The sequence below is a fragment of the Corylus avellana genome, chromosome 6 (genome assembly GCF_965113065.1).
Source record: "Corylus avellana chromosome 6, dhCorAvel1.hap1.2, whole genome shotgun sequence".
Classification (NCBI taxonomy): domain Eukaryota; kingdom Viridiplantae; phylum Streptophyta; class Magnoliopsida; order Fagales; family Betulaceae; genus Corylus; species Corylus avellana.
In genome coordinates, this window is record NC_142495.1 from 28,427,147 (window position 1) to 28,498,191 (window position 71,045).

Below are 71,045 nucleotides of genomic sequence, written 5' to 3' on the forward strand. Positions count from 1 at the left end.
AATTATATATGGTTCTTTTGATAGTATATTTGTTATGTGATTTATATATTCATGCAAACTTATGTGTAATTGTGTCACTATGTTCAACAATATACTGTTGAATAACCTTTAGTATTTTTTTATTATTATTATTGAAATAGGCATGAAAGATTTTTTTACACAACTTTTTTAACCTATAATAAAAAATACAATGGAGATGTGTTTTAAATTTTAAAATCAAATTATAATGAATCATCCCGCGCATAGCGCGGGCTCTAAGCTAGTTTTTATTTAATAATTATCTTTTGATCATACTACCACGCAATATGCTATTAACTAGGGGTGGAACTACCCTTTTGCCAAGCCCCCAGCTATAAGGTGGTCTTTGCCCAACACCAAAGTCTCCTTTATTCATTGTCATTTCCTGTTAAGTAGAGAGATATGAACATCTTCTTATGTTAAATTACACGATTGGAAGCTAAGTTTGTAGAACCAATATTGTTTTTAATGGCCTTTTAATAAGAATTGAATAATATTAAAATTACAAAAAAAAAAAAAAATTATTTTGTTCTTTACAACATGTCCCACGTTCCGCGTGCAACCTTCCCAATTTTAACATTATTGAGTTCAAATTTATTAATTATGGTTTGAATTAAAAACATGGCATAAGTGCAACCTATATTTTTATTTAATAATTATCTTTTGATCATGCTTCCACACAATGTCCTATTAACTATGGGTGGAACTACCTTATAGCCAAGCCCTCCAACCAATAAGGTGATCCTTGCATAGAACTAAAGTTGCCTTATTCGTTGTCATTTCTTGTTAAGTAGAGAGATACAGACCTCTCCAATATTGTAATTAAAGGCTTCTTAGTAAGACTTAAAAATGTTAGAAATACAAAAAAAAAAAAAAAAAAAAACTAATTATGTTTTTTACAACGTTTCCCTTGTTCCTCGTGCAAGTCACTCAATTTATTTTAATCACATCAATCCATTTAACGTATGCAATTTGTATGAAAATGAGTGAATTATCTTAAAACTCAAATTATGGATTAAATTTAAACCACCGTGTGATTACACGTCAGACAAGGAGTTCTAAGAAATATTTAGAAAGTATGTCACTTTTGCAACCTGAACTTGTATTTAATAGTTTTAGAGCTCAAATTTATTAATTATAGTTTGAAATAAAAACATGGCACAAGTGCAGCCTGTGTTTTAATTTAATAGTTGACTTTTGATTATGCTACCACGAAATGTCCTATTAACTATGGGCAGAACTATCCTATAGCCAAGCCCCCCAACCTGTAAGGTGGTCCTTTAATTTCCCCAAACCAAAGTTGCCTTTATTCATTGTCATTTCTTGTTAGGTAGAGAGATATGGACCTCTTCTTATGTTAAATTGCACTATTCAAAGCTAAGTTTATAACACCAATATTGTAATAAATGGCCTTTTAATAAGACTTGAAAATGTTAGAAATACAAAAAAAAAAAAAAATTATGTTCTTTACACCCTCGTTCCTCATGTAAGCATCCCAATTTATTTTAATCACATGGATCTTTCTAACGTATGCAATTTGTATGAAAAAGAATGAAGTACCTTAAAACTCAAATTATAGATTAAACATAAACCACCGTGTGATATTGACGGCTTGGACAATGAGTTCTAAGAAATAATAAGAAAGTATATCACTTGTTCAACTTGTATTTGTATTTAATACTTATAGAGCTCAAATTTATTAACATTATTCAGCTCAAATATATTAATTATAGTTTGAATTAAAAACAAGGCATAAGTGCAACCTGTATTTTTATTTAATAATTATCTTTTGATCATGCTACCATGTAACATGCTATTAACTAGGGGGTGAATTACCCTATAGCCAAGTCCCCAAGCTATAAGGTGGTCATTGCCCAAAACCAAAGTTCCCTTTATTCATTGTCATTTCTTGTTAAGTAGAGAGATATGAACATCTTTCGATATTAAATTGCACTACTGGAAGCTAAGTTCATAGTACCAATATTGTAATTAATGGCCTTCTAATAAGACTTGAAGAATGTTAGAAATACAAAAAAAAAAATTATTATGTTCTTTACAACGTGTCCCATGTTCCGCGTGTAACCCTCTCAATTTATTTTAATCACATGAATCTTTTTAACGTATGCAATTTGTATGAAAATGAGTGAAGTACCTTAAAACTCAAATTATGGATTAAACATAAACCACCGTGTGATGATTGGTCGGACAACGATTTGTAAGAAATAATAAGAAAGTATGTCTTCTTGTGCAACCTGTATTTATATTTAATAATTATAGAGCTCAAATTTATTAACATTATTCATCTCAAATTTATAAATTATAGTTTGAATTAAAAACATGGCACATGTGCAACCTAGATTTTTATTTAATAATTATCTATTGATCATGTTGCTATGCAATGTGCTATTAAATAGGGGTGGAACTACCCTATAGCCAAGCCCCCCAAGCTATAAGGTGGTCCTTGCCCAAAACCAAAGTTGTCTTTATTCATTGTCATTTCTTGTTAAGTAGAGAGATATGGACCTCTCCAATATTGTAATTAATGGGCTTTTAATAAGACTTGAAAAATGTTAAAAATACAAAAAAAAAAAAAAAAAAAACTAATTATGTTCTTTACAACGTTACCTTCGTTCTTCGTGCCACCGTCCCAATTTATTTTAATCACGTGGATCTTTCTAGCGTATGTAATTTGTATGAAAAATGAGTGAAGTGCCTTAAAACTCAAATTATGGATTAAACTTAAACCATCGTGTGATTAAATGTCGGACAAGGAGTTCTAAGAAATAATAATAAAGTATGTTACTTGTGCAACCTGTATTTGTATTTAATCATTATAGAGCTCAAATTTATTAACGTTACGCAACTCAAAGGCAGAACTACCCTATAGTCAAGCCCCCCAAGCTATAAGCTGGTGGTCCTTGCCTAAAACCAAAGTTGCTTTTATTCGTTGTCATATCTTGTCAAGTAGAGAGATGTGGACTTCTTCCTATGTTAAATTACACTATTTGAAGCTAAGCTTTTAGCACCAATATTGTAATTAATGGCCTTTTAATAAGACTTGAAAAATGTTAAACACGTCCCTCGTTCTTAGTGCAAGCCTCGCTCCCAATTTATTTTACTCAAATGAATCTTCTAACATATGCAATTTGTATGAAAGGAGAGAAGTACCTTAAAACTCAAATTATGGATTAAACTTAAAACACTGTGTGATGAAATGTCGGATAAGGAATTCTAAGAAATAATAATAAAGTTTGTTACTTGTGCAACCTATATTTGTATTTAATAATTATAGAGCTCAAATTTCTTAAAGTTACGCAGCTCAAATTTATTAATTATAGTTTGAATTAAAAACATGGCACAAGTGCAACCTTTATTTTTATTTAATAATTATCTTTTGATAATGCTACCACGCAATGTGTTATTAACTAGGGGCGGAACTACCCTATTGCCAAGCCCCCAGCTATAAGGTGGCCCTTGCCCAACACCAAAGTCTCCTTTATTCATTGTCATTTCTTGTTAAGTATAGAGATATGGACCTTTTCCTTTAATAAATTGCACGATTGGAAGCTAAGTTTATGGCACCAATATTGTATTTAATGACCTTTTAATAAGACTTGAATAATATTAGAATTACAATATATATATAATGTTCTTTAAAACATGTCCCACGTTCCTCTTGCAACCCTCCCAATTTATTTTAATCACATGAATCTTTTTAGCGTATACAATTTGTATGAAATGGAGTGAAGTGCCTTAACACTCGAATTATGGATTAAACATATACAACCATCTGATGATAGGTCGGACAAGCAATTCTAAGAAATAATAAGAAAGTATGTCACTTGTGCAACCTGTATGTATTTGTATTTAATAATTATAGAGCTTAAATTTATTAACATTATTCAACTCAAATTTATTAATTATGGTTTGAATTAAAAACATGGCACAAGTGCAACCTGTATTTTTATTTAATAATTATCTTTTGATCATGCTACCACGCAATGTCCTTTTAACTATAAGCGAAACTACCCTATAGCCAAGCCCTCCAAGCTATAAGGTGGTCCTCACCCAAAACCTAATTAAGTTGCCTTTATTCATTGTCATTTCTTGTTAAGTAGAGAGGTATGGACCATTCCAATATTGTAATTAATGACCTTTTAATAAGAATTAAAAATGTTAGAAATACAAAAAAAAAAAAAAAAAAAAAAAACTAATTATATTCCTTACAACGTTTCCCTTGTTCCTCGTGAAGTCCCCCAATTTATTTTAATCACATGAATCTTTTTAACATATGCAATTTGTATGAAAATGTGTGATGTACCTTAAAAACTCAAATTATGGATTAAAGTTAAACCACTGTGTGATTACACGTCGGACAAAGAGTTCTAAGAAATAATAAGAAAGTATGTCACTTTTGCAACCTGTACAATTGTATTTAATAATTTTAGAGCTCAAATTTATTAATTATAGTTTGAATATAGAATATGGCACAAGTCCAACCTGTATTTTTATTTAATAGTTAAATTTTGATCATGCTACCACGCAATGTCCTATTAACTATGGGCAGAACTATCCTATAGCCAAGTCCTCCAAGCTATAAGGTGCTCCGTTCCCAAAACCAATGTTGCCTTTATTCATTGTCATTTCTTGTAAGGTAGAGAGATATTGACCACTTCCTATGTTAAATTGCATTATTGGAAGCTAAGTTTATAGCACAAATATTATAATGAATGGCCCTTTAATAAGACCTGAAAATGTTAGAAATTAAAAAAAAAAAAAAAAAAAAAAAAAAAAAAAAAACTAATTATGTTCTTTACGACGTTACCCTCGTTCCTCATGCCAGCGTCCTAATTTATTTTAATCACGTGGATCTTTCTAACGTATGTAATTTGTATGGAAATGAGTGAAGTATCTTAAAACTCAAATTATGGATTAACCATAAACCACCGTGTGATGACAGACCGAACATAGAGTTCTAAGAAATAATAAGAAAGTATGTCATTTGTGCAACCTGTATTTGTATTTAATAATTAGGGGAAAATCCACATACCCCCTTCAAACTACTACCTAATTGATAATGTTCCCCCAAACTTTTAATTGTGACAATGTCACCCCCAAAAAAAAAAAAAAAAAACTACAAAAAAATTGTCAATGTTCCCCCTAATGACGAAATTACCCTCAGTAAAATAAAAACAAAAATACTAAAACTTCAAGAAAAAACCTAAAACGAACCAAAAAAAAAAAAAAAAAATTGAAATTTTCTTCTTTTTTTTTTTTAAAAAAAAATAAACATTTACTTCTAAAAATAAATAAAAATTTTCGTTTTTTAAAACTAAATCAATTTTTTTTAATAAAAATTTCGGTTAAAAAATTTTGTTACAAAAAAAATTGTTTTTTCAAAAAAATATTATTTTTAAATTAAAACTTTTTGGTTTTTAAAAAATTTAATTTTTTTTTTTTAATTTATAAGGGTATTTTTGTCATATTGAGAAATCTATATGGGGCATTTTTGTCTTATTGCTAGTCTTGGGGGGAAATTGACAATGTTTTTGTAGTTTTTTGGGGGGAGGAGGGTAACATTGTCAATTGGATAGTAATTTGAGAGAGATATGTGGACTACCCTAATAATTATAGAGCTCATATTTATTAACATTATTGAGCTCAAATATATTAATTATAATTTGAATTAAAAACATGGCACAAGTGCAACTTATATTTTTATTTAATAACTATCTTTTGATCATGAAACCACGCAATGTCATACTAACAACGGGCGGAACTACCCTATATCCAAGCCCCCAAGCCATAAGGTGGTCCTTCCCAACACCAAAGTTGCATTTATTCATTGTCATTTCTTGTTAAGTAAAGAGATATGAGACTTCTTCCTATGTTAAATTGCACTAGTGAAAGCTAAGCTTATAGCATCAATATTGTAATTAATGGTGTTTTAATAAGACTTTGGAAAATGTTAGAAATACAAAAAAAAAATTTATTATATTCTTTACAACGCGTTCCTCATTCCTCTCGTAAGCCACCCAATTTATTTTAATCACATGAATTTTTTTAGCATATGCAATTTGTATGAAAAGGAATGAAGTACCTTAAAACTCAAATTATGGATTAAACTTAAACCGTCGTGCGATGACACGTCAGACGAGGAGTTCTAAAAAATAATAAGAAAGTATTTCATTTTTGTAACCTGTATTTGTATAAAGAGAAAATAATTATTAAATCCAAACCCAGATGATGGAGTTCTGCAACTGTCTGCTTCAACCTGGCCACATCTGCTTCAGTAAGAGTAAATAGAAGACCCCAATCGGCTATATAAAACAAAAACCCACCAGAAATCAACAAAAAATTATTCAATATCTACCAATTTAACCAATGAGTATCCCAAAAAGGGAGCTGTATGCACATGGGTAGCATTCAAAACCGAATTTGGAGCAACCCAAATACTGTGGAGAAATTTTTTCGGTTTACAGCCTAAGCTCTAAATTTTTTTAGGGATTTTGGCTAAATCATTACGTGGGTAAAATCGAAAAGCATCCATATACACTGTTACAAACCCATAAATTTTCCTCAACAATTAGTCAATATAACAGAGAGAAAGATGTGTATCAATGGAGTAAGGATTCATAAAAAAAATTGATATATATTTTTCTATAATGTTTATTTCTGTGCTTGATTTTTCTTGTGGGTTTTGTATGGGTTTTTGTCAATTCTTTTGGTGGGTTTTGTTTGAAACATGTGTATCAAAGAGGAAAGGATTCATAAAAGAGGTAAGGTTTTGTATGGGTTTTGTCGGCGCGTAGTCGCACGTGGGAGATGCTGCCGGCGCGTGTGGAGATACTCCCTGCGAGTGACTGACAAGTAGAATCTTTTAAAGGCGCGTGTAAGCTTGGACGGCTGAGATTTCTTTGGATCTGTACTTGGCGTCAGAGACGGATTTAGGGGGGGACCGGCAGTGGCACTGGTCACCCCCCAACCCCCCTGGCCCCAAATTAGAAGAATTTTTTTTTTTTAGGCAACAAAAAAAATTTTAAGGTAAAAAAATAATAATTTAAAGTATTTTTTGCCAATTGGTCATTTCCCCTAATTTTTTTGGGCCTGGAACCCCCCCCCCCCCCCCCCCCCCCCCCCCAAAAAAAAAAAAAATTGAAAGCTGGCTCCGTCCCTAGTTGGCTGGGTCCGGTCTGTCGTTTGGAGATGAGCGTGTAGCTCCGGTAGATCACATTCTTTCTTCCAAAGACGTCATTCTTTTGGCTCCCTCCAATATATATATATATAGATATATATTATGTTGATTTGTTATTAATTAAAGTATGCATGTAATGCTTTTAATTGGCGTATATATCTTAATTTTCACTTAGAATTTAAGAAGAAGATGATCCAGGCATGTCTTCTTATAGTACTTAATTAGGGGAATATGACAAATGAAAAGTGTGACATAAATATAATTTACATTAAATTAAAAATATGAATAGAAGATGTGACATAAATTAGACTCATCACTACACCTTATTTAACATATCTAGCCAGGCCGCCATAACCTGTTCAGTGAAAGAAAAGAAAAAGATAAAATTAGACAAAGACTTTGAACAGTGGAATATGTTATATTCAAGTGACCCACGAGTAGGCATCAAGAAAAAATGAAAGGTGATATATATATATATATATATATATATATATTGATTTGTTATTAATTAAAGTACACTTGTAATGCTTTTAATTGGTGTATATATCTTAATTTTCACTTAGAATTTAAGAATTAAAAATATGAATAGAAGATGTGACATAAATTAGACTCATCACTACACCTTATTTAACATATCCAGCCAGGCCATAACCTGTTCAGTGAAAGAAAAAAAAGATAAAATTAGACAAAAGAACAGTGGAATATGTTATATTTAAGTAACCCACGAGTAGGCATCAAGAAAATGAAAGGTGATGGTGACCCGTGAGTAGGCATATGAATCACGTGCATGCATTATTTTTGTTTTAAAATTCAAAGTAATTTTTTTTTTTTTTTTTAAAAAAAAAAAGTGAAATTATAACACTTGAATTAATACAAGCAACGACATGACTTTGAGCTTCCTCTAATGAAGGCAAAACGAGCCTTGGAGAGAGGGTTAGTCATGAAAATGTCCTGTGCTAAAGATGCTAAGTGAACAAAATTCAGAAAACAATTGAATAGAAGAAATGGGATACCTAATTAATTAGATCTGATCACGTGCATCGAACAACCTGTCTTATAGTTGCAGCTTGTGTCATTATCAAAGTTGGTACGTTGCTATATATTCGATCTTCTTGTAGGCTTTTCCGTGTTTATCTTCGCCTTCCGCTTCCAAGGCCTATCTCCATTTAGTTGGTCGGCCACAAGTGATTTGCCAGTCGACGCTTGTTGGAAGAGGACGAATACAATAATATTTGCATGTGGAACATTTTTTTACGGTATAAATTACAAATTGCTTTATATCGTATAAAAGGAAAATCAATGGTTCTTGAGATATTCCAAAAAATACAATTTAGTCCCTAGTGTCAAATTCAGTTAAAAAATTGTTTTTATTCGCCCATAAGTTTTTTTTTTGCATTTTTAAAAAATTGTTTGGTTTTTTTTTTTGTTTAATTACTTTATTTGTTAAAAGAATAGGGTTATTATTGGAATATAAAAAATAAGTTACATTTTTGATACATTTTGGTAGTTTGATGGGCTACTCTAATATCGTTTGAACATTGTGGAGCTCTATTGCAAATAACTGTTAGTTTGGAAGTGACATGGGTCTAACCCGGTAAACCGGGTTGACTACTTCGGACTGGGCTGGATAGATTGACCCGGTTGGCCTACTCGGCTGAATCGGGTTGGAGATCTAATTTGAACCCGATGACCTAGTTAGAAACCAGTTTGGGACCGGGTTTGAGTGCTAGCTGACGTGGATCTAGGGCTGATTTGGCGGGCTCTTTGGATGACATGTGGCAGCAGGGAAAACGAAAAAGTGTCTGGTGCATGTGTCGAACGCGCTAGGCGCTACGGCCACTCGCCGCTCTTGCACGACATGCGCCAAACCTTAGATGGGGTATTGAGACGCGTGAGGCGCGTGGATCATATGTGCTAGCATGTAGTCGGCGTGTGGTCGCATGTGGGAGATGCTGCCGACGCATGCCAGTGCATGTGGAGATACTCCCTGCGAGTGACTGACGAGTAGAATCTTCTAGAGGCGCGTGAAAGCTTGGACGGCTGAGATTTCTTCAGATCTGTACTTGGCATCAGTTAGGGGGGGGGCCAGTCCCCCCCGGGGCAAAATTAAAAGAAATTTTTTTTTTTTAAGGCAACAAAAAAAAAATTAATGTAAAAAAATAATAATTTAAGTTATTTTTTGCCAATTGGTCATTTCCCAAAAAAAATTTGGGCCCCCCCCCCCCCCCAAAAAAAAATGAAAGCTGGCACCGTTCCTAGTGGGCGACGTCGGATCTATCGTTTGGAGATGAGCGTGCAGCTCCGACAGGGGTTGCGGCAGCGCGTGTGGCCCATGGGATCACCAACAATTGTTCTTGGCGGCGCGTGGGGGCGCTTGCAATTATGGAACGGACTGAAACTGCACATATCAGCCGATCTGGGGCCAAGACACCACTTTTGGTGGTTATTTGGCCAAAAGGAGTGACGGTGGTGGCGCGTGCTCGAAATGCCGGAGGTACGTGGGAAGGCAGATGGCGGAGGATCTTATTTTATTGTTCGATCTAATCACATCAAACAACCTGTCTTATAGTGGTAGCTTGTGTCATTATCAAAGTTGGTACCAAAGGCGGATTTAGGGGGACTGGCAGTGGCCCTAGTCCCCCCAAAATTTCAAGAAAAAAAAAATTATGTCAAAAAAAGAAAAATTAAGTTAAAAAATAATAATTTATGATATTTTTTGCCCACTCATAACTTGAAGTAGAGATGATCGGCTGGTGAATGGGACAAGGCCTTTGTGCTTTGGTTACCTTTTTCCCATGGGGGCCGGGCCATTGCTAAAGTTTATAATGGGTATCCAATTATATCCATTATCCACATGATCACGAGTCACCATGCATGATCAGATCACATTCTTTCTTCCAAAGACGTCATTCTTTTGGCTCCCTCCAATATATATATATATATATATATATATATATATGTGTGTGTGTGTGTGTTTTGATTTGTTATTAATTAAAGCATGCATGTAATGCTTTTAATTGGTGTATATATCTTAATTTTCACTTAGAATTTAAGAAGAAGATGATCTATGCATGTCTTCTTATAATACTTAATTAGGGGAATCTAATAAATGAAAAGTGTGACATAAATATAATTTACATTAAATTAAAAATATGAATAGAAGATTTGACATAAATTTGACTCATCACAACACCTTATTTAACATATCCAGCCAGGCCATAACCTGTTCACTGAAAGAAAAAAGTGATAAAATTTGACAAAGACTTTGAACAGTAGAATATCTTATATTCAAGTGACCCATGAGTAGGCATCATGAAAATGAAAGGTGATGGTGACCCGCGAGTAGGCATATAAATCAGGTGCATGCATTATTTTAGTTTTAAAATTCAAAGTCATTTAAAAAAAAAAAAAAAAAAAACATTTTTAAAAGTGAAATTATAACCCTTGAATTAATACACGCAACGACATGTCTTTGAGCTTCCTCTAATGAAGGCAAAAAGAGCCATGGAGAGAGGGTCAGTCATGAAAATGTCCTGCTGTGCTGAAGATGCTAAGTGAACAAAATTTAGAAAACAATTGAATAAAAGGAGTGGGATCTCTAATTAATTAGATATGATCACTTGCACCGAACAACCTGTCTTATAGTTGCACCTTGTGTCATTATCAAAGTTGGTATGTACCTATTCGATCTTCTTGTAGGCTTTTCCGTGTTTATCTTCGCCTTTCGCTTCCAAAGCTTATCTCAATTTAGTTGGTTGGCCACAGGTGATTTGCCAGTCGACGCTTGTAGGAAGAGGACGGATACAATAACATATGCATGTGGAACATTTTTTTACGCCCTAAATTACAAATTGCTTCATATCGTATGAAAGGAAAATCAAAGGATATTCCAAAAAATATAATTTAATTCCTGAAGTCAAATTTAGTTAAAAAATTGTTTTTATTCCCCCATTAGTTTTTTTTTTTAAAAAAAAATTGTTTGTTTTTTTTTTTTACAATTATTTTATTATTTTATTTGTTAAAAGAATAGGGTTATTATAGGAATATAAAAAAATAAGTGTCATTTTTGATACATTTTGATAGTTTGATGGGCTACTCTAGTATCGTTTGAACATTCTGGGGCTCTATCATAAACAACTATTAGTTTGGAAGTGACCTGGGTCTAACCCGGTAAACCGGGTTGACTACTTTGGACCGGGTTAGATAGATTGACCCGCTGGCCTACTCGTTTAAACTGGGTTTGAGATCTGATTTGATCCAATGACCAAGTTAGAAACCAGTTTGGGACCAGGTTTGAGTGTCAGCTGACATGGATCTAGGGCTGATTTCGCAGGCTCTTTGGATGACACGTGGCAGCAGGGAAAGCGAAGAAGTGGCTGGTGGGTGTGTTGCACGTGCCAGGCACTGCGGCCACTCGCTGCTCGTGCACAACATGCGCCAAACCTTAGATTGGGTTTTGAGACGCTTGAGGCTCGTGGATCACAAGTGCCAGAATTTTGTCAACGCGTGGTCGCATGTGGGAGATGCTGCCGGCGCATGTGGAGATACTCCCTACGAGTGACTGACAAGTAGAATCTTAGTAGAATCTTCTGGAAGGGGGTGGAATATTGGACAGCTAAGATTTCTTCAGATCTGTACTTGGCGTCGGAGACAGATTTAGGGGGGGATCAGTAGTGGCCCTGGTCAACCCCACCCCCCCCCGCGCGCGCGCGCGCACCCCAAATTAGAAGAAATTAAAAATTTTAAGGTAAAAAAACAATAATTTAAGGTATTTTTTGCCAATTTCTCATTGCCCAGAATTTTTTTGAGCCTAGGTCGCCCCCACCCCCCCCCCCCCCCCCCTCCAAAAAAAAATTGAAAGCTGGCTCTGTCCCTTGTTGGTGGCGTCTGATCTATAGTTTGGAGATGAGCATGTAGCTCCGGCAGGGGTTGCGGCGGCGCATGTGGCCTGTGGGATCAACGACAATTGTTCTTGACAACGCGTGGGGGTGCATGCAATTATGGAATGGACTGAAACTGCACATATCAACCGATCTGAGGCCAAGACACCACTTTTGGTGGTTATTTGGCCAAAAGGAGTGACGGTGGCGGCGCGTGTGGCGCGTGCTCGAACTGTCGGAGGCACGTGTTAAGGCGGACGGCTGTGGATCTTATATTATTGTTCGATCTAATCACATCAAACAACCTATCTTATAGTGGTAGCTTGTGTCATTATCAAAGTTGGTACTAGAGACGGATTTAGGAGGACCGGCAGTGGCCCTAGTCACCCCGAAATTACAAGTAAAAAAAAATTAAGGCAAGAAAATAAAAAATTAAGATAAAAAATAATAATTTAAGATATTTTTTGCTTAATCATAACTTGAAGCAGAGCTGATGGGCTGGTGAATAGGACAAGACTTTTGTCCTTTGGTTACCTTTTTCCCATGGGGGCCAGGCGATTACTAATGTCTATAATGGGTATCCAATTATATCCATTATCCACATGATCACGAGTCACCATGCATCATATATATATATATATATATATATATATATATATATATAGATTTGTTATTAATTAAAGTATATATCTTAATTTTCACTTAGGATTTAAGAAGAAGATGATCCATGCATGTCTTCTTATGGTACTTAACAGGGCCGGCTCAATGTATTTGGGGGCTTTAGGCGAAATTTTGAAGTTGAACCTTATTTTTTTTAATATTTAAATATTAATTAAATAATATTTATTTTAATAATATTATTATATTCTTATAATATTATTATTATTTTCATTCTCATTGTTGTTTCATGACTTTTAAGTTTAACTTTTAACTAGTTGCCCAAAAAAATTGATGTGGCATATTTGTTTTTTTTGGGTTAATTGATCTTATTTTACAATTGGCTTATTATACTGAGGCCTTATTTTAGAGGCCTAAACTTTTTATGAGAAAAAATTTTGGGCCTTATTTTTTTTTAAAAAAAAAAATTATGCCTTAAGTTAAAATAAAATTAAAAATTTTTTTATGCCTTATTAAAATTTTTTTTGAGCCTTCATAATTGGAGGCCCTAAGCAACCGTCTCAATGACCTAGCCATTGAGCCGGCCTGGTACTTAATTAGGAGAATTTGATAAATGAAAAGTGTGACATAAATATAATTTACATTAAATTAAAAATATGAATAGAAGATGTGACATAAATTAGACTCATCACTACACCTTATTTAACATATCCAGCCAGGCCATAACCTGTTCACTGAAAGAAAAAAATGATAAAATTAGACAAAGACTTTGAACAGTGGAATATCTTATATTCAAGTGACCCACGAGTAGGCATCAAGAAAATGAAAGGTGATGGTGACCCGTGAGTAGGCATATGAATCACGTGCACGTGCATGCATTATTTTTGTATTAAAATTCAAAGTAATTTTTTTTTTTTTTTTTTTAAAGAATGCATTTTTATAAGTGAAATTATAACCCTTGAATTAATACACGCAACGACATGACTTTAAGCTTCCTCTAATGAAGGCAAATCGAGCCGTGGAGAGAGGGTTAGACATGAAAATGTCCTGCTGTGCTGAAGATGCTAAGTGAACAAAATTCAGAAAACAATTGAATAGAAGGGGTGGGATCCCTAATTTATTCGATCTTATCACATGCATCAAACAACCTATCTTATAGTTGCAATTTGTGTCATTATCAAAGTTGGTACCTATTTTTCTTGTACGCTTTTTTGCGTTCATCTTTGCCTTCCAAAACTTATCTAAATTTAGTTGGTTGGCCACTGGTGATTTGCCAGTCGAGGCTTGTAGGCAGGGCCGGCTAGACTACTAGGCGAGTGAGGCGCTCGTCTAGGGCCCTTAGATTAATACGGCCCAAAAAAAAAAATTTTGCCCAAAAATTTTTTTTAATAATTTTTTTAATTAGGCCTAATTTTTTTATTTATTTATTTTTTTTCCATAAAAACTTATGGCCTCTAATCATGATAAGTAAGTAATTTAAAAAAAGGCCTCAATTTAATAAGGCCCCAATATAATAACTCCATGGTAAAATAGGACCAATTAACCCAAAAAAGCAAACATCCTTATACTTAAAAAGAACCTATCTACCTATTCATCCGAAATTATTTGATATTGAAATATCGTTTTAGCCTTATCTAACCATCTACTTTCTTTCTTTTCTTCTCTACTGCCGACAACCTCCCATCTTTTCTTCTTTTTTTCTCTTTCCTTAGTTTCACTCAAAACAAAACGTGATGGGGAGAGATGAAGAGAGAGAGAGAGAGAGAGAGAGAGAGGCTGGGTGAGAGAGAAAGAGGTGTATCAATGGGGTAAGGATTCATAAAAAAAAATAAAAATAAAAAAAAATGATTTTTTTTTTTTTTTGTAATGTTTATTTCTATGCTTGATTTTTCTTGTGGGTTTTGTATGGGTTTTTGTCAATTTTTTTGGTGGGTGTTGTTTGAAACATGTGTATCAAAGAGGTAAGGAATCATAAAATAATAATAATAATAAATAAATAATTGATTTTTTTTTTGTAATGTTTATTTTTGTGCATTATTTTTCTGGTGGGTTTTGTATTGGTTTTTGACAAATTTTTGGTCAGTTTTGTTTGAAACAGAGGTGTATCAAAAAATAAAGTGAGGAAGTTATTGCCACGGTATATATATATAATTTTGTATGGATTCTTGATAATTTCAGGAAGTTTTTTTTTTTTTTTTTTTTTGTTAGTTTGCTTTTGTGTGCTTTAGTTTTAGAACATGTGCTCAGCAAATATTTGGTGCGGTTCTTGGATTGATTTTTTTTTTTTGTTGTGTTTATTTTTGTAATGATTAATAAAAATGAGAAATCTAAATATAATAATAATATTAACATAAATATTATTTAATTAATATATAAGTATTTAAAAAATAGGACCCTATTTAAAAGTTTCATCTAAGGCCCAAAAAAAACATTGAGCTACCCTGGTTGTAGGAAGAGGACGGATACAATAACGTGGAACATGTTTTACGTCGAAGAACCCTTTTCTTTTTCTTTTTCTCTCTTTTTTTTTTTATTTTTTATTTTTGGGATAACTTTTCTAGTCCACACACGTGAACATATCTATGTCTATATATATACAACACACACAAAAGCCAAGTTTATAGCTGAACCTTCAATGGCAAGCAAAACCTCTACTAGTAGTACTCTTTCTTGGCTTCTCCTCCTCTGCCTCGCCTTTACTCTGCTTGTCGGTCACTCAACTTCTCAGAATGACCGAAAGGCAATATCTCTATCTCTATAGCTGAGATCTCATATATATATATATATATATATATATAAAGTTCGCTTTGTTTGATCATGCTTAACAATTTATAGATATGATAATGTGAATGCAGGCTTATATTGTGTATATGGGCGACAGGAAGATGGATGAGGTTTCCACATCATCCCTTCACACAAGCATGCTACAAGATGTCATTGGCAGGTTACTAAAGCATGCAGTACATCGGGACCAATAACAGAAACTTGTTAAAATGATGGCTGATGCTTGAATTTCTGTCTAGAGTAATAACATTAACTATATTTTTACTATATAACTTTCTCACATTAATGCTGATTTTGCCGTATGTGCTAACTGTTGAATTATTCTTTATTAATAAATAGATAAATGATCAAAAATTATTATTCATCTTATCTTTTACCCATCTCTCTATCCCTATGATAAATAGGTGAATCCACCACTGAATTTGTGAGAGGCCCATATAAGTCCACAAATCCAATGGTGAATTCATTAGATTTGTACAAAGAGATAGTTGAAAGAATGATGTGTAACTTGTATAAGTTAGTTAGAATTGCCATGTCAACATTGTAAAATAATTGTGCCATAGAACTGTAGTTTATAACATTTTTTTTTCTTCTTTCTAAAAGCCAATCCAAAATTATATCTTTGAACGATTTTAGAAAGATGTAGGACATGTAGCAAATAGACGCTAAATTTTTTCTTGATTTTTTGGCTCCTTGGATTTCCAGTGATGGTTGTATTAGACGTTTTTAGTGTTAAGGTTAGGCTAGTAGGGTTGAGTGGTGAAAGAAAAAAAAAAAAAAAAATTGGCCTTCTCGATGTCTCTTTCACCAGTTGTCTTACATGATCTGCCCGTGAGACCGATTGATTTAAATTTAAAGATATGTTAAAGTATGAATTAAATGATTAAATTTATCTCTTTTTATTCGCTTAAAGTTTTGGTATAAGTGATGATTTACAATAAAAAATGTATATGCCTGCATTTTGACAGTACTGGACCGGAATCTCTAATTTATAGCTACTCGAGGAGTTTCAGTGGATTTGCAGCAGAACTAACCGAACAAGAAGCTCAAAAAATAGTTGGTCAATGAACCTAATCTCTTCCCCCCATGTTTTCTATATCTACAACAAATGTTGTCAGTTGTAACAATATTAATGACTGCAGGAATGGAAGGCGTAGTGTCCGTGTTCCCTAGCGAACAAAACCAGCTTCATACAACAAGGTCATGGGACTTCCTTGGTTTTCCACAGAATGTTACAAGAAGACCTATTGAAAGCGACATAATTATAGGAGTGCTTGACACTGGAATTTGGCCGGAGTCAGAAAGCTTTAATGACACAGGATTTGGTCCAGCACCTACGAAATGGAAGGGCACCTGCCAAGCCACCATCAATTTCACTTGCAACAAGTATATATATATATATATATCAATCATTACAACCCTATTGTTTGAGTAATGCTAGACTTTTTTTTTTGTTGGGAAAATGCAGTTTACCCCCTTGAAGTTTCAGGGGTTTTTCAATTTTAATCCCAAAGTTCAAAAATTGGCAATCTACTCATCTGAAGTTTCAAAAATTAGCAATTTAAACCTTCCGTTTAATTTTTCCGTTAAATTGGACGAAATTTTTTTAAAAAAAGCCTGAGGGTAATGATATAATTTCATAGATTTCCGTCCATTTAGACGAAAAAATTAAACGAAGGGTTTAAATTGCCAATTGTTGAAACTTCATGGGGTAGATTGCCAATTTTTGAACTTCAGGGTTAAAATTGAAAAAATCCTGAAAAACCCCAATGTTTAAAAATTGGCAATGTACCCCCTTAATATTTCAAAAATTTTCAATTCAAACCCTTCATTACTAGTTTCCGTCTAATTGGATGGAAATCATCCCACGTGCGTCTCACCTGAGATTTTGATGCCCTCTATTCCAATTTTGCCCTCATTAAAACCTATAAAATTACGTAATTACCCTCAATAAAACCTATGAAATTGAGGGTAATTACGTAATTTCATAGGTTTTAAGGAGGGCAAAATTAGAATATAAGGCATCAAAATCCCACGCAAGACACACGTGAGATGATTTCTGTCCAATTAAACGGGACATTAGTAACGGAGGGTTTGAATTGAATTTTTTTTGAAACATTAGGAGAGTATATTGCCAATTTTTAAACATTGGAGTTTGAATTGAAAAACCCCTAAAACTTCAATGGGGTAAAGTGAATTTAACCCTTTATCCTTCATGTTTCTTTGTTTCCTCAAAAATTGATGTAAGTTCTAAAATTACATTTAATGATAGATTCCATTTTTTTTCCTAACTGCACGACCACATGTGCAAAAACAGACACACAGTAAAAAAACACAAGAAGTAACAAATGTGGCTACACTTATGCAGTAAAATCATTGGAGCAAAATATTATCGTAGCAGTGGAGTTTTTGTCGGAAATGATGTTAAATCTCCTAGAGATTCTAATGGCCATGGGACACACACAGCATCAATAGCAGCTGGGAATTTAGTTAGCGGGGCAAGCCTACTGGGGTATGCCTCGGGAACAGCACGAGGAGGAGTTCCGTCAGCACGTATTGCTGTCTACAAAATATGTTGGTCCAATGGCTGTTCTACTGCTGACATTCTTAAAGCATTTGACGATGCCATTGCTGATGGCGTTGACATCATATCTTTTTCCGTTGGTACACGCAATGCAAGGGATTACTTTCGAGATGTAAATGCCATTGGTGCCTTTCATGCTATGCGAAATGGAATATTGACATCAATGTCTGCTGGTAACTACGGTCCACGTCGATCAACCACCGCAAACGTTTCGCCGTGGGCTCTCTCTGTGGCTGCAAGCACAATAGATCGGAAGTTCTCCACTCAGGTCCAATTGGGTAACAATAATACCTATGAGGTAACTAAAAACTCCAGTCCTGCTATATATGAATATCTTCTTCATTTACTCTAATCTATTTGTATCTATAAAGTCTATTTAATTTGAAGAATTTCTTTACTCCACGTGTGTGTAGGGAATTTCAATTAATACATTTGACCTCAACAATACACAGTATCCAATAATTTATGGCGGAGATGCACCAAACACCGGTGTTCAAAGTTCCACTTCCAGGTAACTACAAAATGAAATTTATGTGTTCAATAATTATTACTTTTGATGTGCATACATATATATATAGACAAAGGGAATTAGTTTGAATTAGTTTATTTATTTGCTTTTGTTTGCATGATGAGTCTATGAAACTAGCAAGAGAAATATTCCTTGTTTTTTCAAGAATAGGAGTACCAATTGTAGACACATTCCAGCATGATACTTAAAATGGAACTTAATTATTGCTAAAAAAAAAATACAGGTATTGCTACAATAATTCACTGGACCAAGCTTTGGTGAAGGGTAAAATTGTACTTTGCGATATCCGAACTAATGGGGCAGGGGCATTCATAGCTGGTGCTATTGGTACTGTGATGCAAGGCCAAGCATACCAAGATTATGCTAAATCTTATCCCTTGCCTGCATCATACCTTCGCTTGGTGGATGGTAGCAAAGTGTACTCATACATAAATTCGACAAGGTATTATTAATTTAAAAGAATATAGACATTCAAAAAAGTTTGTAAAACTTATAATTTTAAAGAACATGCGCAATTTTCAGGGGAGCAACTGCGACTATTCAAAAAAGTAAAGAAGTTAATGATACAAATGCGCCTTACATTGTGGCTTTCTCATCAAGGGGGCCAAGCAATATTACACGCAATATTCTCAAGGTAATAATCTTATTAACATTTGCGATCTTAATTGTATTACTCATTTATGTTAGAATAAATGAAAATATAACATATTTTCCATATATTTTATAGTTGGTTGAAAGAAAGAGAAATGAACACAATAAATTTACGGGTGGTTCGGTGTCAGGCACCTACATCCCCACTTAGAATTGTCCTAAAGACTACATTGTCATTTCGTTTTTATGTGAGTTGATGTAGCCGGATTTAGCTGCTCCTGGAGTTCACATCCTAGCAGCATGGTCTCAAATATCCCCAATTTCAAGAATTACGGGTGATAAGAGATTGCTGCCATACAATATAGATTCGGGGACATCAATGGCTTGCCCACATGCTACAGGGGCGGCTGCCTACGTCAAATCCTTTCACCCCACATGGTCACCTGCCGCTATCAAGTCGGCTCTTATGACTACAGGTAATATCTATATGATGTATAATCCTCGATCTTGATAATTTATTGCATGTATGACTAACTCACTCCATTTGGTGTATTACTTGCAGCTATTCCAATGACTGCTCAAAAGAACCTTGATGCTGAATATGCATATGGCGCAGGCTATATAAATCCTCTTAAAGCTCCACAACCTGGTTTAATATATGATATTGATGCACTTGACTACGTAAATTTTTTGTGTGTCGAAGGATATAATACCAGTTTATTACGCCTTGTTACTGGGGACAATAGTACTTGTTCTGGAACCACCAACGGAACGGTCTTTGATCTAAACTATCCTTCTTTTACTATATTCGTGTCGCCCTCCAAAAATTTTAGTCAAGTTTATCATCGGACTATCACAAATGTTGGATCACCGACGTCTACATATAAAGCTACTGTGACTGGTACCCCCGTTGGACTTAGAATCGAAGTGAAGCCTAATGTTCTAGCATTCACATCTCTTGGACAAAATCTGACGTTTGCGCTCATTATTGAAGGAACAACAAGTAAAGACATTGTCTCTGCTTCTTTAGTGTGGGATGATGGAACGTTCCAAGTGAGGAGCCCCATTGTTGTAGGCTTGTAGCTGTTGGTGATGATTGTTGCATGACATTCTCTGCTACATATATGTATTACGTAAATAATAATTGAAGCGAAAGCTTTGAAGGAATATGCATGGAATATTATAATAAAGCGATGGCGGAAGACGGAGGACTGAAAATGGTTGTAATTTGAGCCTTTGCTCTAGTTCTGCATTGCACTGTAATTTGAACCTTTCTAATTTAATGCTCTATTATGCTTAGTTTTCCTTCTAACGTGTTATCATTAGTTGATCAAATGAATGAATGTCGTCCATCAAAGAAGAAGAAGAACAAGAAGACCTTCGATCAGAGTCTTAATGATTTGACCATTGACAAATGCTGTTCATTTTGATTACAAACCAAGATGAATGCTCCATGCCTTAACACCAGCTTGCAATAATTTCCAACGTTTACCTTTATTGTTACATTAGACTGGGCATCGAATTTAGGGCCAGATGATACATGGCCTGGGTTTTTGTTTCAGTTGGATTTGCATAAGCCCAATCTTGAACTGGACTTTGAGTTACTTGGCAAACCAAAACACAAAACAAAAACCCCTATCCGAACAAGTAAAGAAGGTTTTTCTAAAAACAATTCATCTCTTTTTAAGCTATTAAAAAAGCATGCAAGAAGCACATGCTATTAAAAAACCAAGTAATGTTTGGATCATTTTTTTATCATCTCAAAGTTAATATGGTTTTTAAAATCACATTTAGATCAAAATTCATTAGGGATCATCCTAAATCCAATGATGATTTTATAAGCCACATCAAATTTAGGAAAATAAAAAGATAGTTATCAGCATTGCTCTAAAAAAGTAGAGAAACGCGCGATAGAATCCATTTCTTTTTCAACCATTTTTTAATTATCTCCATAGTGAATGGATGATTAATTTACCATTGAATTTGTGTGGGTTTACATGAGTCCACAAATCTAATTATTGATATGTTTAATTTGTAAGATAAGATGAGAAAAAGATAAGAAAAATATTGACGTTAAGCATTTTTCAAAAAAATATGTTTCGCCTTCTCTCTAGAATTCCTCTCTCCCTCTCTCTTTTCTTCTAGGCAACATCAATAATTAAGAACTTCAAGAGGAGGGAAGATTTAGGCTCCACCGATCTCCGTTTCTAGCGAGTTGCTTTAAATGCAGATCTGGTCTATTCAACCTTAGATCTGATCATCTTCTTCAGCCAAGGCGCGTCTTCCAAATGGCTATCTACGATGTCGTGCTCCCCCGAGGCTGCTTGTGGGTTTTTGTTTTTTATTTTGTTTGTTCTTGCCTTCGAGTTGAGGATGAATTTGTTGTCCTGGCCTTCGGGTTGAGGATGAATTTTTAATTTCTAGTTGTTTTTTATTTTTGTTTTATATTTGGGCTAGCCATGTTCTAAATTTAATCTGTTCGAAGCAGATCTGTTCCTTAAATGTAATTGTACATGGGTTAGTGGAATCTTGAAGTCATTTTTATGGTTTTGTAACCTTCATACCTTTTGGCAATGATTTTTCAGAGCTGTATATTCTATGATATAAGAACTTTATGCTCATGAAATTTTATTAATGAAATTTATATTTTTTTAAAAAAAGAAAAAGAAAAGAAAAAGAAAAGGACACGAAGGCAGTCTTTTGCACACCTGTACAACTCCCAGGCACTACAATGATGATTCAGCACAGTGCAAAACCCACAAACTTACAAGCAATTATATATCATGCATGTCAACAATTAAATTCAATTTCTGAAAAAAAAAAAAAAAAAAATTATTGGGTTTGATTCTCTCCGTTTTCTTGTCAAAAAGTTAAATCCAAGAATCGATGAGAAGTTTTATTGAGAATAACAAACAACCTACGAAGGCTCAAAATAAAAATAAGAAAGTAAAAACAATGAAACATTAATCTTTTACAATGCTTCTTTCATCTATTTCCTGCATATACCTCCTCCCTTTCTCTCCTTCTACGGAGAAATTAAGATGAAGTTAATTTGCAGTGCAACAAGTTGCTTTGTTCCTAATACCCGACAAATTGGAAACATTAATGGTAGTGCCATGAGGAAGGCCATTGGAGGAAGCACCCTCTTGGGCTGCCAGAGCCTTCTTGCTTATAATGTGATAAATATCCAACAAAATGGCCTGAAATGCCTTCTCGATATTAAACGCCTCCAATGCCGAAGTCTCAAGGAATGAGAGTCCTTCCTTCTCAGCCAAGATTTGAGCATCTTCTGCCGGGAGTGATCTGAGATGATTGAGATCGGCCTTATTCCCAGCCAACATGATGACAATGTTGGAGTCCGCATGGTCCCTCAGTTCACGGAGCCACCTCTGCACATTGTCGAAGGTTTGCCTCTTGGTTATGTCATACACCAACAGTGCTCCTACGGCACCTCTGTAGTAAGCACTCGTGATGGCTCGGTACCTCTCTTGACCGGCTGTGTCCCATATTTGTGCCTTTACCGTCTTCCCCTCTACCTGCATTAAGATGGAGAAATTACAATTGAAGGGTAGATTATTATAAAGTTTCTTCCAAAAATAAACGGAGTTGGTTTTCAAGTGATGTCTCACCATCCTATTTCTTTATGCCTTAATTTATTAGAAATTACATAAGATGAAATTGTGACACATTTCTTAAGATCTACTTTAATATCAATTGTTAGTGGTCTAACCATTGATTCAAAAGTTCTATAACTATTGAATATTGATTTAATTAAACCATTAACCCTTAAGATCATAACATAAAATATTGTGATGCCCAAGTTCAAATAGCAGCTATTTTGTGGAAGGATGAGACTTTTTTATGTAGCCAGTATTTGTTTTTTTTTTTTTTATCAAGGACTCTATTCTAGTTTTTAACAGTACGTTTCCTGCAACAACCATTTCACGATGGTTGTTGCCTTTACTGGTTGAAGCTCTTCATTGAGTTATTTTGCCGTTTGTTACCGCCTTATATCTGCGGCCCTTGAAAATGTCCAGCTCATTTATGATTCTTTTATAATCATGAATGAAACCATTGTCTATTGTTTTTCTATTTGTTTGTATTGTCTCTACAATTTAGGCTATATTGTTGGGGTGCCTACCCCTTTATTGTTGTTCAATCCCTTGTAACTTGTTTTCCCATATTTGAATAATTTTTTTCTTAAAAAAAAAAAAAATTGTAAAATTCAGAGAATCATTCAAAGGGTGTCATCCTATGTTATCAATGATGACGCAACAAAGTAAATATGTATGTACACAAATATATAAATATATATTTATATAGTCTACCAAAGAATTAATCAATTCTTGTGATGCCCACGTTCAAATAACGACTATAAAATACAGAGAACTATTCATCAAAAAGGAAAATGCATACAAAATCGACAAAAATTCAGTAATATACATGGCAATGATGAATACCCACTAAAAGAAATAGCAAATAACCAAATTATAGATCACATTTTAAAAGCTATGAATCCAAACCAACCTGTAATGTTCTAGTTGCAAATTCAACACCAATTGTGGACTTAGACTCCAAGCAGAACTCGTTTCGCGTAAACCTCGAAAGAATATTTGATTTTCCAACGCCCGAATCCCCGATCAACACGATCTTGAAGAGATAATCATATTCCTGATCCACTTTGTTCGCCATATGTTCTACTCCCTACACCTTCCAAACCTGTCAGACAACAATATGTTCCGAAAAGAAACATTAATTATGAATCTCAGTATCAAACAATAACCTTAACGATCCGCTTGTTTCCAAATGAAATGACTGGAAGGAAAAGAAAATTATTGCAAAATGCGGTTTGTTTAATTTCAACATGCATTTTCTTTTCTCCTGGAGAGACAAACGAGCGTGTGGTGAGAAAAGACAAACTAACCATAAGAAGATGGTGAATTAACGGTATATTAATTATGAGAGTGATTATAGGATTCGAACACTTCCAACTCCTGGAAATTTTGCAGGAAAGTTCAGTAGAAAAGAAGAGAGGAGGCAGAAGGGACTTTTCCAAAGCCAATGAGAAGAAACGGAATAACGGACGTAAAGGCACTTAAACCGGCCGTTGATGCGGGAAAGAACTAGTGAAGGTTGGAAAGTTTAATATAGAAAAAAGTACACACTTCTTTCAAACTACTTAATTACTTAATTGTATCATTAATGTCTTTCCAATTAAATTACTAATTGTGTCGATTAATATATTTATCAAGACATAAGTTTAGGGTAAATTTTCTTCAACCTACTCTAATAAGTGACAAGTATCATTTAATATTTTTTTGTTTCTAAAAAATTAATGTTTAGGAAAAGAAAAACATGTGGGAGATGACACTTGGCACTTATTAAACTAGGTTGAAAGAAATCGTTTGAAGGAAATTTATATCCTATCAACAATTAGATTTATGGACTCCGCATAAATTCAATGATGAATTCATTATGGAGATGGTTAAAAAATATTGAAAAATAAATGAATTATATTATTTCTCTTTAAAAAATGATTGAGATAGAATTGTAACCTAAAAATGAAAATATGAGAACTCATTTGTTATTGCTTTTCTATTAATTGTTCTTGCAACTTAGGGGTACATTTACAGGGAATCGATTGGGGTTCTATAAGAAAAAGTAATTCATTCTTATTGTCTTATGTGGGAAAAAGTAGCCGTTGGGCATTTTATTGATGGAATGGGGATTTCTGCCTTCCATGTTGGATACCCGCTCTCCATATTTGCTTTCTTTGATTGCCGCTTGTCTTATGTGATTCCTAACACCATCCCTAAGCATTCTCTCTTCTTGACTTCTTGTGACTGACCTTAGAGAATTCCCTCTCTACGGCCTACGGGCTACGGGGCTAAAGGAGAGACCAAATGCCTTTTTCTGTAGGAGTTGTATAGAGAGTAGGAATCTTCTTCTTTTCAGAAATTAGAATATTGATCCGCATATTCTCCATTGAAATTGTTGCTGGGTTGTCCTTCTTTGCTGAGTTTGGTTTGTTCAGATATCATTTTTAGTACTTTTGTTGTTTGTAGTGTAGTTACCCTGTTTCCAGCCTCTGGATTACGTGTACTTGCTCTGCTGTTTCCATTTTTACACTTGGCTGACACAACTAGCCTCGATTCCGTGTGCTTGCTGGGTTGTCCTTCTTTGCTGAGTTTGGTTTGTTCAGATATCATTTGATTCATTTTGAGTACTTTTGTTGTTTGTAGTGTAGTTACCCTGTTTCCAGCCTCTGGATTAAGTGTGCTTGCCCTGCTGTTTCCATTTTTACACTTGGCTGACACAACTAGCCTCGATTCCGTGTGCTTGCTGTGCTGTTTCCATTTCTTCACAAGGCACACAGAATTAGACTCCATTACGTGTCTTTCTCTGCTGTTCTCAACTCTTTTCTTTAATCCATTATAAAAAGGGGTGGGGTAGGTAGCTTCAAATACAAGACTCAACACTTCTAGAAAAGTTCCAATGGCAAACAAAAGCTCTCGTCTTTCATGGCTTCTCCTCAGTCTCGCCTTCACTCTCCTTGTTATTCACTCGTCAGCTTCTCAGAATGACCGAAAGGTAAATATCATCTCGATCTATAGGCTGTTCTCATGGAAATCCACTTTATTCACGGCCAAATCATCTCTCTAAAATTGGCCTTCGTTTTTTTTTCATGTAGGATGATTTAACAGGTTTCATTTTCTGCCTATGATATTGTTCATGCAGGCTTATATTGTGTATATGGGCAACAGGAAGTTGGACGAGGTTTCCACATCATCCCTTCACACAAGCATGCTACAAGAAGTCATTGGAAGGTTATAAAATCATGCTTTAATTTTTTTTTATAACACGATTCCGAAACTATTCCTGATATATTTTAAAAAATATTAGAAAAGATTAGGTCATTTATATTAGTAGATATTCTTTTCCTTTAAAAAGTACTAATTTCCTTCCATTTTTAGAAAGATGTATGTAGAACATGCGACAAAAAAGACAACTAAACTCTCTTCTTCTTTTTTTTTTTTTCTTTTTTTTTTTCTTTTTGCTACCATATTCACCGCTCAGCCAATATACAACAAGAAATGATAAAAATCATTCTCTCAACCATGCATTTCCGTATAATGAATGAGTATTCACTATTGAATTTTGTTGAGATTCATATGAGTCCACAAATCTAATGGTGGATCCCTTAGATTTGCAAAAATAGATAATTAAAAAAAATGATATGTAGTATTTATGCTTCGTACACAAATCATCGAGTATATGTATGTACATTATTTTCCATTCTTGTAAGTTGAGAATGATTCATCAGAGAATACAATTGAGTTCACTTCGTACTTCTTCTTTTCATTCTAGTTTCTTTCCATACTTTGTTTTTGCTTCTTCTTTACATTCTGTAAAGCTTGATAGTATATGCCTGCATTTAGCAGTACTGGACCGGATTCTCTAATCCATAGCTACACGAGGAGCTTCAATGGATTTTCAGCAGAGCTAACTAAGCAAGAAGCTCAAAAAATAGCCGGTCGGTAAACTGGCCTAATCTCTCCCCCATGTTTTATTTATCTACAACAAAAGTTGTAAGTTGTAACATTAATCATGAATATGTAGGGATGGATAGTGTAATGTCTGTTTTCCCTAGCAAACAAAAAAAGCTTCATACAACAAGGTCATGGGACTTCCTTGGTTTTCCACAACAAGTTCCTAGAAGACCCGTCGAAAGCAACATCATTATAGGAGTGTTTGACACTGGAATTTGGCCGGAGTCGGAAAGCTTTAGTGACGAAGGATTTGGTCCACCACCAACCAAATGGAAGGGCAGCTGCCAAGCCTCGGCCAATTTCAGATGCAACAAGTATATATCTATATATATATTTACAGCAATTTCAGGTGCAAACACAAACACAGAGTCAAAAAGCACAAATAATTAACAAATTTGGCTACACTTATGCAGGAAAATCATTGGAGCGCGATATTACCATAGCAATGGAGTTTTAGAGAAAAAAATTGTCAAATCTCCTAGAGATTCCAATGGCCATGGGACACATACTGCATCAACAGCAGCTGGGAACCTAGTTAATGAGGCAAGCCTTTTGGGGTATGGTTTGGGAACAGCACGAGGAGGAGTTCCATCAGCACGCATTGCTGTCTACAAAGTATGTTGGCATGCTGGCTCATGTGATGAACTTGACATTCTTAAGGCATTTGACGATGCCATTGATGATGGCGTTGACATCATATCTCTTTCTGTTGGTGGATCCCGTGCTCATAACTATTTTGAAGATGCAATTGCCATTGGTGCCTTTCATGCTATGACTAATGGAATATTGACTTCAGTGTCTGCTGGTAACGAAGGTCCAGGTCTATCAACCCTCTCAAACTTTTCGCCATGGTCTCTCTCTGTGGCTGCAAGTACTATAGACCGAAAGTTCACCACTAAGATCCAATTAGGTAACAAGAAGATCTATGAGGTAATTATAAAGAATATTTTATGTCCTCTGTCCTCTGATATGCAAGAAAAGATCATAGCAGCTATGATTAGTATTTAAATTCACGTGCATAGACAAACTAATTAATTTGGAAAATCCCTTCACTCCATGTGTAGGGAATTTCAATTAATACATTTGACCTCAAGTATCGAACTTATCCAGTAATATATGGTGGAGATGCACCAAACACTAAAGGAGGTTTCAACGGCTCCGTTTCCCGGTAACGTCCCGGTAACGACTATTTTGTTTTAAAGAACGTTGCTTTTGTTTGCATAAATCTTTGAAACCAGCAGGTGAATATTAATATTCCCTATATATGTAGCCACATTCCAACATATATGATAGTTAAAGTGGAACCTATTGCTATAACGCAGGTTTTGCATTATCAAAGATTCGCTGGACCAAAATTTGGTGAAGGGTAAAATTGTACTTTGTGATGGCCTGAATAATGGGGAAGTGGCATTCGAAGCTGGTGCAGTGGGTACTATTATGCACGGTCCAGACGGGCAAAGAGCTTCAAGGTCTTTTCCCTTGCCTGCATCTTACCTTGATTTGCAGGATGGTAGCAAGCTGCACTCGTACATAACATCGGCTAGGTATTCATCTAATCTATAATATCTTAAACATGAAACGAGTTCACAAGACATTCTAATCCTAACCAACATAAACAATTCACAGAAACCCAACTGTGACTATTCTTAAGAGTGAGGAAGGTAACGACACATTTGCCCCGTACATAGACTCATTCTCATCAAGGGGTCCAAATCCAGTTACTTTCAACATTCTCAAGGTAATCTTGTTATAATTTTATCTACATTTGTGCTTTTGTATTACTTATTTAATTCAAACATTTTTTATGTTGTTGTAGCCGGATTTAGCTGCTCCTGGCGTTAACATCCTAGCAGCATGGCCTCCATTTTTCCCAATTACAAAAGTTAAAGGTGATAACAGATTGTTGCCATACAACATTTTGTTAGGGACATCAATGGCTTGCCCACATGCTACAGGGGCGGCTGCCTACATCAAATCCTTTCACCCCACATGGTCACCTGCGGCAATCAAGTCTGCTCTTATGACTACTGGTAATATCTATATAGTCTCAGCCCTAGTCTTGATAATAAAATGCATATACACAGGCCTAAACCATGACCATCTAATTTCCATTTGGTATACTACTTGCAGCTATCCCCATGAGTGCTGGAAAGAACCCAGAGGCTGAATTTGCTTATGGTGCAGGGAATATAAATCCTCTTAGAGCTCCGTATCCTGGCTTAATATATGATATTAAGCCATTTGACTATATGCAATTTTTATGCAGCGAAGGATATAATACCAAGTTATTACAATATATTACTTTTGACAAGCTAACTGGATGTTTTGAAGCCATTAATGGAAGAGCCTTTGATCTAAACTATCCTTCTTTTTCTCTATCCACATCACGCTCGAAATATATCAATCACGTTTTTCATCGGACCGTTACCAATGTTGGATCACCAAACTCGACATATAAAGCTGTTGTGACCACCCAAGATGGACTTAGAATCAAAGTTAAGCCTCGTGTTCTATCATTCACATCTCTGGGAGAAAAGCAACCCTTTACGCTGAAGATTCAAGGAACAGCAAATAAATTTATAGTCTCTGCTTCTTTAGTGTGGGATGATGGAAAGTTTCAAGTGAGGAGCCCCATTGTAGTGGTTGTTCGTGATGCTGATGCATGACATTTTCTGGTATATATATATGTATTACGTAAATAAAAGTTCATCACATTTTCTGGTATATATATATATATATATATATATATATATATATGTATTACGTAAATAAAAGTTAAAGGAATATGTATGGAAGATTAAAATAAAAGCAGTGGTGGAAGATGGTTTGTATTACTGCGGTTGAAATATTTTATGGAAATCCTAGCATTTCTTAGAGCATTTCTAGCAATGTATAGCGGCCAGTTTAGCTACTCAAAATATCTTTTTTTTTTTTTTCTCTCTTATTTAGCTACTAATTTTTTACTATGAAATCCAGATTATCTACTTTCCTTAAATATTAATTTTCAATTAATTTTTATATATATTTTTTTTCACTTCTCTCTCTTTTTGTGGCTTAGCCTTCTCCCCTCTAGCGATTTTTCTCGGGTTCATTAGTGTATGTCACACAGTAAAGCCGACTATGCTCCCATTTTTTCAGTCACAGTAATTCCTTGAAATCCTAAGAGACGTAAAAGTTAGTTGAATAGTTACGCCCATTTTAGTTGTAAAAGTTGTTATTTTGTTAGTTGTGCTGTTAAAATAGTTAGAAGCAGAGTGTATAAAAGGCTGGATCGAGATCCACTGCAATAGCGTCAAAATTGTCCATCAAGTTTTCTTCAATTCTTAGCCATTCAATGTTATCCAACGGTCACCATCTCGACACGTGTTACACTCAAGATAAATAATAAAATATTATTTATTTTATTTTAAAAAAATGTTAAATAACATATTAAAATATTAAAAATAAAAAAATAAAACATTGGGATGGCCGGCAACCTCCTTTGGCCACGGGCTGGTTGAACCACTCCCGTAACCTTAGGGGGTGGTTCAGCCACCCCAAAGGGCCGGTTGGGGGTGGTCAAATCCACCCCGTGGCCCAGAACCACCCCCAACCGAGCCACCCTCATGGCTCAGCTTGGGGGGCCGGTCACCCCAACGTTTTATTTTTTTTATTTTAATATTTTAATATTTTATTTTATAATTTTTTTTAAAATATAAATAATATTTTATTATTTATTTTAAGCAAAACTCGTGTGCAGATAGTAATCATTAAATAGCATTGGATGAGTAGAATTTGATTAAAACTTGATGGACAATTTTAACAGTATTCTACCCGAAATCCCGATCCATAAAAGGCTCTGGGGTTGGGAGTCGGACATTCTTGAAATTGCACATTTCTTTGTATTTTTTTTTTTTGTTTGTGAGAAAATTTCTTTTTATTTGTAAACAGTTCATTTCCAGATTTCATTCATTCAGTCAATCGTACGTCAAATCCATCCACCAGACACCCTTGTCGGCCTATCTGGGCCTTTGGGTACATCCTCAAAATTTTCATTTCCCAAAGGACACAGATCGTGTCCACTCGAAAAAGCATAAAACCAATTGGCACCAACACCCATCCAAAAGTTTCACGTGTTTTCTACTGCTTCAACCACATAATTAGCATGTTACAAACCAAAAAAAATAAGGGAAAATGCAGTTTACCTCCCTGAAGTTTTAGGAATTTTTCAATTTTAACCCCAAAGTTTAAAAATTGGCAATCTACCCCCCTGAAGTTTCAAAAATTGGCAATTTAAACCTTCCGTTTAATTTTTCCGTTAAAATTGACGGAAATCTATGAAATTACATCATTGCCCTTAGGCTTTTTTTAAAAAAATTCCGTCCAATTTAACGGAAAAATTAAACGGAAGGTTTAAATTGCCAATTTTTGAAACTTCAGGGGGGGTAGATTGCCAATTTTTGAACTTTGGGGTTAAAATTGAAAAACCTCTGAAACTTCAGGGGTAAACTGCATTTTCCCAAAAAAAAAAAAACCTCATAATTGACAATACAACCAAAAAAAAAAAAAATCATAATTGAGATATATTAGGGCCAGTGATTTTTTGCACTACTTGCAACGTTGATATATATACGAAGTAAACACAAAATAATGGGTACTTAAGAAAAAAAAAAAAAAAAAACAAAACGAAAAAACAAAGTAATGGGTTTGGATAAGAGTGGAACCACCTCAAAATTTTAAAAAAAAAAATTATAAAATTTTGAATTTTTTTTCAAAAGTATTTTATGAAATAGACCCCAAAATTAATTTTTACCTAGTCCTTTTAGTTTTGTCCCCTTTCCTAAAATTTTAATCCTGCCCCTAGTTAAGTTTAAGAGGCCTAATTCATTTAGTTAAATGACTCAAGTTAATGTTAACATGTATAGTTTTATTCTTGTATTTTGATACAATTCGAACTTGACAAGTAACATTTATGATTGATAATTTTTTACATGGCTTGCAAATTCGATACGAACCCAAAATAAAATTAGGGGATTATGATTGAAGGATTTAACCCGTTTAATTAAATGAGTTGAATTATAATCTTATGCAGGACACGTGAACAATAATTTTTTTTTTTTGGAAAAAATACAGAGGATACTTTCATTAAAATCAATAATTACAAGCCATCTCTAGTTGCAACCACAGTTTAGTTTGAGTCTGTAAGGGTTAATTAGGCTCATCTGCTATGTAGTGAGGCAGATGAACCGCATGATAGAAGTCCACCTAGCTAATTGATGAAGGATGTTTTTTTTCTCTTCAAGAATGATATTGAGAATAATTCATTTTTGTTATTTTTCTCAAAAATTGAATTAGGATCTTCTACGAAAATCTTAATCATTATTTTTACATAAATAATGAAAATTTTACCACCTCAAAATTATAATATTGACGTGATTACCACTTTTATTAACTCAAAATTTATAATCTTATTATTTATCATGTTTTAAAGATAATAATATTGATAATTATTTAATATACAAATAAAATAAAATAAAAGGATAAAGTATATTGGAAATTGTTCGAAGTTCTATTTTTTTTTTTTTTTTAGAAATGATACGATTCTTTTGAGTTTTCTCATGATCTAACGTGAATATTATTTTATAAAAAAATACGAGTAACCAATGGATTAAGTATTTATTTATTTTTTAGAAAATAATATTCATATAGAATCAGAAAAACGTAAGAATCGTTGCATTTTGTTTTTTTTTTTTTGTTGACAAGTTTGTTTCCAAACTTCTGCTCATTCTTTCCCACATGAAAGGCTGGTTTAAGTGCCTTTTCGTCCCTTATTAATCTTTCCCTGAACACTCTCGTAATAAACTGGTTGGTTTAACTAACTTTTCGTCACACGTGAAACACTAAGAAAAGAGAAAAGAAAATGCATTTTTTTTTTTAACATGTCCGCACAAGAGGGAAAGAGTGAATTCGAACTAGTGACCATAAAGCATGGTATCAAACTGATTGAGTTATCCATTAGAGACAAAAGAAAATACATATTAAAAAGCAGTCATTTCAATGAGAAACGTGGGTATTGTTAAGATTTTGCATTTGATACCAAAATTCACAAATAGGGTGGGCCAAACCATTTCAAATCACTGTAAAGTAGTTCAGCCATTTCCAATCATGGCTTTGAGTGGGTAGCCACCCTAATTTGGCCTTAATTGATCATAGCTTATCTTCTGGTATTGCATACTATACTAAAAGATAACCTCTTGGGATCTTAGGAGCCGATTACATTGATATCATCTTGTAACGCACTGACTAAGATATTAAGTCAGTGAAAAGAATGGCACTAGTACTATAGACTTAAATAGTCTTATTACCTTGCCAAAAAAAAAAAAAAAATAGTCTTATTAAAAAAAAAAGGAAAAAAAAAGAAAAAAGAAAACAAAAGAAAAAGCTCCTACACGAAAAGTCACTAAATAGTTCAACATTTGTTATCTTTTCTCCTAGAAAAGGTTTTTCTCAATGTACCAAAAAAAAGTTATTAACCGAAAACAAAAATCAAAATTAACAAAAAATCAAATCAAAAATCAAATCAAATCAAATCAAAGAAAAAAAGTTCTTAAAAGCTGATTTCGAAATGCACTATAATAATGGCACACTTCTTTTTTTTTCTACTCTTTATGACACAGACTTTCCTTTAGACCCGTTGCAGGTACTCTTACCTGTCACTTTCTTGAGTGCGTCTTCAGTGCCGTCATTGCTCAAAACCCTTTTTTTGCCCACCAATGAAAAATGGACAAATTAATTTGGAACAAAGTAAGAAAAAGAGTGAATATGGTTTTCGCTGATTAGATATTTTTTGAGCAATTTTGAGTGAATAGGTGTTATAATAGTAACATTTTAGTAGTGTAAACACAGTTGGTTCCCTCGGATCTAGTAGTGGAGTTAAACAATTCATATTGGAAGGGTTGATAAATTTTTTTTGAGAATGTAGAGTGGTAACTTGCGTAAATAGGAGAAAATAATTTTTTTATTATTATTTTTTTTTGGAGTGCCATGTGGAACTTGAGTAGAAAAACAGCAATTATTATTATTATTATTTTTTTTTAAAGCCCCAAAAACCTCAAGCGGCTCCAACATTGCTCCTACCGTTTTGCTAAAAAAAAAAAAAAAAAAAAAAGATGTTTCAAAAAATAGTTATCTCAATTTTTAAAAATGATTAATATCTTTTAGAGTAAGTAAATAAATAAATAAATAGGTCTCTACTCTTAGACCAATGGTTAAAAAAAATATATATTAATCACTTACACTTGATTGGTAGTTGGCATTGATGTGACATATAAGCTAGCTTTTTTTTTTTTTTTTTAACAACATCTAGTAAAATAGGAAAATGACCGAAGTAGATGCTTTAGCATTATTTTGCCAAAAGAAAAATGCTGAAGCATTTATCTCGGTCCTTCTCCCGTTCTTCATCTTCTATTTTTTTTAAATTAATCATTGGATTCGCCTTCACTTAGGTGAATAAATTCACTAATCTAATGGTTCATTTTTTTTTTCTTTTAAAAAAAGTATGGAGAATGATCAGAGAAAGACCATGGTAAATTAACTAGCATTTCTCGTGTCAAAAGACAAATGGTAAAGCATCTACCCTGATCCTTTTCCATTCTTTTAAAAAAAAAATAATAATAAATTGAATTAAATTAAATTAAAAAAAAAAAAAAAAAAAAGAAACTATTGGATCTATCTTTACTTAGGTGGTTAATGGTTGATTTTTTTAAAAATAAATTAAAAAAAGGGAGAAAAACCGGAATGAATGCTCTAACATTTTTCATCTTGAAGTAGATCTTGAAAAATAAAAAATAAAAAAAATCCAAAAGCATCTTGAAAAAAATATATGCCACCTTATCCAAAAGGCATCTTGACATAAGACAAGCTGTCTTGGTAAAGAAGTCTCGTGTATTTTTGAAGTGGATTTGGAAATCAGCTTTTAAAACCAATTATCCAACCTTGATTTGGACTTGATGCAGAATTTTCCAATCTAATAATCGTCTCCAAAATTCTATCAATTTGGTTGACCTTAATTAGGTCGTCTCTTGGCTGTTGAACTCATAATTTATGTGGAATTTCAATTTTATGAGAAAATGAAGTTAAAAACTTGAACACAAACTGAACCGTAAATAAATATAGAAGGGTAAAAATGTGGAATTGTTAGTGCATTTTCATGTAAGAACTTTTTTTCTTTGATTTTTTTTATTTGACAACTTTATGTAAAAACATTTTCCAGGAGAAAATGATAAAAATGTGGAATTATTTAGTGATTTTTCGTGTAGGAGCTTTTTCTTTGGATTCTTTTTTCCCAACTTGATATGATGAGGATCTTGTCTAGTACTTGCATGTATATATATAATGCATGATCGATAGCCAAGCTTATCCATAAATAGCTCCAATGGCCAGAAAAACTCCTAGTCTTTCATGGCTCCTCCTCAGTCTAGCCTTCACTCTCCTTCTTGGTCACTCAACTACTCAAAATGACCGAAAGGTAAATATATATCTCTATATATAGCTTATCTCTTTTAACTTTTATGGCCAAATATCTCTAAAATTGGCCTTCTTTTTCGTGTTTGGAAGATTAACAAGTTTCATTATTTTCTACCTATGATATATATTATGTACGCAGACTTATATTGTGTATATGGGCCAAAGGCAGATGGACGAGATTTCCACAGCATCCCTTCACACAAGCATGCTACAAGAAGTCATTGGCAGGTTGTAAAAACAGCACAAATAACAAACATTTCTTATTTTGTTTTAGCATATTTTATGGAACTTAACAAAAGCCTATGGGCCTATGTTGAACTAGCTATAAACCTTGAGAGCCCTATTTTACTTTTATATCAATGGTCTTATACAGGGGCGGTATAGTAGAATAAAATCTGGGTCCAAGGTAACAAGTTAAAAAAAATGTTTATAATTGTAATATAATAATATAATAAATTATTAAATTAAATATAAAAGTATTGAAAAGTTTTATATTAGAATAATGAAACTTGACACTTGACCATAAGTGATTCAAACTTGAAACAATTTTTGATCACCTGGATTTGTAGTTAGCAATTTTAACAAGGCCCATCTTAGAGTTAATGGACCCTATTACATCAAATGTGTGAGATATTTAAGTGGTATATAACGTTACTCTTAACATTCGCTTTTAAGGGAAAATACATATTTCACCTTTTTTTTTTTAAAAAAAAAAAAGATCTTTCAAATGGCAATGATGCCATAGATGATTTATCAATGGGGTTGCAATGAAATCCCCCAAAAATTTTCGTAAATGGAGATAATAAATCCAATCAAAGTTATGTTAGGGATTGAAATGCACCTAGACCTATAACTTGTGAAATTTATTTGCCTGCATTTAGCAATGTTGGACCAGAGTCTCTACTTTATAGCTACAAGCGGAGTTTCAATGGATTTGCAGTGGAGCTAACTGAGCAAGAAGCTCAAAAATTGGCTGGTTAGTGAACCAAATTCTATCCCCCCCACCCCTAAACCCCAACCACCAGCGGGTGGAGGGTATTATTGGAATTAACTCATGTTTTCTATGTCTATTTTAAAAATTGTCACGACAATCAATATGTAGGAATGAATGGCGTGGTGTCGGTGTTCCCTAGTAAAAAGAAAAAGCTTCTTACAACAAGATCATGGGACTTCATTGGGCTTCCACAAAAAGTTCGTAGAAGACTGGTTGAAAACGACATCATTATAGGAGTGCTCGACACTGGAATTTGGCCGGAGTCAAAAAGCTTTAGCGACAAAGGATTTGGTCCACCACCTAGGAAATGGAGGGGCACCTGCCAAGCCTCCATCAATTTCACTTGCAACAAGTATATCTTTACAACCGTTTGTATTTGCATGTTCCATTACTATTGAATCTTGATGTTATGTTTTGCCTAACTGCACGAACATGTAAAAAACGAATTAGTAACAAATGTGACTACGCTTATGCAGTAAAATTATTGGAGCACGATACTACCGTAGCAGTGGAGTTTTTGACGAAAATAACGTAAAATCTCCTAGAGATTTAAAAGGCCATGGGACACACACAGCATCGACAGCAGCTGGGAATTTCGTTAGCGGGGCAAGCCTACTGGGGTATGGTTTGGGAACAGCACGAGGAGGAGTTCCATCAGCACGTATTGCTGTCTACAAAGTATGTTGGTTCGATGACTGTGATGATGCTGACATTCTTGCTGCATTTGACGATGCCATTGCTGATGGCGTCGACATCATATCTTATTCCATTGGTGGAGAACAAACCCTCAAGTACTTTCAAGATGTAACTGCCATTGGTGCCTTTCATGCTATGCGAACTGGAATATTGACATCAATGGCTGCTGGTAACAAGGGTCCAGGTCTAGGAACCATCACAAACGTTGCGCCATGGTCTCTCTCTGTGGCTGCAACCACTATAGACCGAAAGTACTTCACTCAGGTCCAATTGGGAAACAAGAATATCTATGAGGTAACTTAAAACTCCAGTACTGGTTGCTCTATATGAATATCTTCTTCATTTACTCCAATTTATTTGTATCTATAAATTATAATTAATTTGGAGAATTTCTTTACTCCATGTGTGTGTAGGGAATTTCAATTAATACTTTTGACCTCAAGAATAAACAGTATCCAATAATTTATGGTGGAGATGCACCAAACACTAGAAAAGGTTTTCAGAGTTCCGATTCCAGGTAACTACAAAATGAAATTAATGTATTCAATAATTAAAACTTCTGATGTGCATATCAGCACGCGCGCACATATATATATATATATATATATATATATATATATATATAGACAAAGGGAATGAGTTTATTTATTTGCATAGACACATTCCAACATGATAATTAAAATGGAACTTAATTATTGCTAAAAAAAAATACAGGTATTGCACAAATAATTCACTGGACCAAGATTTGGTGAAGGGTAAAATTGTACTTTGTGATATCCGGACTACAGGGGCAGGGGCATTTTTAGCTGGTGCTGTGGGTACTGTGATGCAAGGCCAAGCACAACAAGATTTGGCTACATCTGCTCCCTTGCCTGCATCTTACCTTCGCTTGAAAGATGGTAGCAAAGTGTACTCATACATAAATTCGACAAGGTATTATTAATCTAAAATAACTTAGACAATCAAACAAGTTCGTAAAACTTAATGATTCTAAAGGACACACGTATGCAATTTACAGGGGCGCAACTGCGACTATTCATAAAAGTAAGGAAGGTAAAGATAAATTTGCCCCTTACATTGCGTCATTCTCATCAAGGGGCCCAAATGCAATTACACCCAATATTCTCCAGGTAATAATCTTACTTACATTAGCACTCTTAATTATATTACTTATTTATGTTAGAATAAATGGAAATATAATCTATTTTCCATATATTTTATATTAGGTTGAAAGAGAGAGAAAGTAACACAATAAATTTATAGGTGGTTCGGTGTTAGACATCTATCTCCCCACTCTGAATTGTCCTAATGACTACATTGTCATTTTGTTTTTTTGTCTATTGTTGTATAGCCGGATTTAGCTGCTCCTGGAGTTCACATTCTTGCTGCATGGCCTCCAGTTTCTCCAATTTCAACTGTTAAAGGTGATAAGAGAGCACTGTTATACAATATAGATTCGGGGACATCAATGGCTTGCCCACATGCTACAGGGGCGGCTGCCTACATCAAATCATTTCACCCCACATGGTCACCTGCCGCTATCAAATCGGCCCTTATGACTACTGGTAATTTCTATCTAAATTATATAATTTTAATGCTTGTATGCAGATCATAACCATGAATAACTCACTTTGATTTGGTGTATTGCAGCTACACCCATGAGTGCTAAAAAGAACTATGAGGCTGAATTTGCATATGGCGCAGGCAATATAAATCCTCTTAAGGCTCTAAATCCTGGTTTAATATATGATATTGGCGCACTTGACTACATTAGATTTTTGTGTGGCGAAGGATATAATACCAAGTTATTACATCTTGTTGCTGGGGACAATAGTAGCTGTTCTAGAGCCACTAAAGAAACTGTCTTTAATCTAAACTATCCTTCTTTTGCTATATCCTTGTCGTCCTCCAGGTCTTTTAGTCAAGTTTATCATCGGACTGTCACAAATGTTGGATCACCGACATCTACATATAAAGGTATTGTGACTAGTACTGCAACTGGACTTAGAATCAAAGTGAACCCTAGTGTTCTAACATTCACATCTCTTGGACAAAAGCTGTCATTTGCACTCACGATTGAAGGAACGCCAAATAAAGACATTGTCTCTGCTTCTTTAGTGTGGGATGATGGAAAGTTCCAAGTAAGGAGCCCCATTGTTGTAGCTGTTAGTACTGATGATTGATGCATGACATTCTCTGCTAAACATATGTATTACGAAAATAATAATTGAACATAAAGCTTTGAAGGAATATGCATGGAATATTAGAATAAAGCAATGGCGGAAGACGGAGGACTGAAAATGGTTGTAATTTGAGCCTTTGCTCTAGTTCTGCAATGCACTGCACTGTAATTTGAACCTTTCTAATTGAATGCTCTATTCTGCTTAGTTTTCCTTCTTCCTTGTTATCATTAGTTGATCGAATGAATGAATGTCGTCGATTTGATTACAAACCAAGATGAATGCTCCATGCCTTAACACTAGCTTGCAATAAATTCCAACATTTACCTTTAGGGTTACATTGGACTGGGCATTTAAGGCCAAATGATACAAGGCTTGGGTTTTTGTTTCAGCTGGATTTGCATAAGCCCAATCTTGAATTGGACTTGGGATTTTGTTTGCAAACCAAAACTCAAAACAAATACCCTTATCCAAAACAAGAAAACAAGGTTCGTCTACTCAATGTAATAAGGACACAAATTTCCTAACAAATTGGATAGTAGAAGTTTTTTACAAACCAACTTTATAAAAGTCATACGTGTCTTTTAAGCTATTAAAAAAGCATGTAAGATGTAGATACTATTAAAAAAATAGTATACGTGTTTTTGCTTCTTCTTTACATGATTCTGTAAAGCTTGACAGTATATGCATGCATTTAGCAGTACTGGACCGGATTCTCTAATCCATAGCTACACGAGGAGCTTCAATGGATATTCAGCGGAGCTAACTAAGCAAAAAGCTCAAAAAATAGCCGGTCGGTAAACTGGCCTAATTTCTCCCCCCATGTTTTGTATATCTAAAACAAAAGTTATAAGTTGTAACATTAATCATGAATATGTAGGAATGGATGACGTAATCTCTTTTTTCCCTAGCAAACAAAAAACGCTTTATACAACAAGGTCATGGGACTTGGTCTTTCACAACAAGTTCCTAGAAGACCCATCGAAAGCGACATCATTATAGTGTGTTTGACACTGGTATTTGGCCGGAGTCAGCAAGCTTCAGTGACGAAGGATTTGGCCCACCACCTACCAAATGCAAGGGCACCTGCCAAGCCTCAGCTAATTTCATATGCAACAAGTATATATATATATATATATATATATATACACACCAATTTCAGGTGCAAACACAAACACAGAGTCAAAAAGCACAACTAATTAACAAATTTGGCTGCACTTATGCAGGAAAATCATTGGAGCGCGATATTACCGTAGCAGTGGAGTTTTAGAGAAAAAAATTGTCAAATCTCCTAGAGATTCCCACGGCCATGGGACACATACTGCATCAACAGCAGCTGGGAACCTAGTTAATGAGGCAAGTCTTCTGGGGTACGGTTTGGGAACAGCACGAGGAGGAGTTCCATCAGCACGCATTGCTGTCTACAAAGTATGTTGGCATGCTGGCTCATGTGATGAACTTGACAATATTCTCAAGGCATTTGACGATGCCATTGATGATGGCGTTGACATCATATCTCTTTCTGTTGGTGGATCCCGTGCTCATAACTATTTTGAAGATGCAATGGCCATTGGTGCCTTTCATGCTATGACACTAATGGAATATTGACATCAATGTCTGCTGGTAACGAAGGTCCAGGTCTAGCAACCCTCTCAAACTTTTCGACATGGTCTCTCTCTCTGGCTGCAAGTACAATAGACCGAAAGTTCACCATGGTGAACTTTAGATAGTACTGCAAAGGTAACGATACATTTGTCCCGTACATAGACTGATAGACTCATTCTCATCAAGGGGTCCAAATCCAGCTACTTTCAACACTCTCAAGGTAATCTTGTTATAATTTTATCTACATTTGTGCTTTTGTATTACTTATTTAATTTGAACATTTTTTATGTTGTTGTAGCCGGATTTAGCTGCTTCCGGCATTAACATCCTAGCAACATAGCCTCCATTTTTCCCAATTACAAAAGTTAAAGGTGATAATAGATTGTTGCCATACAACATTCTATTAGGGACATCATTGGCTTGCCCACATGCTACAGGGGTGGCTGCCTACATCAAATCCTTTCACCCCACATGGTCACATGCCACAATCAAGGCTGCTGTTATGACTACTGGTAATATCTATATAGTCTTGGCCCTAGTCTTGATAATAAAATGCATATACACATGCCTAAACCATGACCATCTAATTCCCATTTGGTATACTACTTGCAGCTACCCCCTTGAGTGCGGGAAAGAACTTAGAGGCTGAATTTGCATATGGTGCAAGGAATATAAATCCTCTTAAGGCAACGTATCCTGGCTTAATAGATGATATTAAGCCATTTGACTACATGCAATTTTTATGCAGCGAAGGATATAGTACCAACACAAAAAAACAAGGTTTAGTGACATGGTTATTTGGGGCATTTTTTTGCCAAAAAAACGTCTCTATTGATTTCGCAATGCTTGATTAGGGGCACTTGGGACATGTCGGTTTTTATGGCGACTAGAATTTAAGTTTGAGATGTTTTTTTACTAAAAAGCACCTCGAAAATGGGACGTTTAGAACAAAGCACACCTTTTTAAAAAGGGGGCGCTTAGTGGTGAAAAACGCCCCCCTTTTTAAAAGGGGTGCTTGCCTTGGAAGCGCCCTCATTCTAAAAAGGGGGCGCTCAAGTGGACAAGTGCCCCTTTTCAAATGGGCCGCTTGCGTGTAAAGCGCCCCTATTTCTATATGGGAGTGCTTCCACACCGCGAATCGTCTTCAATAATTAATATATAGAGAAAATGTTTTCCCCATGCAATCTATATATATTTTTTTATTATCTCCTGATATACAATATGCAATGCAATATTGTATTGCGTATTTTCTTCAAAAATATTGGATTAATCCATAAATATTTTCTCCATTCATCAATCTCATACAATCTTATACATATCTCACAATATATATCTAATCCATATATACAATCCCATATCTCATAAGACATCTAAATCCAAAATGATGATATCATAAATACAAAGTGTATCACATCTTAAAGAGTTAACAAAAATTGTACCATATATATGAAATAAAATATCCAAAGCGATATCATAGACAAAGTGTACCACCTCTTAAAAGAGTTTACAAAAATTGTATATTGCATATGAAATAAAATATATCAACGGGTTCGCTTAGCATTTGGCGTCAAATACGTACCTAACCTAACAGGTCAAGTATACGTACATCACTTAACGATTACCTGCAAATGATAAAACCAAAAGAAAATATTAAATTACAAGCCTATATCTAACTATTTTGAAAGTGCAAACCTATATATAACTAGATTATATTACAAGTGATTAAGATATGAAGATCTACACATACCTTGTGATGATCCACGATGGTCGCCTTCTGCATCAGCTGCATGCTCATCTTCATTTATTAATCCATTCTCAGCTATATATAAATAGATGCAAATGTATATTATGCAATCATATATATGTTCTTAAATCAACGGTAATGAATTGTATTTGAGCAGCTAGTTCCCCTATAAAAGGATAAAAGATAAAGGAAGAACAACATAAAATAATTTTTATTGTGTTTAAATTATATAAGTCAACATTAAAGGATAAAAGATAAGCCAACATTAGAATTTCAAATTTTATGTTGTTCTTCCTTTATCTTTTATCCTCTATTGTGTTTAAGTTATTTTTATATAATTTAATGTTTGAGCAGCTAGTTCCCCTATATAACTAAAAATAATTCCGATGCACCTGTTATCTCAGCGCCCCTAATTAAGGGCGCTTGCTAGCCAAGCGCCCTTAATTAGGGGCGTTTAAGGGTGCCTAGATAGTAGGGGTCCCGAATTAAGGGCGCTTGCCAGCCAGGAGCCCTTAATTAGGGGCGCTTGCCAGACAAACACACTTAATTAAGGGCGCCTAGCTGGCAGGCGCCACTAATTAAGGGCGCCTGGATAGCAGGCGTCTCGAATTAAGGGTGCTTGCCAGCCAGGCGCCCTTAATTAGGGGCATTTGCTAGTCAAGTCTATTTAATTAAGGGCGCTTGCCAGCTAGGCGTCTCGAATTAAGGGCGCTTGCCAGTCAGGCGCCCTTAATTAGGAGCACTTGCTAGTCATGCGTACTTAATTAAGGGCGCCTAGCTGGTAGGCGCCCCTAATTAAGGGCGCCTGGCTAGCAGGCGCCCCTAACTAAGGGCGCTTGGATAGCAGGCGTCCCGAATTAAGGGCACTTGCCAGCCATGCGCACTTAATTAATTAAATAGGAGCATACCCTATTGAAATGTCCCGAATTAAGGGGACGTTTTTCTGCGCAAGCATTGCTAATTTTATTTTGTGTCATTTACACAATAAAACGCCCCTATAAGGGGATGTTTTATTAAAGCGCCTCTATTCCAAGCATCAGTAAACCTTGTTTTTTTTTTTTTTTTCAGTGCAAGTTATTACAATATATTACTTTCAACGAGCTAACCGGATGTTTTGAAGCCACTAATGGAAGAGCCTTTGATCTAAACTATCCTTCTTTTTCTCTATCCACATCGCGCTCGAAATATATCAATCATGTTTTTCATCGGACCATCACCAATGTTGGATCTCCAAACTTGATCTACGTATAAAGCTGTTGTGACCACCCAAGATGGACTTAGAATCAAAGTTAAGCCTTGTGTTCTATCATTCACATCTCTAGGAGAAAAGCTACCATTTACACTGAAGATTTAGGGACTAGCAAATAAATTTATAGTCTCTGCTTCTTAGTGTGGGATGATGGAAAGTTTCAACTGTGAGGAGCCCCATTGTAGTGGTTGTTCCTGATGCTGATGCATGACATTTTTTGGTATATATATATATGTATTACGTAAATAAAAGTTAAAGGAATATGTATGGAAGATTAAAATAAAAGCAGTGGTGGAAGATGGTCTTTATTACTGCAGTTGAAATATTTTATGGGAACCCTAGCATTTCTTAGATCATTTCTAGCAATGCATAGCGGCCAGTTTAGCTACTCAAAATACCTTTTCTTTTTCTTTTTCTTTTTTTTTTTTTTCTATTTTAGTTTCTAATTTTTTTACTATGAACTCCAGCAAATTATCTACTTTCCTTAAATATTAATTTTCAATTATTTTTTATATATATATTTTTCACTTAATTCTCTCCCTTTGTGGCTTAGCCTTCTCCCCTCTAGCGATTTTTCTCCGGTTCATTAGTGTATATCACACAGTAAAGCCGACTATACGCCAATTTTTTCAGTCACAGTAATTCCTTGAAATCCTAAAAGATGTAAACTGCCTAACCCATCCTATGTTTCCGGCGATCATCAGCTGACTCCATAGCCAAACACTCCCCCATGGCCTTTTCACAAATCTCCCAAATACATGCAGAAAGTCAACCCTCCAAAATCACCTTCTCCACTGATGAGTTTGCTACGAGAAGTCATTGGCCGGCAGGTCATAAAAGTATCAAGTACTACAATGGCACCATTAATAAATAGAAACTTGTGAAATGATGGATGACGCTTGAATTTCTTTACGGTGTAATGCGAAAAATTACATTTTTATTCTACAACTATTTTATAAGATCGACATGACAGTTCAAAGGTCAAACTAACCATTAGATTAGTTTTTGTTAAAAAAAAATTGGAAGTTATGTCGAAATTCTTATTACTCAACAAAAACTTATGTCGAAATATCACAATAACAAAAATATATGCCTGCATTTAGTAGTACTAGACGGGAATTTTTCATCCATAGCTACACAAGGAGTTTCAGTGGATTTGTAGCGGAGTTAACCAAGCAAGAAGCTCAAAAAATAGGTGGTCGGTGAACTTGATCTCCCCTCCCATGTTTTCTATATCAACAAAAAAAAAAAATTAAAAAAAAAATTAAAAAAATAAAAAAATTGTAAATTGTAACATTAATAATGAATATGTAGGAATGGATGGTGTTGTGTCTGTTTTCCTTAGTGAACAACAAAGGCCTCAAACAACAAGGTTATGGGACTTTCTTGGCTTCCCGCAAGAAACTCCTAGTAGACTTGATAATGAAAGCGACATCATTATAGGAATGTTTGACACTGGAATTTGGCCGGAGTCAGAGAGCTTTAACGAGGAAGGATTTGGTCCACCACCTACCAAATGGAAGGGCGGCTGCAAACCCTCGACTCATTTCACTTGCAATAAGTATATTATATATTTCATTATTGTTAGAATGCTTTGATAGCATGTTGGAATAATGGAGAGATATAGAAAAGCAGAAAAATAATAGGGAGAGCGGAAGCGCACAATGGACTACATTGTATTGATATATTCTAATCTAATAATGATAATGAATACAGATGCCTCTATTTATAGAGAGACAAGTAACCTAATAGACTAAGGAAAGGTAAACCTAGTAGACTAATAATACATAAGGAAGTAAATAACGCTAATATAATATTCTTAACATCCCCCCTCAAACTCAATGTGTAAACTTGAGTTTGAGTAAAAGAAAAGGGAAAGAAAAATGAATTCGCCGAAAAAGTCATTAGAGGTGGCCAAAGTTTGGCGGCCGGAGGCGGTGCACGGAGGCTGGCGGCGGCAGAACCCGATTCTAACCCATTGGGTTGAAAATCTTGGATCCGGGTGATTTCTCAAATGCTCCAATATCTCCTCTCAACCCGGTTTTGGATCGGGTTGGAGATGCCTTGGATGGATCCGCTTGGTCGAGTTGATGGATTGGATTGCCAGATCTGTGGATCTGAGTCTAACCCACTAGACCGGGTCAACCCGCTTGGTCGAGTTGACAGATCAAATTGTCAGATCCGTGGATCTAGGTCTAACCCACTAGACTGGGTCGACCGTTTTGGATTGGGTCGAAAGTGCTGACGTGGCAGAGGTGTTGATGGAGGGCTGATGGCGGCAGATCTTCCACAAATCTGTAGATCTGTGCCTCGCAAGCTAGAATTTAGGATTAATTTTTTCAAATGAGGCTACAATGAAGGCGTGGAAGAGATTTTGAGCAGATGATCGCTTGGCGGCGAGCGGACGAACGGAAAAGGGAGGTCACCGGAGGGAGCGCGGGAAAACGTCAAAGACGTTTATTGGATGCCACAGAAAAGTGGTTCTGATACCATATTAGAATGCTTTGATAGCATGTTGGAATAATGGAGAGATATAGATGAGCGGAAGAATGGGAGAGCGGAAGTATACAATGGACTACATTGTATTGATATATTCTAATCTAATAATGATAATGAATACAGAGGCCTCTATTTATAGAGAGGCAAGTAACCTAATAAACTAAGGAAAGGTAAACCTAGTAGACTAATAATACCTAAGGAAGTAAATAAAATATTCTTAACAATTATAACCCTATCTTTTGTCTACCTGCACGAGCACAAGTGCAATGACACACTTACAAACGTTGTCAAACTTAAGCAGAAATCATTGGAGCACAATATTACCGTAGCAGTGGATCATTTCCCAAAGATGATATTATATCTCCTAGAGATTCAGATGGCCATGGGACACATACAGCATCAACAGCTGCTGGGAACCTAGTTAGCGGGGCAAGCCTACTGGGGTATGGCTTCGGAACAGCACAAGGGGGGGTTCCATCGGCAACGTATGTTGGAGTTCTGGCTGTTCTGATGCTGACATTCTTAAAGCATTTGATGATGCCATTGCTGATGGCGTTGATATAATATCTTTTTCCATCGCTGCCAACTCTCCTCGGCCCTATTTTGAAGATGTAAATGCCATTGGTGCCTTTCATGCTATGAGTAAAGGAATATTGACATCAATGTGTGCTGGTAACAACGGTCCACGTCTAGCATCCATCACAAACTTTTCGCCATGGTCTCTTTCTGTGGCTGCAAGCACTATAGACCGGAAGTTCACCACTATAAGGTCCAATTAGGTGACAACAAGATCTATGAGGTAATTTAAAACTCCTGCCCCGTCTTATGTCGCCATATATGCAAGAAAAGATCCTATATATGCAATCTGTCCCCCTCCCCAAAAAAAAACTCATTAAAATCATTAAAAGCTTCCCCGGGAAGCTTTGGAATCATTCTAGCATGGAAAATAAAATTGGTTCATGTTCCATCAACTGTGACTGTTTTCACAGTTAACCGGAACTTAGAACAAAATGCCACCAAGCTTGTTCATTGTTGGCAAAATGTTGCAGCCAAGCTTCACGAAGACTTGTTCATCCGCGTCAACTTAACAAGTGTAAATTCCAGCCAAGAAAGGAAGAGGACCATCCAAGCTTCATTCAATTCCTTGTATGAGTTGAATCTTGGAGGGTTTGATAAGCTCCTTCCAATGATGCAACAGAGCTTCCCTGAGCTGGGTTTGATGAGAGAAGATTGTATTGAAAAAAGTTGGATTGAATCTATCCTCTACTTACTGCCATGGATATCTATATTATGACTAGATGCTATATCTGATTTTTTTCTTCATATTACACAAAATTATTAGCATTTAAATTATAATTGCAATGAGTTTTAGTTGTATAGTTTCAACTATATCTAACCATTTTCTTAAGCCGGTTGAAATAAAACTGCAAACTAATTTGGAGAATCTCTTTATTCCATGTGTAGGGAATTTCAATTAATACATTTGACCTCAAGAATATGAAACGTATCCAATAATTTATGGTGGAGATGCACGGTGCACCAAACACTACAGGAGGCTTCCAGAGTTTCAATTCCAGGTAACGACGAGCTTTCTCTTTAACAAATATTTGACGTATATATAGACAAAGGGAATAAGTGTAACCATTTGCTTTTGTTTGCATAAATCATTGAAACTAGCTGGTGAAATATTAATATTACCTGTGTTTGAAAAAATAGAATAGTAGTACGCACCAACAAGATATATAGTTAATGTGGAGCCTTTCGCTACAATGCAGGTTTTGCAATATCCGAGATTCGCTGGACCAAAATTTGGTGAAGGGTAAAATTGTATTTTGTGATGGCGTGAATAATGGGGTAGCGGCATTCGTACGTAGCTAGTGCAGTGGGTAGTGTGATGCAAGGTCCAGACGGGCTAAGTGCTTCAGTGTCTTTTCCCTTACCTGCATCTTACCACGACCCGCAGGATGGAATTAGCAACGTACATGTTAACGTACATAAAATGGGCAACGACGGAAAGGTATTCATCTAAAATATCTTAAAAATGAAGAAGTTCACAAAACGTATATACCGATCCTAATCAACGTACACAATTTACAGAGGCCCAATTGCAACTATTCTTAAGAGTGAGGAGCGTAATGATACATTTTCTCGGTATATACCATCGTCCTCATCAAGGGGTCCAAGCCCTGCAACTTTCAACATTCTCAAGGTAATTTAGTAATAATCTTATTTACATTTGCACTCTTATGTTACTTATAATCTCATTGAGCATTTTTTGTGTTGTTGTAGCCGAATTTAGCTACTCCTGGCGTTAGGGGTGTCAAAAATTACTGGAAAACCGGAACCGGAACCGGGAAACCGAGAAACCGGGAAACCAGTTTCAATTCTGGTTTGAAAAATCCAAATATTAGGTACCCCGGTTTTTGGTACCCGGTTTTTACCGGGAAACCGGGAACCGAGTTTCCATTTTATTTAATAAATTTATATATTATTATATTTATATATTAATATATATATATTATTATGCTAAGGTGAAATTTTCAGACAGTTAGTTTGGAGTGTAGGAAAAATGGAAAACAAAGAAATATATTGTTTGAATATTTATATACATATATATTTATTGTTGGTAGTTTATATTTATTGTTGTAATATTTATATATATATTGTTACTTTAGTTTATAATATTAACATCTAAACAAGATTTGATGGAATTCTGATGTTGGGTTTATTGGGTTGATTGCAGTAGTTCATTTTCTGATGTTGGGGTCTTAAGCATCTGAAAATTTGGTCAATTTGGTCACTTATTTGATGCCTTTCTTTGCATAAAGTTTGGTTCTTACAATTTTGGCTCACAATGAAATATATTGTTTGAATATATATATAAAAAGTATTTATTGTTGGTAGTTTATATTTATTGTTGTAATAATTATTTGGAACAATCACAACAAAGCTCCTTTAATTTAGACAAAGACTAATAGATTTTTTTAAAAATGAGCCAACTTATGAAAAAAAAAAAAAAAAAAAAAAAGGCCTTATTTTAGGCCCAATACCTAAAATAAGCCCAAAAAAACATTTTCTTAAAAAACTGGTTACCGAACCGGGTAAAACGGGAACCGGCTGGGAACCGGGACCCCGGTTAACCGGGGTCCCGGTTCCGGTTCCGGTTTCTCAAAACCGAGAATCGGGGTACCCCAGTTCCGGTTCCGTTTTGGCCAAAAACCGGGAAACCGAACCGGGTTGATGCCCCTACCTGGCGTCAACATCCTAGCAACATGGTCTCCAATATTCCCAATTACAAAATTGGTAATTTAATATGGTATTAGAGCCAAAGGTCCTGGGATCGAACCTTGACTTCGTCAATTCACCCCTATTTAAATTAAATATTCTACGTGTTGGGCTTCACCTATTAAAAAAATGGAGTTTGAACTCACCCGTGAGGGGGAGTGTTAAAGTAATGGTTAAGTGATTAAATTTACCTCGTCCTATCAGCTTAAGCTTTTAGGATAACTAGTGATTGATTTAACGTAAATGGTATCAGAGCCAAAGGTCCTGGGATCGAACCTTGACTTCGTCAAATTACCTCTCCTTTAAATTAAATATTCTACGTGTTGGGTTTCACTTATTAAAATAGAGTTTGAGCCCACACATGAGGGGGAGTGTACAACCGTAACCATGGTAGACTAATTCCCATTTGGTATATTACTCGCAGCAAATCCTCTTAAGTTTGGTATATTAATATAAATCCTCTTAAGGCCCCGTTTCCTGGTTTAATATATATTGAGGCATTTGACTACATACAATTTTTATGTAGCGAAGGATATAGTACCAAGTTATTACGTTATGTTACTCGGGACAATTTAATTGGATGTTCTGAAGCCACTAATGGAAGAGTCCTCAATCTAAACTATCCTTCATTTTCTCTATCTACGTCGCTCGAAATATATCAATCACGTTTTTTCATCGGACTATCACAAATGTTGGATCACCAAACTCTACATATAAAGCTATTGTGACCACCCAAGATGGATTTTCAATAAAAGTGAACCATCACATTCTATCATTCACATTGATCTCTGGGACAAAAGCTACCATTTACACTCACAATTAATGGAACAGCAGATAAATTCATAATCTCTAGTTCTTTAGTGTGGGATGATGGAACGTTCCAAGTGAGGAGCCCCATTGTCGTGATTGTTCGTGATGCTGATGCATGACATTTTATGGTATATATATGTATTACGTAAATAAAAATTGAAGTGCTTTGAAGGAATATGCATGGAAGATTAAAATAAAAGCAGCGGTGGAAGACGGAGGACTGAAAATGGTTGTAATTTAAACATTTCTAATAATTTAATGCTCTATTCTACTTAGTCTTCCTTCCGGCTGTCGTTTCCCGCTTAGTGTGATTCTACGGTTTTTTCCTTGCTCTGTTGGTTTCCATTTGTTGTTTGTCAGATTTGTTTTATTCTGTTTGTATTTCTGTTTTAGTCCCTTTATTTTCCTATACGCTTTTATTTCCAGTTTTTTGCTCGTGATAAGGCTTTGTCCCCTCTCGATTTGCATGCGTGATGCCCTTTGGGTTATTTGCTTTGGTCCAGACCTTTAAGTTATGGATGTGAACGTTATCTTGGCTTTCGGGTCAAGGAGGAAGAGTTTCGGTTGGAGGTTTGTCTATCCTCAGTTCCGAGGAATAAGCACTACCTATGTAATGCAGCGTGACTTAGTAGGCTGCAGCAAAGAATATCAATAAACAGCAGATAAATACTTCTAGATCTTGATTCTATCAATGATCTAAGAAATCTTATGAAAAACCAATAGATTAAGTATTTTTTTTCTTCTTTAGAAAATAATATCAGAAAATGCTAGAAGAATCCTAGCCTTTTTGTTTTTGTTGACAAGTTTGTTTCCAAACTTTTGCTGATTCTTTCCCACAGGAAAGGCCGATTTAAATGCCTTTTCGTTCGTTATTATTTTCCCAAACACTCTCGTAATAAACCGGTTTAACTGCCTTTTCGTCACACGTGAAACACTGAGAAAAGAGAAAAGAAAATGCATATTGAAAAGCAACAGCTTCTCCTTTTGCAGTTTTTTTTTTTTTTTTTTTTTTTTCCGTTGCATGCAGTCATTTTACTGAGAAACGTGGGCATTGTTAAGATTTTGCATTTGATATCCAAATTAAAAAAATTGAGAAATACTATACATCCCAAAAATTTGTTTTCAAATGATGTGTCATCATCCCATGAGTTGGTGACATACTTCTCAAAATAATAAATCTCATAAGATGGTGACACATCATTTGAAAACTAACTATTGAAAAAAAAAATAATAAAAAAAAATAAAAAATTGAGATGTATAGCACCACCAAACCATCTCAAATGACTATAAAGTAGTTTGGTCATTTCCAATCATGGCTTTGGGTGGGTAGGCACCTTCATTTGGCCTTAATTGATCATAGCTTATCTTCTGGTATTGCATTCTATACTAAAATATCTTGTGATATTTGGGGCCGATTGCATTGACACTATCATGCAACACCCCGACTAAGCTATTAAGTCGATAAATAGAATATTCATATATTTTAGGTGGTACTACTATAGGCTTATGTAGTCTTAAAAAAAAAAAAAAAAAAAAAAACTCCTACACGAAAAATCACTAATTAAATACTTCAACATTTGTTATACACTTCTAGAAAAAGGTTTTTTTGAAAATAAATAATAAAAAAAAAATCAAAGAAAAAAAGTTCTTAAAAGCTGATTTCGAAATGCACTTTAATAATGGCAGGCAGGCACTTTAATAATGGCACACACTTCTTCTTTTCTTCTCATTATGACAGACTTCTTTTTAGACATGTTGCAGGCAGGCATTCTGACCGCTCACTTTCTTAATGTTTGTTCATTTTAACAAGAGGTTCTGAAATTAAATAAAAAAAAAAAAAAATCAACTTGAGAAAAGGGGTTACAAGATAATAATTAAACAAAAAATTGGTGGGTTACCCAAACAATGCCCCTAACCAATCCGAAGGCGGTGTCGCAAGCAAAGAACTAAGAAACCGTAAGGAATGGGGATCCTAATCCATATAATAATCGGGACAAGCTCTCCTGTGATTGAAATTTCTTCAATTTCCTCCTATTTTTAGCTGGATTTAGGACATATGTCAAAAAGTACATATTTTAAAGGCCCAAAGATTGCCACATCATTCATTACTATATATGTTGACACAATGCTTCTAAGTTCTAAGAATAAGATGACACTATCCAAAACTCATTACCGGGAATTCGAAACCCTTCGCCTTCGACTCTTTTCTCTCCAGGAAAAATCTATTTTCTCCCGCATCTCAAGATTTCTTCATTTGAGGCTTTGAGCGCTTATTTAAATATTATTTTTAAGGATTTATTCTTTTTCTCTCAAACATTCATATACTAAAAATTTGTCTTCTTCCTAATAATCATATTTTCAAAAATTTTCTTTTCCTAATGATCATATTTTTTTTAAATCTGTACTCCTCACCATTATCAATTCATAAGTCATACGTTTATCTCTGGGCAACATAATGAAAAATAAAAAGAAAAAAGAAGAAGAATAGAGAGAAAAGAGACAACGGTGTGGTAATTTTGTGGGTTTGGAGAGAGCATGCAAAAAAAAAAAAAAAAAACGGAAGCAGAAAAAAAAGTTTGATTTTTTATTTTTTTTTAATCATTTAGAGAGTGAACATTAAAGCTTTTATGCACTCCAATTTATTTATTTGTTTATTTATTTATTTTCTCATAATAGGGAGCCGGATCCGGATGGAGGTCAAACACATGCATTTTACCATTTTATGAAAAAATGTTCTTAGGCAAGAGTTTTTAAATTAAAAAAAAAAAAATGTAATTTATTCTTCCTTATTTTCTACACACAGTTTGACATATTAGTTTTAAAAAAATTTTGGGTTCATTTGTTTGACTCTCTAATACTTCCCATCGAGTTATTAGAATTGATAGTTAGTTGAATAGTTACGCCCATTTTAGTTGTAAAAGTTGTTATTTAATTTGTTAGTTGTGCTGTTAAAATATATAGTTAGAAGCTGATCGAGTGTATAAAAGGCTCCGGGTCTCAATCAGAATGTTGAAGTCAATTTTATTATTTATTTGTAATGGAGGTTGGGACATTCTTGAAATGTCAATTTTATTATTTACTTGTAATGGAGGTCGGGACATTCTTGAAATTGCTCTTTTTTTTGCGGAGAATTTTTTTTTTTAATTTGTAAACAGTTCATTTCCAGCTTTCGATCCTTCGTTCATTCAGTCAATCGTACGTCAAATCCATCCACCTGACACCCTTATCGGCCTATCTGGGCCTTTGGGGACATCCTCAAAATTCTCATTTCCCAAAGGACAAAGATCGTGTCCACTAGAAAAAGTAAAACCAATTGGTACAAACACTGATCCAAGTGTTTTCTACTGCTTCAACCTCATAATTGACACAAAAAAAAAAAAAAAAAACCCTCATAATTGAGACTTACCCCAAAAAAAAAAAAAAAAAAAAAAAATCATAATTGAGATATATTAGGGCCAGTGATTTTTGGCACTATTTGCAATGTTGACATGTGTATAGACACGCGCGAAGTAAACACAAAATAATGGGTACCTACCAAATAATAATAATAATAATAATAATAATGGGTTTGGATAAGAGTGGAACCATGAACCATCTCTATTATTAGGAGTTCTTGAACCATCTCAAAATTTTTTTTTTCAAAAGTATTTTAATGAAATAGACCCCAAAATTAATTTTTACCTAGTCTTTTTAGTTTTGTCCCCTTTCCTAAAATTTTAATTCTGCCCCTAGTTAAGTTTAAAAGGCCTAATTCATTTAATTAAATGACTCAAGTTAGTATTAACATATATAGTTTTATCCTCATATTTTGATACAATTCGAACTTGACAAGTAACATTTATAACTGATAATTTTTTACATGGCTCGCAAACCTGACACGAACCCCAACATAAAATTAACGGGTTGGGATTAAAGGATTTAACTCGTTTAATTAAATGAGTCGAATTATAATCTTATGCCGGACACGTGAACAATAATTTTTTTTAAAAAAAAAATATAGACGATACTTTCATTAAAATCAATAATTACAAGCTATCTCTGGTTGCAACCCCGGTTGAGTTTGTAAGGGTTAATTAGTCTCATCCGCTATGTAGTGAGCCAAAGTCTCTACCTGTAGATGAACCGCATAATAGAAGTCCACCTAATTGATGAAGTATCATTTTTTCTCTTCAGGAATGATACTGAGAATAATTCATTTTTATTATTTTTCTCAAAATAAGAATGATATGTATTGTAAATTGAGTTAGGATCTTCTACAAAAATCTTAATCATCATTTTTACATAAATAAAGAAAATTTTACCACCTCAATATTATAATATTGAGGTTTTACTAACTCAACATTTATAATCTTATTATTTATCATGTTTTAAAGATAATAATATTGATAATTATTTAATATACAAATAAAATAAAATAAATGGATAAAGTATATTGGAGATTGTTCGAATTTTTTTTTTTTTTAGAAATGCTACAGTTCTTTTGGGTGTTCTCATAATCTTACGTGAATATTATTTTATAAAAAAAATGAGTAACCAATGGGTTAAGTATTTTTTTGCTTCTTTAAAAAATAATATCCATATAGAATCAGAAAAACACAAGAATCGTTGCATTTTTTTTTTTTTTTTTGACAAGTTTGTTTCCAAACTTTTGCTCATTCTTTCCCACATGGAAGGCCGGTTTAAGTGCCGTTTCGTCCGTTATTTTTTCCCTGAACACTCTTGTAATAAATCGGACGGTTTAACTGCCTTTTCGTCACACGTGAAACACTGAGAAAAGAGAAAAGAAAATACATTTTTTTTAAAAAAATGTCCGCACAAGAGTAGAGAGAGGAGATTCGAACTACTGACCTCCATTTCATAAGGCGTGGTCTCAAGTCGATTGAAATACCCATTAGGAACAAAAAAAATGCATACTAAAAAGTAATCATTTCACTGAGAAACGTGGGTATTGTTAAGATTTTGCATTTGATACCCAAATATATTGACAAATCGGGTGAGCCAAACCATTTCAAATTTCTGTAAAGTGGTTCGATCATTTCCAATCATGGCCCATCCTAATTTGGCATTAATTGATCATAGCTTATCTTCTGGTATTGCATCCTATACTAAAAGACAACCTCTTGTGACCTTTGGGGCCAATTGCATTGATACTATCTTGTAACGCACCGACTAAGATATTAAGTCAATGAACAGAATGGCACTACTATAGACTAAAATAGTATTATTACAAAAATAAATAAATAAATAGATAAAAGAAAAAGCCCCTACACGAAAAATCACTAAATAGTTCAGCATTTGTTATCAAGCTCCTACACGAAAAATCACTAAAATATAGTTCAACATTTGTTATCTTCTTCTCCTAGAAAAGGATCTTTGTCAAAAACAAAAACCAAAAAAAAAAAAAAAATTCAAAGAAAAAAAGTTCTTAAAAGCTGATTTCCAAATGCACTTTAATAATGGCACGCAACTTCCTTTATTCTACTCATTACAACACATACTTCTTTTTAGGCCTGTTGCAGGTGCTCTAATCGGTCACTTTCTTGAGTCCGTCTTCAGTGCCGTCATTGCACAAAACAATCTTTTTTACCCACCACTGAAAAATGGACAAATTAATTTGGAACAAAGTAAGAAAATGAGTGCACTTTCTTGAGTGCGTCTTCACTGTTTAGATTTTTTTGAGCAATTTTGAATAGGTAGGTGCAATTATAATAACATTTTAGTAGTAGTGTAAACACTTAGTTGCCCCCTCCTACCATTTTGCTCATCCAAAAAAAAAAAAGTGGTTCTGAAAAATAGTTATCTCAATTTTTAAAAGTGATTAATATCTTTTAGAGTAAGTAAAAAATAAATAAATAGGTCCCTACTCTTAGACCAATTGTTAAAAATATATATATATTAATCACTTACACTGTGATTGGTATTTGGTATTGGTGTGACATATTACCAACTTTTTTTTTTAACTTTCTTAACAACAACTAGTAAAATAAGAGAATGACCGAAATAGATGCACTAGCTTTGTTTTGCCAAAAGAAAAATGCTAAAGCATTTATCCTGGTCCTTCTCCCGTTCTTTATCTTCCATTTTCTATTAATCATTAATTGGATTCACCTTCACTTAGGTGGGTGCTACAAATCTAATGGTTCATTTTTATTTTTATTTTTTTTAAAAAAAAGTATGGAGAATGATAGAAGAAGGACCGGGGTAAATCCTCTTAGTATTTCTCTTGCCAAAAGACAAATGGTAGAGCATCTATCCTGATCCTTTTCCATTCTTTTTTTTTCTTTTTTCTTTTTTCTTTTTTCTTTTTTATTAAAAAAAAAAAAAACCATTAGATCTACCTTTACTTAGGTGAGTTTTATAAATTAAAAGGTTGATTTCTTTTCCTTTTTTTTTTTTTTTACAAAAAAAAAAAAAAAAAAAAAAAAGAAAAAGAAAAAAGGAGAAGAACCGGAATAAATGCTCTAACATTTCTCATCTTTACTCAAGATTGTAGATCTTGAAAAATAAAAAATAAAAAATCCAAAGGCATCTTGAAAAAATATATGCCACCTTATCCAAATGCATCTTGACATATAGTAAAAGGAGTCTCGTACATTCATTTTTAAAGTGGATTTGGAAATCAGCTTTTAAAACCAATTATCCAACCTTGATTTGGACTTAATGCAGAATTTTCCAATCTAATAATCGTCTCCAAAATTCTATCAAAAACATTCATTTTACTATTTTAGCTCCCCAAAAAAGAGATTTTCCTACAATAAGGAGCATGATGAAAATGTTCTTAATACGTAGTCAAGCCTGATTAGAATGGATGATAGTTAGTTGAATAGCTACGCCCATTTTAATTAGTTGTAAAAGTTGTTATTTTGTTAGTTGTGCTATTAAAATAATTAGAAGCTGATTGAGTGTATAAAAGGTTCAGAGTCTCGATCAGAATGTTAAAGTCAATTTTATTATTTATTTGTAATGGAGGTCGTTGGAACATTCTTGAAATTGCACATTTCTTTGTATTTGTAAAAAGTTCATTTTCAGCTTAATTGGGGGACATACTGAAAACTCCCATTTCCCAAACAACAAAGATTGTGTCCACTCGATAAATAAAACCATTTGGTACGTACCAACACTGATCCAAAAGTTTCACGAGTTTTCTGCTGCTTCAACCTCATAATTGAGACTTACAAAAAAAAGAAAAATCATAATTGAGATATATTAGGCCAGTGATTTTTGCCACTATTTGCAATGTTAAAAAAAAAAAAAAAATTAAAAATACACACATACACATACACACAAAATAATGGGTTAGGATAAGAGTGGAACCATCAACCTTCATTTTTTATATGATTTGCAAACTTAACATGAACCCAACATAAAATTAGCCGGTTAGGATTGAAAGATCTAACTCATTTAATTAAATGAATCGGATTATGATTAACTTATATAATATTATACTCGACATGTAAACAATAATTACAAGTGATCTCTAGCTACAACCGGCGTGAAGTTGCTAAAGAAAAAGAAAAAGAACAAAAAAAAGACCTACCGTTGAGTTGAGCCATTAAGTGTTGATTAGGCCGGCTCCTCCACTCTGTAGTGAGGCAAAGCCTCTGCGCTTATTAATAGAAGTCCACCTAATTAATTGATGAAGGGTCATTTTTTTCAAAAATGATATAGAGAATAATTATTTTTTGTTATTTTCTCAAAATAAGAATGATATGTATTGTAACTTCAACAAAATTCTTAATCATTATTTTTACATAAATGATGAAAATTTTACCACCTCACTAATTAAATACTTCAACACTTGTTATACTCTTCTCCTAGAAAAGGTTTTTTTTGAACAAAAAAAAAAAAAAAAAAAAAAAAGATCAAAGAAAAAAAGTTCTTACAAGCTGATTTCGAAATGCACTATAATAATGGCACACACTTCTTTTTTTCTACTCATTATGACAGACTTCTTTTCGCACGCACTTCTTTTTTTCTACTCATTATGACATACTTCTTTTCAGACATGGTGCACCCCTTGGCCAAAATGGGGTGGCCGAAACCACCCCAGCCTCTTGGGGGTAGTCCGGCCACCCCCAAATGTACCCGTTCCCTTTTTTTTTTTTTTTTTTTAGCCAAGGGGGTGGCCGGGCCACCCCCTTGGCCATGGGGGTGGTCGAACCACCCCCAGATCGGCCTGGGGGTGGCTCCAACCACCCCCTTGGCCAAAAATGGGGTGGTCTGGCCACCCCATTTTGGCTAAGGGGTGGCTGAAACCACCCCATCGTTCTCCTCCCTTTTTTTTTTTTTTTTTTAATATTTTGCTTTGAAAAAAAAAAAATTCACGGGAAGCGTGCAGTAATTTTTGGCAGCATGCAGCAATTTTAATACTTTGTTTTTTTTTTTTTAAAAAAAAAAATTATTACAAAGTCAAATTTAACACTGTTCATGTTAGATTGCACTGTAGCTGGAACAGTGCTGTTCCAGCTACAGTGCGGGGCTCTTCCCTTGTCAAACATAGCTATAGGGAATTGGTCAAATAATTGACCTGACCTATTTAGAGTACAAGAGCGCCACTAAACAGCCGACACCGAAAAAGACAGGAACAAGAGCACTGACGAGCACCCACAAGTGGTCATCGTTGGTTGCCCCTTCCAGTCATTTTGCTAAGAAAAAAAAATAGAAGAAATTCTGAAAAATAGTTCTCTCAATTTTAAAAAATGATTAAAAACTTTTAGAGTAAGAAAAAAAAAAAAAGTCCCTACTCTTAGACCAATTATTAAAAAAAAAATTATCACTTACACTGTGATTGGTACTAATGTGACATATTAACTTCTTCTTTCTTTTTTTTTTTTCTTTTTTTTTTTTAACTTTCCAAACAGCAATTAGCAAAATAGGGAAGGACCTGGGGTAGATGCTCTAGCATTATTTTGCCAAAATAAAAATGCTAAAGCATCTATCCCGCTCATTTTCCCATTCTTCATCATCCATTTTTTAAAATCAATCATTGGATCCATCTTCATTTAGGTAGGTGCTACAAATCTAATGGTTCATTTTTTTTTTTTTTTTTGACATAATCATTAAATTTGTAAGACCTACCTAAATAAAAGTAGATCAACTGAATTTTTTTTTAAAAAAAAAAAGTAAAAAAAAAAAAGGAATGGAGAAGGTTGGGAGAAGAACCCGGGTAGATGCTCAAGCATTTTTATTTTGGCAAGAGAAATGCTAAGGGATTTATCCCGGTCCTTCTCCTATCATTCTACATACTTTTTATTTATTTATTTATTTATTTAGTATGCCACCTTATCCAAAGGCATCTTCATGACACATGACAAGCTGTCTTAGTAAAAGAAGTCTCTTACATTATTAAAGTGCATTTGGAAATCAGCTTTTAAAACCAATTATCCAACCTTGATTTGGACTTAATGCAGAATTGAAAATGTTCTTAGTGCGTAGTCAAGCCTTATTAGAATTGATAGTTAGTTGAATATTTACGCCTATTTTAGTTGTAAAAGTTGTTATTTTGTTAGTTGTGCTGTTAAAATAGTTAGAAGCTGATCGAGTGTATAAAAGGCTCAGGGTCTCAATCAGAATTTTGAAGTCAATTTTATTATTTATTTGTAATGGAGGTCGTTGGAACATTCTTGAAATTGCACATTTCTTTGTATTTGTAAAAAGTTCATTTTCAGCTTAATTGGGGGACATACTGAAAACTCCCATTTCCCAAACAACAAAGATCGTGTCCACTCGATAAATAAAACCATTTGGTAGGTACCAACACTGTTCCAAAAGTTTCACGTGTTTTCTGCTGCTTCAACCTCATAATTGAGACTTGCAAAAAAACAATAAAAATCATAATTGAGATATATTAGGCCAGTGATTTATGGCACTATTTGCAATGTTGATATATACACACGCGCGCGAAGTAAACACAAAATAATGGGGGTGTTTGTTAAACCCTCTGGCACTGTTCACTTTCTACCACACTGTCATGGATAAAAAGAATAAAAAAAAAAAAATAATGATTGGTATGGAAAAATGAAAAGTGGTATTAAAAAGTAAAAAATTTTGTTTTGTAGTGATTTTTTTATTTGAATAGTAATAGAAAGTAAATGATGTGATATAAAAAGTAAATGATTTGATATAAAAGGAGAATGTTTTTTTTTTTGAAAAAAATGAAGTGAATAGTGTAGTGGAGAATGAATAGTGCCAAAGGGTTTAACAAACAAGGCCAATTATGGGTACTTAAAAAAAAAACTCACACACACAAAATACTGGGTTAGGATCAAGAGTGGAACCATCCCTATTCTTAGGAGTTCTTGGATCATCTCAATTTTTTTTTTTTTTTAAATTTTTAAAAAATCATAAAATTTTGATTTTTTTAAATTTTTTTTTTTTTAAAAGTATTTTTATGAAATAGACCTACAAAAGAATGTTTACCGAATCATTTTTGTTTTGTCTCATTTCCTAACAGTTTAATTCTACCCCTAGTTAAGTTTAAGAGGCATGACCCATTTAATTAAATGACAGGATCGAGTTAGTGTTAACATATATAGTTTTATTCTTGTATTTTGACACATTCAAACTTGACAAGTGACATTTATGACTGACAATTTTTTACATGGCTCGCAAACCCAACATGAACCCAACATAAAGTTAGTGAGTTAAGTTGAAGGATCTGATCCGTTTAATTAAATGGGTCGAATAAAAATTGAACTATATAATCTTTTACCCTACATGTGAACAATAATTACAAGCCATCTCTAGTTGCAACCGTGGTTAAGTCTGAAAGGGTTAATTAGCTAGGCTCCTCCGCTCTGTAGTGAGGCAAAGCAATTGCGAAGCCACTTGAGGCTTTGGGGGTGCCAAAGCTTTTTTGATATATATATATATTTGCTGTTTTCCTACCCAAGTTTCAAATGGCACTCCAAAAAAAAAGATTTTTTTTTTTTTTTTTTTTCCTCCTACTTACGCAAGTTACCACTTGGTACATTCAAAAAAAATTTTAACGGCACCCCCAAAATCAATTGTCTGGCTCTGCCACTGAGACAAAGCTTCTGTTTGCATATGAACCGCATATTAGAAGTCCACCTAAGTGATGAGGGATCATTTTTTTTTTCTTCAAGAATGATATTGAGAATAATTCATTTTTGTTATCTTTATCAAAATAAGAATGATATGTATTGTAAATTGAATTAGGATATTCAACAAAAATCTTAATCATTATTTTTACGCAAATAATGAAAATCTTACCACCTCAATTTTATAATATTGAGGCAATTACCACTTTTATTAACTCCACATTTATAATCTTATTATTTATCATGTCTTAAAGATAATAATATTGATAATTATTTAATATAAAAATAAAATAAAATAAATGGATAAAGTATATTGGAAATTGTTTGAAGTTATATATATATATATAGTCTTATTAAAAAAACAAAAATCAAAAAAAAGAAAAAAAAAAGAAAAAGAAAAAAGAAAGAAAAAGCTCCTACACGAAAAATCACTAAATAGTTCAACACTTGTTATCCTCTTCTCCTTGAAAAGGTTCTTTGTCAAAAACAAAAAAACCAAAATTAAAAAATTAAAAAAAACAAATCAAAGAAAAAATGTGCTTAAAAGCTGATTTCGAAATGCACTTTAATAATGGTGCACACTTCTTTTTTTCTACTCATTATGACACAGACTTCTTTTTAGACGCACTCTTACCGGTCACTCTCATGCTTGATCATATTAAGAAGAGGTTCTGGCATGATGTTTTCGCTATTTAGACTTTTTCTTAGTATTTTTATTTTTTTATTTTTTTTTAAGCATGTGCTATTATAGTCACGTTCTGGTAGAATAGTCACAGTTGATTGCTCACTCCTACTATTTTGTTAAGAAAAAAAAACAAGAGGTTCTGAAAAATAGTTCTCTCAATTTTTAAAAACGATTAAAAACTTTTAGAGTAAGCAAAAAATAAATAAATAGGTCTCTACTCATAGACCAATTATATATACATATAGGTACTGATTTGCAAAAAATAAAAATAAAATGCTAATGCATCTATCTTGGGCCCTTCTCCCATCCATCTTCATCTTCTCCTTTTTAAAATCAACCATTGGATCCACCTTCACTTAGGTGGGTGCTACAAATCTAATGTTTTATTTTATTTTTTTTAAAAAAGTATGAAGAATGATAGAAGAAGGACCGGGGTAAATCCTCTAGCATTTCTCTTGCCAAAAGAAAAATGCCAGAGCATCTATCCCGGTCCTTCTCAAATCCTTCTCTATCCTTTTTTTTTTCTTTAAAAAAAACAAAAAAACAAAAACAACCATTTGATCTAACATTACTTAGGTGGATCTTACTAATCTAATAATTGATTTTTTAGAAAAAGAACTGAAATAAATGCTCTAACATTTCTCATCTTTGTTCAAGATTGTAAATCTTGAAAAATAAAAAATAAAAAATCCAAAGGCATCTTGAAAAATATAAGCCACCTTATCGAAAGGCATCTTCATGACATAAGACAAGCTCTCTTAGTAAAAGAAGTCTCGTACATTTTTAAAGTGGCCGGATTTGGAAAATAGCTTTTAAAACCAATTATCCAACCTTGATTTGGACTTAATGCAGAATTTTCCACTCTAATAATGGTCTCCAAAATTCTATCAATTTGGTTGACCTTAATTATGGTATCCCAACAACTTAAGCTGATAGGAAGAGGTAAATTTAATCACTTAACCATTACTTTAACACTCTCTCTCATGTGTGGGCTCAAACTCATGTTTAATAGATGAGGCCCAACACGTGGAATATTTAATTAAATGAGGGCAATTTGACCGAGTCAAAGTTTGATCCTATGACCCTTTGACTCTGATACCAAGTTAAATTACCATTTATCCCAACAATTAAAGTTAGTAGGAAAAGGTAAATTTAATCACTTAATCATTACTTTAACAAATTAGGTTGTCTCTTAGCTGTTGAACTCGTAATTTATGTGGAATTTCAATTTTATGAGAAAATGAAGTTAAAAAATTGAACACAAACTGAACTGCAAATTCCCTTTTCCCCCTCTCCGGCTTTGAATAAAAAATAAAAAATAAATAAATAAAAAAAGGAACCGCAAATGAATATAGAAGGGTAAAAATGGGGAATTGTTAGTGCATTTTCATGTAAGAACTTTTTTTCTTTAATTTTTTTTATTTCACAACTTTATGTAAAAACATTTTCTAGGAGAAAATGATAAAAATGTGGAATTATTTTAGTGATTTTTTGTGTAGGAGCTTTTTCTTTGGATTCCTTTTTTTTTTTTCCCCAACTTGATATGACGAGGACCTTGTCTAGTACTCGCATGTATATATATAATGCGTGATCGATAGCCAAGCTTATCCCTAAAGCTCCAATGGCCAGAAAAACCTCTAGTCTTTCATGGCTTCTCCTCCTCAGTCTAGCCTTCACTCTCCTTCTTGGTCACTCAACTTCTCAAAATGACCGAAAGGTAAATATCTCTATATATAGCTTATCTCCTATAACTTTTTATGGCCAAATATCTCTAAAATTGGCCTTCTTTTTCGTGTTTGGAAGATTATTTTCTACCTATGATATATATTAATAATATTATGCACGCAGGCTTATATTGTGTATATGGGCCGAAGGCAGATGGACGAGATTTCCACATCATCCCTTCACACAAGCATGCTACAAGAAGTCATTGGCAGGTTGTAAAAGCATCACAAATAACAAACATTTCTTATTTTGTTTTAGCATATTTTATGGAACTTAAAAAAAAGCCTATGGGCCTATGTTGAACTAGCTATAAACCTCGAGATGGAGCCCCCTTTTACTTTTATATCATTGGTCTGATACAGGGGCGGTTGAATAAAATCTGGGTCCAAGGTAACAAGTTAAAAAAAGTGTTTATAATTGTAATATAATAATATAATAAATTATTATATTAAATATAAAAATATTGAAAAGTTATATATATATATATATATATATATATGTCCACACAAGAGGGGGATGAGGATTCGAACGAGAGGCCTCTGCTTTATAAGGCGTGGTCTCCAGTCGATTGAACTACCTGTTGGAGACGAAAAGTTTTATATTAAAACAATGAAACTTGACACTTGACCTTAAGTGGATTTGTAGTTAGTAATTTTAACAAGAGCTGGTCTAAGAGTTAATGAACCTTATCACATTAATTATGTGAGAAATTTGTCTGGTATGTAGCAATATCCTTATTTTTAACATTCATTTAGGGAAAATACATATTTCACCTTCTTTTGAGATTTTTTTTTTTTAAAAAAAAAAATTATATTATTATTTAATTTTTTTATTTTATAAAATCTTTCAAATGGCAATGATGCCTCTCTTGATGTTATTTAATATCATATGTTAGTTCTCTCAACCTACCTTGGAATTTTTGTAATGTAATGTCTCCTTCAATCTATCCATTTATAATTGGAGTTGCAATAAAATCCCTCCGTTAAAGAAAATTTTCGTAAATGGAGATAATAAATCCTGTTAAAGTTGTGTTAGGAATTGAAATGCATCAAGACCTAAAACTTTTGAAATTTATTTGTCTGCATTTAGCAATGTTGGACCAGAGTCTCTTCTCTATAGCTACAGGCAGAGTTTCAGTGGATTTGCAGCGGAGCTAACGGAGCAAGAAGCACAAAAAATGGCTGGTTAGTGAACCAAATTCTATCCCCCACCCCCACCCCTAAACCCCAACCACCAGCGGGTGGAGGGTATTCTTGGAATTAATTGATGTTTTCTATGTCCATTACAAAAAATGTTACGACAATAAATATGTAGGAATGGATGGCGTAGTGTCGGTGTTCCCTAGCAAAAAGAAAAAGCTTCTTACAACAAGGTCATGGGACTTCATTGGGTTTCCGCAAAAAGTTCGTAGAAGGCCTGTTGAAAGCAACATCATTATAGGAGTGCTTGACAGTGGAATTTGGCCAGAGTCAGAAAGCTTTACTGACAAAGGATTTGGTCCACTACCTAAGAAATGGAGGGGCACCTGCCAAGCCTCCATCAATTTCACTTGCAACAAGTATATATAGATATATTATATCTTTACAACTGTTTAAGTAACACTGGCATTATTTCTATGTTTCTTTAAGGGAAAATTTCACTGAAAACCCCCGAACTTTCACCCGTTTTGAAATACCTTCCATAAACTTTAAAATCTCTCAATTTAGTCCTCTGAACTTTCAATTGCTCTCAATTTGGATCCTTCCGTCAATTTTAGCCGTTAAAAATACAAAAAAAAAGATCAAAATATCCCCGATTTAAAAAAATATTTTGGAAGTTGAAATTTTATACAAAAGTCAAGGGTATAAACGTCATGTAACGTTTAAAATCTGACGGAGTGGTCCAAATTGGGAGCAATTGAAAGTTCATGGGACTAAATTTAGAGATTTTGAAGTTTAATTATCAAATTGGGTGGAAGTTTAGAGGTTTTCAGTAAAGTTTCCTATTTCTTTAAAATTATTATTAAATTTATAGGAAAAATTACACTTTACCTCCCCAAAGTTTGGGATTATTTTCAATTTGACCCAAAAATTTCAAATTTTGTAATTCACCCCCAAAGTTTCAATTTTTGAATCTCAATTAATTTATGATTCAAACTTACTCATCGGACTAAAGAAAGGTAGAGATGGCGTTTGATTTCTTGCCGGAGATCAATAGGGAGGGTAGTGAGAAGCTCTTCTTCGTGAACCCCTCTAGTAGCCAAGATAGATTGCCTGAGCTCCGGTGGCAAAGGGAGAAGCAACAGGGATGGGGCATTTTAGGAAAAAAATCAAAAAGCAAAAGTGATTATGTGTGTCGCACGTGATCACTGTTCCGTCAGTCAAAACGGTTTTGACTGACGGAATGGCCGAATTGCAAAAAATTAGAACTTTGGGAGTGAATTTCAAAAATTAAAACTTTAGAAGTCAAATTGAAAATGACCCTGACCTTTAGAGGGGGTAAAGTGTAATTTTCTCTAATTTATAATAATTTAATTTTGATCTATGTTTTGCCTAACTGCACGAACATAGACATAGAGTCAAAAAGAACAAGTAACAAATGTAACTACGCTTATGCAGTAAAATCATTGGAGCACGATATTATCGTAGCAGTGGAGTTTTTGACGAAAAAAACTTAAAATCTCCTAGAGATTCAAATGGTCATGGTACACATACTGCATCAACAGCAGCTGGGAATTTAGTTAGCATGGCAAGCCAACTGGGGTATGGGTTGGGAACAGCACGAGGAGGAGTTCCATCAGCACGTATTGCTGTCTACAAAATATGTTGGTTCGATGGCTGTGATGATGCCGACATTCTTGCTGCATTTGACGATGCCATTGCTGATGGCGTTGACATCATATCTTATTCCGTTGGTGGACAAGAACCCCTCAAGTACTTTCAAGATGTAACTGCCATTGGTGCCTTTCATGCTATGCGAAATGGAATATTGGCATCACTGGCTGCTGGTAACGAGGGTCCAGGTCCAGGAACCGTCACAAACTTTGCGCCATGGTCTCTCAATGTGGCTGCAAGCACTATAGATCGGAAGTTCTTCACTCAGGTCCAATTGGGTAACAAGAATATCTATGAGGTAACTAAAAACTCCAGTACCGGCTGCTATATATGAATATCTTCTTCATTTACTCCAATTTATTTGTATCTATGTATAAATTCTAATTAATTTGGAGAATTTCTTTACTCCATGTGTGTGTAGGGAATTTCAATTAATACTTTTGACCTCAAGAACAAACAGTATCCAATAATTTATGGTGGAGATGCACCGAACACCGGTGTTCAAAGTTCCACTTCCAGGTAACTACAAAATGAAATTTAAGTCTTCAATAATTAATAATTTTGATGTATATATATATATATAAAGGGAATAAGTTTATTTATTTGCTTTTGTTTGCATGATGAGTCTATGAAACTAGCAGGAGAAATATTAATTCCTTGTTTTTTCAAGAATAGGAGTACCAATTGTAGACACATTCCAGCATGATACTTAAAATGGAACTTAATTATTGCTAAAAAAATAAAAATACAGGTATTGCATAAATAATTCACTGGACCAAGATTTGGTGAAGGGTAAAATTGTACTTTGCGATATCCGGACTGATGGGGAAGGGGCATTCGTAGCTGGTGCTGTGGGTACTGTGATGCACGGCCAAGCACTTCAAGATTTTGCTCAATCTTATCCGTTGCCTGCATCTTACCTTCGCTTGGAGGATGGTAGCAAAGTGTACTCATACATAAATTCGACAAGGTATTATGAATCTAAAATAACTTAGACACGTAAAACTTAATAATCCTAAAGGACACATATATGCAATATACAGGAGCGCAACTGCGACTATTCATAAAAGTAAGGAAGGTAAAGATGAATTTGCCCCTTACATTGCGTCATTCTCATCAAGGCGCCCAAGTGCAATTACACCCAATATTCTCCAGGTAATAATCTTATTTACATTTGCACTCTTAATTATATTACTTATTTATGTTAGAATAAATGGAAATATAATCTATTTTTCATATATTTTATATTAGGTTGAAAGAGAGAGAAAGTAACACAATAAATTTATAGGTGGTTCGGTGTTAGACACCTACATCCCCACTCTGAACTGTCCTAAGAACTATATTGTCATTTTATTTTTTTGTGTGTTGTTGTAGCCGGATTTAGCTGCTCCCGGAGTTCACATTCTTGCCGCATGGTCTCCAATTTCTCCAATTTCAGATGTTCAAGGTGATAAGAGAGCACTTTTATACAATATAGAATCTGGGTCATCAATGGCTTGCCCACATGCTACAGGGGCGGCTGCCTACATCAAATCCTTTCACCCCACATGGTCACCTGCCGCTATCAAATCGGCCCTTATGACTACTGGTAATTTCTATCTAAATTATATAATTTTAATGCATGTATGCATACCATAACCACAAATAACTCACTCTGATTTGATGTATTTCTTGTAGCTACACCCATGAGTGCTAAAAAGAACCCAGAGGCTGAATTTGCATATGGTGCTGGCAATATAAATCCTCTTAAGGCTCTAAATCCTGGTTTAATATATGATATTCATGCACTTGACTACATAACATTTTTGTGTGCCGATGGATATAATACCAAGTTATTACATCTTGTTGCTGGGGATAATAGTAGTTGTTCTGGAGCCACTAAAGGAACTGTCTTTGATCTAAACTATCCTTCTTTTGCTCTATTAAAGTCGTCCTCCAAATCTTTTAGTCAAGTTTATCATCGAACTGTTACAAATGTTGGATCACCGACATCTACGTATAAAGCTATTGTGACCAGTACTGCAGCTGGACTTAGAATCAAAGTGAACCCTAGTGTTCTAGCATTCACATCGCTTGGACAAAAGTTGTCATTTGCACTCACGATTGAAGGAACGCCAAATAAAGACATTGTCTCTGCTTCTTTAGTGTGGGATGATGGAAAGTTCCAAGTGAGAAGCCCCATTGTTGTATCTGTTAGTACTGATGATTGATGCATGACATTCGCTGCTAAACATATGTATTACGTAAATAATAATTGAACCTAAAGCTTTGAAGGAATATGCATGGAATATTAGAATAAAGCAATGGCGGAAGATAGAGGACTGAAAATGGTTGTAATTTGAGCCTTTGCTCTAGTTCTGCACTGCACTATAATTTGAACCTTTATATTTAATGCTCTATTCTGCTTAGTTTTCCTTCTAACTTGTAATCGTTAGTTGATCGAATGAATGATTGTCGTCTATCAAAGTATCAAAAGACCGTTGATCATCGAAGTCCAACGATTTGACCATTGCCGAATGCCGTTCATTTTGATTACAAACCAAGATGAATGCTCCATGCCTTGACACTAGCTTGCAATAAAATCCAACATTTACCTTTAGGGTTACATTGGTCTGGGCATGAATTTAGGGCCAGATGATACAAAGCCTGGGTTTTTGTTTCAGCTGGATTTGCATGAGCCCAAACTTGAAATGGACTTGGGATTTTGTTTGCAAACCAGAACTCAAAACAAATACCCTTATCCAAACAAGTAAACAAGGTTCTTCTACTCAATGCAATATGGACACAATTTCCTTACAAATTGGATAGTAGAAATTTTTTACAAACCAACTTTATAAAAGTCATACGTGTCTTTTAAGCTATTAAAAAAGCATGCGAAAAGTAGATACTATTAAAAAAAAATAATAATAATATTAAAAAAGTTCTTACATGAAATGCACCAAGTACAGTTTCACATTTTTACCATCCTCTATTTCTTTATGGTTCAGTTTGTGCTCAAGTTTTTAAGTTCATTTTCTCGTACAAGACAAATTCTACATAATTGATAGAAGTTTTGGAGACCAATAGACGATGATTAGACTAGTGGAAAATTTTGCATCAAGTCAAGTCAAGGTTGGAAATTTGATTTTAAAAGCTGATTTCGAAATGCACTTAAGTAGTGGCAGACTTCTTTTTCTTTTCTTTTTTCCTACTCATTCAGCACTCTTATCAAGCACTTTTCTTAGTGCTTTTTTTCTTTTTATTTTTTAAGCTAATGTATGTTCATCTTGAAATGTTAATTTAACAAGAGGTTCAGATAAATAGTTCTTTCGAATTCTAAAAATGACTAAAAACTTTTAGAGCAAGAAAAAATAAATAAATAAATAGGTCTATACAATTAGAATAATGGGCAGAATCTGTTAATATGTTATATTAACACCAATCACAATGTTTCATGTGTTACATATAATAAAACAAACAAAAAAACAAAACAAAACAAAACAAAAAAAAAACTAAACAAAAATCCAAAGCCATCTTGAAAAAGACTATGCGACCTTAATAAAAGTTAAGGGCCTACTTAACCAATCAAAGCTAACCATGGTCGTAGCAAATTGGAGTCGTCCAACCAATGAGAAGTTGTCACACGTTTATCATCTTTTTCCTGGATTCACACTCGGTGATAATATATAGATTAATCTCATGCTGCAATGTGAAGTAAAGAACTAATATATAATTGCTTTACAATTCTTTTATAACTTGTTGACAAGTAGTACATGATTCATAATTGAAATTATGTCAATTATTAAAAAAAATTTAATATTCTTAACAAATTGTAGAAGAGTAGTAGATTAATTGTTGGTATAACATTTTTCAAAAAACATTTATTAATAATATGGACTCTTTTTTAATATTTGTTAGAACATATCAAAAATAATAATAATAATAATAATTTAGAAGCAATCGTATCCATCCCTGATTATTGTAATTAATTTGATCAAATAAGAGAAGCTGTCTTAGTGATAGAAATCTGTTAAAACCAGGCTTTTTTTTTTTTTTTTTCCTGAGAAATACAATAAAGGGGAAGGGTTATAAATGGATCCTTTCCACTGTTGATCCTAAATGAAGAAATGATGGGAAGAAATTTGAAATGCTTTCAAACATAAAGTTGGTAGCGCCCACTTAATGAGATTGTGCGCATGAAAATTGGCACTACCGAGCTTGTAAAACCAATTATCCAACCTTGACTTGGACTTGATGAACGCAGAATTTTCCGCTCTATTATAATCGTCTCCAAAATTCTATCAATTTGGTTGACCTTAAGTCGTCTCTTGGCTGTTAGTGCTTTTTCATATAGGAACTTTTTTTCTTTGATTTTCATCATTTTCTAGGAAAATGATAAAAATGTGGAATTATTTAGTGATTTTTCATGTAGGTGCTTTTTCTTTGGATTTTTTTTTTTTTTTTTTC

The 71,045-nt window shown here is 34.2% G+C and overlaps 6 protein-coding genes and 1 pseudogene across 9 annotated transcripts; 6 read left to right on the forward strand and 1 right to left on the reverse strand.

The window, feature by feature from the left end:
* The first annotated feature begins 15,346 nt into the window (after positions 1–15,346).
* On the forward strand, positions 15,347–20,504 carry LOC132187365 (cucumisin). Of its 2 annotated transcripts, XM_059601656.2 has the most exons (10): positions 15,347–15,451; positions 15,567–15,655; positions 16,464–16,555; positions 16,638–16,881; positions 17,864–18,377; positions 18,493–18,590; positions 18,832–19,050; positions 19,131–19,242; positions 19,462–19,675; positions 19,762–20,504. In XM_059601656.2, the coding sequence occupies exons 1-10, from the start codon at positions 15,347–15,349 to the stop codon at positions 20,280–20,282; spliced, it is 2,208 nt and encodes a 735-aa protein (XP_059457639.1). In that variant the 3' UTR covers positions 20,283–20,504. The 2 variants fall into 2 exon arrangements, with proteins under 2 accessions (XP_059457639.1, XP_088373356.1); XM_088517230.1 differs by lacking the exons at positions 15,347–15,451; positions 15,567–15,655 and having other exon boundaries at positions 16,471–16,551.
* Positions 20,505–22,246: 1,742 nt separating this feature from the next.
* Positions 22,247–23,910, reverse strand: LOC132186937 (ras-related protein Rab2BV-like). Its single transcript, XM_059601059.2, has 2 exons — positions 23,727–23,910; positions 22,247–22,735 (listed from the first exon to the last, which is right to left on the reverse strand). Exons 1-2 carry the CDS (start codon positions 23,889–23,891, stop codon positions 22,247–22,249), a joined length of 654 nt encoding a protein of 217 aa, XP_059457042.1. The 5' UTR covers positions 23,892–23,910.
* Positions 23,911–25,681: 1,771 nt separating this feature from the next.
* On the forward strand, positions 25,682–29,478 carry LOC132187585 (cucumisin). 2 transcript variants are annotated; one of them, XM_059601938.2, is made up of 10 exons: positions 25,682–25,790; positions 25,938–26,026; positions 26,639–26,733; positions 26,820–27,063; positions 27,163–27,679; positions 27,814–27,917; positions 28,072–28,293; positions 28,376–28,487; positions 28,566–28,779; positions 28,880–29,478. In XM_059601938.2, exons 1-10 carry the CDS (start codon positions 25,695–25,697, stop codon positions 29,413–29,415), a joined length of 2,229 nt encoding a protein of 742 aa, XP_059457921.2. In that variant the 5' UTR covers positions 25,682–25,694; the 3' UTR covers positions 29,416–29,478. The 2 variants fall into 2 exon arrangements, with proteins under 2 accessions (XP_059457921.2, XP_059457922.2); XM_059601939.2 differs by having other exon boundaries at positions 26,642–26,733.
* A 5,684-nt stretch (positions 29,479–35,162) lies between these two features.
* Positions 35,163–39,331, forward strand: LOC132187265 (cucumisin-like). Of its 2 annotated transcripts, XM_088517373.1 has the most exons (11): positions 35,163–35,255; positions 35,394–35,482; positions 36,136–36,230; positions 36,357–36,600; positions 36,725–37,238; positions 37,358–37,461; positions 37,659–37,877; positions 37,963–38,074; positions 38,296–38,509; positions 38,595–38,748; positions 38,857–39,331. In XM_088517373.1, exons 1-11 carry the CDS (start codon positions 35,163–35,165, stop codon positions 39,125–39,127), a joined length of 2,109 nt encoding a protein of 702 aa, XP_088373499.1. In that variant the 3' UTR covers positions 39,128–39,331. The 2 variants fall into 2 exon arrangements, with proteins under 2 accessions (XP_088373499.1, XP_059457509.1); XM_059601526.1 differs by having other exon boundaries at positions 38,595–39,331.
* Positions 39,332–39,808: 477 nt separating this feature from the next.
* On the forward strand, positions 39,809–43,933 carry LOC132188107 (cucumisin-like; annotated as a pseudogene).
* Positions 43,934–45,038: 1,105 nt separating this feature from the next.
* On the forward strand, positions 45,039–47,000 carry LOC148585154 (cucumisin-like). Its single transcript, XM_088517717.1, has 2 exons — positions 45,039–45,283; positions 46,682–47,000. Exons 1-2 carry the CDS (start codon positions 45,039–45,041, stop codon positions 46,998–47,000), a joined length of 564 nt encoding a protein of 187 aa, XP_088373843.1.
* A 16,682-nt stretch (positions 47,001–63,682) lies between these two features.
* LOC132187363 (cucumisin-like) lies at positions 63,683–69,050 on the forward strand. The gene is made up of 10 exons (XM_088517231.1): positions 63,683–63,778; positions 63,910–63,998; positions 64,876–64,970; positions 65,101–65,344; positions 66,384–66,897; positions 67,021–67,118; positions 67,351–67,569; positions 67,643–67,754; positions 67,974–68,187; positions 68,277–69,050. Exons 1-10 carry the CDS (start codon positions 63,683–63,685, stop codon positions 68,807–68,809), a joined length of 2,214 nt encoding a protein of 737 aa, XP_088373357.1. The 3' UTR covers positions 68,810–69,050.
* The last annotated feature ends 1,995 nt before the right edge of the window (positions 69,051–71,045 follow it).

Bases quoted from the DNA above. Each gene is read 5' to 3' on its own strand.
- LOC132187365 (XM_059601656.2), top strand. From the start codon at position 15,347: ATGGCAAGCAAAACCTCTACTAGTAGTACTCTTTCTTGGCTTCTCCTC. The intron at 18,378-18,492 runs GTAACTAAAAAC...ACGTGTGTGTAG, and splicing joins GTAACAATAATACCTATGAG to GGAATTTCAATTAATACATT. The intron at 19,676-19,761 runs GTAATATCTATA...TATTACTTGCAG, and splicing joins GTCGGCTCTTATGACTACAG to CTATTCCAATGACTGCTCAA.
- LOC132186937 (XM_059601059.2), bottom strand. From the start codon at position 23,891: ATGGCGAACAAAGTGGATCAGGAATATGATTATCTCTTCAAGATCGTG. The intron at 22,736-23,726 runs GTTGGTTTGGAT...ATCTTAATGCAG, and splicing joins TTGCAACTAGAACATTACAG to GTAGAGGGGAAGACGGTAAA.
- LOC132187585 (XM_059601938.2), top strand. From the start codon at position 25,695: ATGGCAAACAAAAGCTCTCGTCTTTCATGGCTTCTCCTCAGTCTCGCC. The intron at 27,064-27,162 runs GTATATATCTAT...ACACTTATGCAG, and splicing joins GCCAATTTCAGATGCAACAA to GAAAATCATTGGAGCGCGAT. The intron at 27,918-28,071 runs GTAACGTCCCGG...GCTATAACGCAG, and splicing joins TTCAACGGCTCCGTTTCCCG to GTTTTGCATTATCAAAGATT.
- LOC132187265 (XM_059601526.1), top strand. From the start codon at position 35,163: ATGGCCAGAAAAACTCCTAGTCTTTCATGGCTCCTCCTCAGTCTAGCC. The intron at 35,483-36,135 runs GTTGTAAAAACA...GCCTGCATTTAG, and splicing joins CTACAAGAAGTCATTGGCAG to CAATGTTGGACCAGAGTCTC. The intron at 38,510-38,594 runs GTAATTTCTATC...GGTGTATTGCAG, and splicing joins ATCGGCCCTTATGACTACTG to CTACACCCATGAGTGCTAAA.
- LOC148585154 (XM_088517717.1), top strand. From the start codon at position 45,039: ATGGATGGTGTTGTGTCTGTTTTCCTTAGTGAACAACAAAGGCCTCAA. The intron at 45,284-46,681 runs GTATATTATATA...GCTTCGGAACAG, and splicing joins ACTCATTTCACTTGCAATAA to CACAAGGGGGGGTTCCATCG.
- LOC132187363 (XM_088517231.1), top strand. From the start codon at position 63,683: ATGGCCAGAAAAACCTCTAGTCTTTCATGGCTTCTCCTCCTCAGTCTA. The intron at 67,119-67,350 runs GTAACTACAAAA...ATAAAAATACAG, and splicing joins GTTCAAAGTTCCACTTCCAG to GTATTGCATAAATAATTCAC. The intron at 67,570-67,642 runs GTATTATGAATC...TGCAATATACAG, and splicing joins TCATACATAAATTCGACAAG to GAGCGCAACTGCGACTATTC.